The sequence below is a fragment of the Petromyzon marinus genome, unplaced genomic scaffold (assembly GCF_048934315.1).
Source record: "Petromyzon marinus isolate PM22_M1 ecotype Great Lakes invasive population unplaced genomic scaffold, UKy_Petmar_22M1.pri1.0 PM_G_Scaffold_19, whole genome shotgun sequence".
In the NCBI taxonomy this organism is placed as follows: domain Eukaryota; kingdom Metazoa; phylum Chordata; class Hyperoartia; order Petromyzontiformes; family Petromyzontidae; genus Petromyzon; species Petromyzon marinus.
Window position 1 is genome coordinate 2251418 of NW_027422750.1, and position 72089 is coordinate 2323506.

Here is a 72089-nt window from a genome sequence, read left to right on the forward strand (position 1 = left end):
GCATAGCTCCGGTGGCTTCCTGATATCAGAAGGAAGAGCTTTCCAGACGGCCGCAGGAGCGCTCCTGAAAGCGCGCGATGCGGTGACCGCCTTTGTTTTTAGGCATCTGCGCAACTCTCGAACGTCCAGTGAAAAAGAGCTTCGCGGCTCATCGGATTCCTCCGGCACGAACGCACATCCTGGCTCCGTTTGACGGTCAGCGCAAAGCCGCCGCCGCCGCTCGCGACGCCGCCCCAGAAGTTTCGGGCGGCGGTTTGCGGTCCCCGACGAGATCGGCATTTTGCGTGAAACAAGCCCGACCCTCCCGACGCCCTTTCGCGAGTCCCGTCGAGGGGTGTGCCCGGACAAGCCCCCAGGCAGTGGCACCGCGGCCGAGCTGGGGGGGGGCGGCGGGGGGGAGCGTCTTGCCGCCCTCGTCGCAGGGAGTACGAGGTTCGCCCCGGGTCCACGTTGCCGAGGGGCGGCGTTCGTCCACCGTTGGCCGCGGCGCGATCGGTCACGTGGTCGGCGTAGCGACACGGAGAGAGAGGGGGGGAGGCCCACACGTGCACGTGTGAGCCGCAACCCTCCCTCGTGGAATATTATTTCGTGATGCCACGTTGCACGGTGGTCAGTGGCCCACCTGGGTCGATGGCCCGTCTTCGTGGCACGTAGCAAGAGAGCGACGGGAAAATGGCCGTTATCTGAAACCTCACTTAGCGCACGTTTGGTTTTGCGGTGTCAAATGTTTCGGCGCGTTTTGAAATCGATTTCAAATTGGGGATCGCCGCCGGTGAGCTGGCGACGGGGGTAACGAGGCGCCCCCCCCCCCCCCCCCCCCGCGTGCAGGGGAGCAGCACAGGGAGGTGTCGTGCGTATGGGAGAGCCATCGCCTCGTGGCCTCGGAGCAGCGCTGCCATCACCTACGGCGGCCCGAGCCACTCAGTCAGGGCTGCAACACAGAGTGTGAGCTCCGGTAACTCCATTGCACTCACACCCCCATCACACTCACACCCCCGTCACACTCACACCCCCGTCACACTCACCCCATCACACTCACACCCCCATCACACTCACACCCCCATCACACTCACACCCCCATCACACTCACACCCCCATCACACTCACACTCCCATCACACTCACACCCCCATCACACTCACACCCCCATCACACTGACACCCCCATCACACTCACACCCCCGTCACACTGACGCCCCCATCACACTCACACCCCCATCACACTCACACCCCCATCACACTCACACCCCCATCACACTCACACCCCCATCACACTCACACCCCATCACACTCACACCCCCATCACACTCACACCTCCATCACACTCACACTGACACCCCCATCACACTCACACTCCCATCACACTCACACCCCATCGCATTGACACCCACTTCACACTCACACTCCCATCACACTCACACCCCCATCACACTCACACCTCCATCACACTCACACCCCCATCACACTCACACCCCCATCACACTCACACCCCCATCACACTCACACCCCCATCACACTCACACCCCCATCACACTCACACCCCCATCACACTCACACTACCATCACACTCACACCCCCATCACACTCACACCCCCATCACACTCAAACTGCAACACAAGCAATCATCATTATCATCGGGTGTGAAAACCAAGAATATTAATCCCTGCATCCACGAAAGCTTTAAATCGAAAAATAAAATGCGTTAAGATGTTCAAACACCAAAAATAGAAACCGAATACAATCTGCATTAACCACACGCACAGACACAGAGAGAGTGTTTGTGTTGAACATGTAAACAAAACACGCTCCGATCACATTCGCATTGTCTTTGAAACTGATTGGCCCACACCCTACACTTAGAGTCGTACCCCCAGAGCACATCAAGAGGACAAAAGTACAAAGACAAAGGGTCGCTATCGGAGCATTTACAGCTGGTAGTGAGCAACTACAACATGGGACCAATAGGTACCACGTGCTCTTTGCTTCCGTCGGTAAAGTCCCCGCGGGAATAAAATAAATTAAATCCGCGACGTCTTCTTTGGTTCTTTCGGTAAAGTCACCACGTAGAATGAGAATAAAATAATAAACTAACACAATAAAATACTCACGACGTTTCGGCCACAGCACAAGTGGCCTTCTTCGAAACGTCGTGAGAATTTTATCGTGTTATTTTATTATTTTATTCTCATTCTACGTGGTGACTTTACCGAAAGAACCAAAGGAGATGAATCCTTGCAGTCACGAAAGCTTTAAATCTAAATTTTAATCCGCGACGTTTATGGGCGCAACACGAAGCTGTACGTCACCAGGTGGAGACAACCACAGCAAGGAGACAGTTGCTGAGGTGGGCAGAAGGGCTGCCATGACAAGAGGCCATGTAGGTAAGAGAGGGGGGGAGGAGGAGCAAGGGGGGAGAGATAGAGAGAGGGGGGGGGGGTGTAGGGTAAAGTGACGTAGTTAGAAATAAAATAAAATAAGTAACACAAATTTAAAAGAAATCAAAATTGTTTTTCTTTTATTTCTCCCCACGCGAGTTTGCCGAAAGAACGAAAGAGTGTGAAGTGGGCAGGAGAGGGAAATATTCACGCTCTGCGCGCGTGTCTTATTTGATCTGCGCCAGGGGGTTTATCTCCTGTCGCTGTGGTGGTAGATTCACTCCAGGCACACACTGGTGAGTGGCCGCACCTCGCAAGGCATTGTGGGTTGGGGTTTACACGGCATTCCCGCTTAGAGAGGCGTCCCTGCAACGCACGCTGATGTGAAGAAGCCATCTGTGCCGGCAGCCACCAGCAAAACGTCCGTCCCGTGTGGTCAAACGTCGCGTGCGGATCGCTCTCCCGCAAGAAGCACCCGGCGGTGCTGTCAAAGCCGTAATATGGCAACGCTTGCAGTTCGCCACGTGACGGCCGTTTTCATCGGCCGCGTCGGGTGGAGGAGGGTGTGCGGCACGACATTTTACTTACGCGGTGACCCAACTGGCCCCACCACCAAAGAAATCCATCGTGAACCATCCGTGCCGCTGGACCTCTTGCCCCCAAATTTCGATTTAAAGCTTTCGTGACTGCAAGGATTGATCTTCTTTGGTTCTTTCGGTAAGGTCACGTAGAGTGAGACTAAAATAATAAAATAACACAACGTTTCGTCGTGAGAATTTTATTGTTATTTTATTATTTTATTCTCATTCTACGTGACCTTACCGAAAGAACCAAAGAAGATGAACTCGTGCCCCCACTTAGGGCCTTCCTCTTCTCCTCTGGCCACGGCTCGCTTGCCGCCCTTCTCTCTGCGGAGGGCGGCTCCGAGATGATGTAAACTCCTGCGCCTGGTATGCAGGTCGGGTGTTAGATCCCGACCCTGACGCGGTCGTGTGAAATTCTTCCTCCAGCTCCTCCGGTTTTATCCCTCCACATGAAGAAACATGCGTTGAGACTTTGGGAGATTAATTTGGTGCTCCCGAATGTGCAAACGATGGGCCGCTTTGTCGAGCTGTCATTCGTGGCCAGTGTCACTTGTAACAAAAAATATAAGTGAATACATCAGTGGGCTTTGCCTGGTGAGATGGGGATGGTTTAGTTTCATTTGCATGCGATTGGGTCATTTGTTTTGCTGTTTGTTACTCTAACGTTTTTATCCGCCCCTGCTGGACATCTGTGAAAATTCACTCCGCAGCTCATCGGATTCCTCCAGTATAAATCATTATTCTGATTTCAACTATTTCAACGATCAACTTTTTATTTTATTTTACCAGGTAAGGCTCACTGAGCCGCATCGTAAGCTGCCTGGCAATCACAAATGACGATAGCCCAAGCGGAAGTGGCTCATTATTATCACCGCGTGGAAAATGTTCCGCGGTAGGCCGAGTGCTCTCCGAACGTGCGACGTCGATTACAAAATGCGGAGGGTGAAAAACCCGGAGGAACCCGGGGGGGAAATCGACGTCGAGAGAGACGCACGCCAACTCCCAAATACGCACGCAGTAGCAGGCGTCGGGGTCAGGATGGAACCCCACGACCTCCTGCGTAGCGGCCGAGGGCACGCAGGCGGTCCGCTCCTTCACGGCGGGGTAGGGGGGATGGGGTCAGGCGAAGTCGCCTTTGCCGGCACGTGACCCCCCCCGGGCAGAGGCCGCCGCGCCGACATCGGCGTGAGAACACATTCCTGCCGGAGGGAGCCGGTAGGGAACGTTGGGTTGAGTTTATAAGGGCACCACGGGGTGACCAGCCCCTCCCCAACCAGGCCCACCCCTCCCACCCTCACCCATCCCCTCCCTCCCTCCCCACCCAGCCCCTCCCCACCCCCTCCACCCAGCCCGTCCCCACCCTCCCCACCCTCCCCACCCCACCCTCCCCACCCTCCCCTCTCCACCCCTCCCATTTGTGGATGTACGACAGACGGACGGACACAACAACAATCTCCTGTGTGCCGCTGCTGCTGCCGGTGTAGTAACCACCAGGAGGTTCCTACCAGCGACAAACCCATTCCTGCGCCTCGGCCCCTGAATTCGTTCCCCACCCCCGGCTCTCGCGTGTGGCGCACGAGGACCTGCGGCGGAGGAGGGAAGCGCTGGCGGGCCGTGCAGCGACAACTCCCGAGCGGGGGCAGCCCCTGGCCGAGGCGGGGCCGCGAGGTGCCGGAGCGGCCGGTGGAGCGGCAGCGGCGTAACGAGCGCAGCAGTGACCAGCCGGGTGTGCCGGGACAGCTGGCACTGTGGTGCCCCACCCCACCCCCCACTCCACCCCCCACTCTACCCCCCACTCTACCCCACACTCCACCCTCCACTCTACCCCACACTCTACCCCACACTCTACCCCCCACTCTACCCCCTACCCCACCCCCCACTCCACCCCACACTCCACCCCCCACTCCACCCCCCACCCCCAACTCCACCCCCACTCCACCCCCTACCCCACCCCCCACTCTACCCCCCACTCTACCCCCCACTCCACCCCCCACTCTACCCCACACTCCACCCCCCACTCTACCCCCCACTCTACCCCCCACTCCACCCCCTACCCCACCCCCTACTCTACCCCCCATTCTACCCCCCACTCTACCCCCCACTCCACCCCCCACTCTACCCCCCACTCCACCCCCCACTCTACCCCCCACTCTACCCCACACTCCACCCCCCACTCTACCCCCCACTCTACCCCCCACTCCACCCCCTACCCCACCCCCTACTCTACCCCCCATTCTACCCCCCACTCTACCCCCCACTCCACCCCCCACTCTACCCCCCACTCCACCCACCACTCCACCCCCCACTCCACCCCCTACCCCACCCCCCACTCCACCCCCCACTCCACCCCCCACCCCACCCCCCACCTGACCCCCCACCCCACCCCCCACTCTACCCCCCACTCCACCCCCCACTCCACCCCCCACTCTACCCCCCACCCCACCCCCCACTTTACCCCCCACTCCACCCCCCACTCCACCCCCTACCCCACCCCCCACTCCACCCCCCACTCCACCCCCCACCCCCCACTCCACCCCCCACTCCACCCCCCACCCCACCCCCCACAACCCCACCCCAACCCCCCACCCCACCCTCCCACTCCACCCCCCACTCCACCCCCCCACTCCACCCCCCACCCCACCCCCCACTCCACCCACACAGTCTTAGAGGTCTACGCTCGAAGTGATAACGAGGAGACGCTCGTGGCCCGAAAGGAATTCCGTTCGGCGTGGATTATTGGTACAACCCTGGTGGTGGCCCGTGTCACTTATCGCTTGCGCGCCGTTCACGAAAGCTCTTTGTCCATTGTTTAACTATTCATTATTTGACAGCGCATTGAACTCGGTTGAACTAAAAAGACAGAAATACCCCGTCTAGCCTTTAGCCGACCGTTGGAGCAAGCGGCGTTAGCCAGCGGCACCTCGTGTTGTGAAGGCTGGCATCGGGCACGAGGTGGTAGGTAGCCAGCAAACCACGCACGTCCGCCTTTGTCTCCCCAGTGTTGATGTTTTGCACAACGCGCCAGGTACCCATTTGAACCCGAGTCAACCTGGGGGGGAGGCCCAGGGATGACCGGTTCAGACAATCGTCACGGTCGTTTGCCAGCGAGCGGGGATCTAGTTTAGAAAGTCACGGTTGTTTTTGCCCAGCCGTCGTGGGATTGTTGATTGTGTTTTAGGATTCTCACGCAGTGCGCCGCTGAAGATTTACTCTCTTCAGCTCGAAACGCAATCTAAGCGAAGAGGATGCGCGTTGAGCCAACACTTTGAGCCGTGCGGTTGTAACTTCCGACGAATAAAAAAAACTAATTTAATCGTGGACAACGCCTCTTTTTTAGTTTGTTTAACGGATGCCTTGTTAGATTGCGAGGAGTCTGCAGATTCAGGATGGTTCGGCATTAACCGTGCCCCTATGGCATATTTTGGCATCGTTTATTGCTCGACTTCTTTCCAGCACAGAGGCAGGGAAGCCGACAACCCAAGGGGCGCCCGCGAGGGAGAATATCGTGGGGCGAGTCGTTTGTGCGACACGCGCCTCATTGTCAAGTGAAGCTTCAGTTCAATATTCACTGTGTAATAGATGTAAAACACGTGATGGAGCATTAGCACGTGATACCATCAACAATATCAACTGCTCTCTCTATATATATTCTAATGCAAGGATGAGAACTTAAAAGATGTGAATCGCAAGTCCGACGTGTATTCATTTAAAACGTTTTAATTGGAATGGAACGATGAAACGTAGAACGATTGTTAAGTGAAATGAAGTTATAATAACAAAACAATTCCATTAAGAAAGTAATAGGACTCGTCAAAGCGCAAAAAAATCGCAACCTTTGCAATTTTGCTAATCGCATTGTTTCAAATTGCGATTGTTTGATTTTAAATCGATTTAATCGTTCAGGCCTAGTGCCTACCCGGGGACACTATACCACCCCCCCCCCCCCCACGTGTGACCACCCCACGTGCGTGTATACAATAGAGTCGTGCCTGTCTCTTGCTATAGGGAATTATTAAAAAGATGGTAAACAAAACTGTGCTCGTGTATGTATGCATGCTGAACTTCCCAGTGCAAGAGTTCCTGCTGCTGCTGCTGTTGTAACCTAAGGGCAGTGGTTCTTGAACCTTTACTGTAGCCTTGCACCCACCCCCTTTGGCTCTGAAATCGTTAGACATGTGACGATGTTAATAACAACGTAGGGGGAGGGGGCTTGACCAAACAAAGTTCTTACTTACGTTGCCCCGTGGCTTCGTTTGAGTTTGACGATTTCACTTTAAAAAATCATCCGGCCATGTCTCGCACCCCCCAGGGGGTGCATGACCCACAGGTCAAGAACCACTGGTGTAGTGTGTAGCGTAGTGGATAGTGTAGAGGAGCATGGTAGTGTAGTGTACAGTAGGCTAGTGTACGTATTATTGGGTCTTTCAGGTCACGTTGATAGGTTCAAATAAAATAAAATAACTCATCTACGTGACTTTATGACGTCTTGCTTGTGATACGTCTTGCTTGAGATACGTCATGCTTGTGATACGTCTTGCTTGTGATACAACGTCTTGTGATACGTCTTGTGATACGTCTTGCTTGTGATACGACGTCTTGTGATACATCTTGCTTGTGATACGTCTTGTGATACGACGTCTTGTGATACGTCTTGCTTGTGATACGACGTCTTGTGATACGTCGTCTTGTGATACGGCGTCTTGCTTGAGGTACGATGCGCTTGCTCGAACTTGTCTGGGTCGGGATGAGTCACTGATTCCTCCCCTTCCTCACCACCATCCTCGTAGGCTATCAACTCCTCTCAGCAAGGCAAAGTGATGTTAAATTTTATTTTTTATATTTATTTATTTTAATTTATGTATGCATTTTAGTAATAAGTAGTGTCTAAATTATCTTATACAACCCCATTAATGTATAATATGCCATATAAAATATCATTTCTTTTACTCTGGAACGGATTAGTTCCATTCCCTTTATTTCTTATGGGAAAAATGCGTTTGGTATTCGTCATTTTGGGTATAAGTCCTCCTACCTTCTGAAACAAATTAACGACGTGTACCGAGGTGCCACTGTACTTCATATATTGAAACAATAGATATTAAAACATAAAGATATAAACAGGTAATATTAAAAGAAACATGGTTAATGGATGCATTCATACATTTTTACTGTACCTTCAACAGCCTATCGTTAACAGGGGAATGGACGGTAAGCTAATACATTGGGCTCTATGGAGGCACTACACTACCCTAATATACACTACACTACAATATACAGTACACTATACACTACAATATACACTACTCTATACACTTCAATATACACTACACTATACACTACACTATGCACTACACTATACATGACACTATACACTACACTACTCTATACACTACAATATACACTACAATATACACTACACTATACACCTCACCCAATCAGCCAAACAGCCACCTAAACAACAACAACCGCCATTCGCCACTAAGTGGCGGTGATGTCACCACGACGCTTGTGCCAGGCCATGTGCACCTTGAGGCCACGTGAAGTGTCGAACGCCCGCTGACAGGAGGTCACGGGGCAGACCCAGGTGCCACGGGTCGACTGACTAAGATGACTGGCTGATGCACCACCTGTGCCCCCTACTGTGCCAACCTGCTGTGCTTTAGCCACCCGGGGCTCCGCTCGCTGTTGTGAGCGTCGCTCCTCCGCCCTCCATTGTTGTTGGAGGGTGACTGCCTCCAACTGCCCAGTAGCGTCCTTCACGAGCCTCCTCCACAAAGACTTGACACCGCTGGTACCAGTCATCGGCAAGTCCACTCAGCTCGACGTCCTCCTGTACCACATCACTCCATCTCTTCTCTAGCCTGTCCCGCGCCCGTTTAGCCTCCTTGATCCGGCCGAACAAAAGGTGTATCGGCATGTGGTGGCTGTGCATGCGGTCTAAATGACCAAGCCAACGCAGCCTTGCCTGCCGGAGAAGCTCACCGATGGGACCTTGCCCAGATCTTTCAAAGATTTGTGAGCTCCTTACACAATCCAGCCTGGTTAAATCCAGGATGGATCGTAGGCAGGATAGCCTAAATGTTTCTAACCGGCGAAGATGTTCCATTAGGGGGGTCCACGTTTCGCAAGCGTAGAGAAGGAAGGGAATGACCGTGGCCGAGAAGACCTGAAGCTTCGTGCGGAGCGACAGACCAGGTAGCTTCCACACAGCATTACGCAACCGATGTAAATATATTGCCGCTCAACTTATTTGGAGTGAGACCTCTGCTGTTAAACCTGAGCCGGTCGTAAGCACACTGCCCAGGTATGGGAAACACAACTGCCCCATCACCGATTGGGAGTTGTGGGGTTGGAGTGTCCGATGGTACAAAATACCCAGGCAGGTGCTTGGTTTTGGTGGGGCTGATAGTAAGGCCCCATCTCTTAGTGGCACGCTCCAGTCCCAGCAGCAGCGTCTCCAACTCCTCCTTTGAATGAGCAGCTATTACCAAATCATTGGCATACATAACGTGGTTGAGCAATAGGTAGCCATCCCTTGATCGCACCCGGACATCGATCAGCCTCCGATTATATCTGTACCAAATGGAGATTCCCCCGGTACAGCTATTGAAGGCTTCACGAACTACGTGGTCAAAATAGATGTTAAATAATGTAAGAGCCAGAGGACATCCCTGTCGCACCCCAAAGTGTACAGGGAATGGCTCTGACTCCCGGCCACGTAGTTTTACCCGGGCCCACTCACCATCATGAAGGTCCTTAATGATCGTGAGCAGAGGGTCAGGGACTCCAAAAGCACGAAGAACACCCCAGAGCCCAGGCCTACTGATGGTATCATAGGCCTTGACCAGGTCAATAAAGCAGAGATGTAGGTCTTATTGGAATTCCCTACACCTTTGCTGTAGCAGACGGACAGAAAATATGGCATCTGTGCAGGACCGCCCTTTCCTGAAACCGCATTGGGGCTCGGCAAGCCTCTCCTCAACGTGCCTGGCAAGGCGATGTTGAATAATCCTTGCCAGGACCTTTCCCAGCACACTGAGGAGTGAGATGCCCCTGTAGTTGTTACAGTCTGTGCGGTCCCCCTTCTTAAAGAGGGGGACCACCAGGGCATCCTTCCAATCTTGCGGAACCTGTCCAGAGGTCCAGACTGTTGTTATGATGTCATATAGGGCAGTCTGTGCACAAATGCCACCCTCCCTCAGCATTTCGCTTGGGAGATCATCTCTACCCAGTGCCTTTCCTGGTCTCAGACTCCGGATCGCCCTCAGTACTTCCTCAACAGATGGCACCTCAGCCAGCCACTCACACGGGGTAACGTCTTCCAATATTTGAGGCACTGCAGCTTCAGCAGGGTCATCCCCACTTTGTGCCACGATGTTTTCCTGGCTGAGGGATTTCCCCTCCCCCAGGACCTCACAGAAATGCTCAGCACATCTACAAACCTTTTCCTGGGGGTCAGAGATTGGACCACCGTTTTTTCCCCTAATGATGGTAATAGGTGTGGCGCTGCAGGTTATTTTTGCAACCCGCGACCACCACCCATCCTTGCAGCGCCTCACGGCTCTCCGAACCTCAGAGCGAAGGCTGCGGTAAGCCTCCTCATTCTCTGACGTGGGATTCTGTAGCCGATGACAGTGGGCCTGTCGCTTTTTCTCAACCATCCTGAACACCTCTGTCAGCCAGGGTCTCTGGGGAGGTCTGCACCGCGTACCCAAAGCAACCATTGCAGCAGCATGAGTCACAGTCCTAAACCTCGCCCATTTACCCTCGACATGATGAAATTCTCGCTTGCAACTTTCATCAGATAACTGAGACCAGGCCACTTTAGATTGGAATGGGGTCCTGGATGTACATCCACTACCGGAGTGAAAGAATGACAGGCGCATCTTACAGATGACTAGTCTATGGTCATAGGGCAGATCAGCTCCACGGTAGGTCCTGGTGTCAAGGACATGGGCTCGCATCCGCTGGTCCGTCACTATGTAGTCCAGCAGATGTTCTTGCTTGGACTCGGCATGCATCCGTGATGTTGTGTGGATGCGCCAATGCCGGAACAGCGTGTTGGTAATTACAAGCCCATGGGCTGCACAAAAATCTAGCAGCCTCCTACCATTGTTATTGAGCTGATCTGGCCCATGCCCTCCAATCACTCCAGACCAGGTGCCAGCATCATGACCAACTCGGGCATTGAAGTCACCCAACAAGATGACTGTATCCCGAGGGGCCACTTTAGCCAGCACCTGTGACAGGAGGTCATAGAAGGCATCTGACTCATCGGCTTTGCCTGCATCCCTCCATGGATGTTCGTCTTCGGTGGGGGCATAAGTAACCACCCATCCCTCATGGACTGTCTACCCCTCATGGTGGCAGGAGCCAGAACCGGTCCACCGGACCTCCTGAATGCCACAGAGACCCAGGCGGTACCGGTCCAGCTCCCGACAGAGGAGTGGCAGCCTCTCCTCTGCAGTGAGCATTCGAACCTTCCACGTGGCCACACGAAGTGGCTTTTCGTTGTTTCTGGAGGAGCCCCGAGGGTAGAGATTCAATCTCCTGGCTCCGCCAATTGGGGTTTGGCCAGGAGACGTCATAGACGCCTGTCCCTCCGGGGCCTCCGGCACAAGCTTATTAGTTACATATTTAAGTCGTGGTTTCGTGGTAATGTTTTGAAGGTGGAGGGGTTACTAGCCCCTCGCACCCGTCCAGAGCCCCCGTTTAGCCACTGTGGTGGTCACAGACGCCATGAGGGGAGGGGCCAATCGGAATTGGCCCTCTCCCCACAGCACTGTCGACGACAGAGTTGCCCGTCCGGCACCGCGAGGAGGTAGGGGGCTGTTTTGCCGGACACCTACTCACTCACCCACTCACTCACCCACCCACTCACCCACCCACTGACCCACCCACTCACCTAATCAGCCAATCACCCACCCACTCACCCACCCACTGACCCACCCACTCACCCAATCAGCCACCCACTCACTCACCCACCCACTCACCCAATCAGCCCATCAGCCACCTACTCACTCACTCACCCACTCACTCACCCACCCACCCACTCACTCACCCACCCACTCACACAATCAGCCCATCAGCCACCTACTTACTCACCCACCAACTCACCCATTCAGCCACCCACTCACCCACCCACTCACCCACCCACTCACACAAGCAGCCACCCACTCACCCACCCAATGACCCACCCACTCACCCAATCAGTTACCCGCTCACTCACCCACCCACTCACCCACCCAATCAGCCAAACAGCCACCCACTCACCCACCCACCCACTCACACAAGCAGCCACCCACTCACCCACCCACTGACCCACCCACTCACCCAATCAGCCACCCGCTCACTCACCCACCCACTCACCCAATCAGCCAAACAGCCACACACTCACTCACCCACTCGCTTTGCCCCTCCCCCCTAGCGCTGCCCCTCCCCCCAGCGCTGCCCCTCCCCCCTAGCGCTGCCCCTCCCCCCTAGCGCTGCCCCTCCCCCCAGCGCTGCCCCTCCCCCTCAGTGTGCCGCTGCCTCCGTCTCGTGCTGGTGCAGCTGTTCGCTCCACGTCGCGCCGTTCACTCTCACAAGCCTGCAGGCGAGTGGCAATGTTATTACAATGTTACTACTAACTACCACTATGTTACCACTAACTACCACCACCACGACTACCACATCTATTACTATCACTACTAACATCACTATTATCACCACAACCACCACCACGACTACCACCACTTCCACTAACTACCACCACTACTACCACTGCTACTACCACGACTACCACTATTATTACTATCACTACTATTACTATCACTACTACCACAACTACTACCACCACTAACTACCACCACCACGACTGCCACCACTACTACCACTGCTACTACCACGACTACCACTACTATCACTACTATTACTATCACCACTACTATCACTACCACCACTACTACCACGACTACTACCACTACTATTATTATCACTACTATTACTATCACTACTATCACCACTACTATCACCACTACTACCACCACCACCACGACTACCACCACTACTACCACCACTACTACCACGACTACTACCACTACTATTACTATCACTACTATTACTATCACTACAATCACCACTACTATCACCACCACCACTACTACCACCACTACTACCACTGCTACTACCACGACTACCACTACTATTACTACTATTACTATCACTACTACCACCACTACTATCACCACTACCACCACCATGACTACCACCACCACTACTACCATTGCTACTACCACTGCACTTGACGCTGTAAGTGTGGTCTTGATATATTAATGACTCAAAGTTGTCCCCGTTCACGGAAATCGATAGTTTAGTCCTAGTCGTAATATTAAACAGCTGAGTGCCGCTGGTGATTCTGAGCCTAGAGGGTTGCGTGAGGACAGACACCAAGCTCCAGACAACACGCTACTGGCTCTTATTGCAGACGCGGCGAGATAAAATGTTCACACCCCCCACCCCCCAAGTAGACAAAAAACCCCTCCACAAATTGCGTGACAATGAAATGGCCTCCCTAGGCCTCGTAAGCACGGGGCCTGCTCTTATAAAACACTAACGGAATCCAACAAGATATTTGTCTGATTTTCAATGCCGCTCTGCAGGCTGTTATATCGGTTCACGAGTCCCAGGAAGTTAGGTGATATCCGCAAAAGAGTGAAAACTTTGAGAGGTGGCGCGTGCCATGTCAAGTATTGCAACTCGGGAGAAGAAGGCCAAGTGGCTTAATGGGCCAGGAGCGAGGCGTACGCCACCTGAACTCTCGCGTGGGGCACGCTGCTCACAGCTGTCGAGGTGGAGCGCGCCGCGTGGGGCACGCCACGTGGTAGGGGTTCAGCCTTGCAGACCAATATACAAAAAGTCTTATTTTTATACGTTTTGACATTGTGTACAATATGGGAGCCGTACTCTTTGGTTCTATTCGGTAAAGTCACGTAGGCAAAAAATAACAAAAATCACGACGTTTCGGCCACAACACAAGTGGCCTTCTTCAGGTGTTGTGGCCAAAACGTCGTGATTTATGTTATTTTATTTTTGTTACCTACGTGACTTTACCGAATAGAACCAAAGAGTATGGATCCTTGCAGTCACGAAAGCTTCAAATCTAGAATATGGGAGCTACCCACGTGCCAAATTTTAGTTTTTTATAGCATGTTGGGAAGCATGCTAAACATCTCGAACAGACACACATCCACACATTTCCCTTTTATTATATATATACAGACAACTAGCTGCTACTGCCCGGCTTCGTCCGGGACTTGGATTCACCACGCCCGGCCGCCTTTGTCTCCCCAGTGCTAGCGATGTTCACACACCGCACAGCAGTTACTCGTTTGAGGCTGAGTCGACCTAGGGGAGGCCCAGGACCGGTTCAGATAATCGTCACCGGTGGTGGCCATGGGCGGGAATCGAACCCGGGTCGCTGGCTGCTCGAACCACAACACACATGTGACGTCACAGCTCACTTGCCGTGCAAAATCTAAATGCATTATTGCACCCCCACCCCCCAAAGAAACAAAAGTGTATTTGTATAATGTTAGCACGGTGTACAGTCTGGAAAGTACCCACATGGCAAATTTAAAGTTTGTTGCATGTCGGAAAGTACGCTAAACATTTTGAACAGACAACACACACAATCACAACTTTGCCTTTTATATATCGATGTAGTGTGTGGTCTTTTTTTATGTGTAGTGCGTGGTCTTGAAATTATAAGAATGTGTAGTGTGTGGCAAGGCCGTAATTTTAATATATATTGGGGTGGGGGGACACATCCCTGTGTAGGCATAGATACCTACACACCCTACATACAGGTGGGTAGTATGTAGTGACTGTTTTTTTCGGTAAATTCACGTATAAATAATAAAAAAGTAATAAAAAAATAAAATTATATAATAGCATACGACGTTTCGATCGCAACACAAGCAATCATCATCAGGTAGAGGAAACATAACAGCAGACAGACCTTAAGTAGGGAGAATTAACACAGATATACCAAGGGATACAGAGAGACGGAACATCACACTAAATCAAACAGGGTTTAGCAAAATTTGTAAACTATATAAAGCAACACAGACGGTCGGTTAATTAAAAATCACGAAAGCGCCTAATCAAGTTAGTATCCAGTAGTGACTCTGTAGTAGTGTCTGGCTCTACAGTAGTGTAGAGGAGTATTGTGAGTAACCAATAAGGGGGCGAACAGAAGGAGGTGATGGGGCGGTTGTGGAGAGAGTGGAGAGTTTCCAATACCTGGGCAGTGTGCTCATGACCGGCTCCCGTTTGACAGCAGATGTCTCCGAATCAGTCGAGCGGCAATATCTTTTCATCGTTTGCGTAACGCTGCTGTGTGGAAGCTACCTGGTCTGTCGCTCCGCACGAAGCTTCAGGTCTTTTCGGCCACGGTCATTCCCTCCCTTTTTTATGCTTGCGAAACGTTAACTCCCTTAATGGAGCATCTTCACCGGTTGGAAAAATTTATGCTGGTTTAACCAAGCTGAATTCTGTAAGGAGCTTACAAACCCTTGAATGATTTGGACAAAGTCCCATCGGTGAGCTCCTCCGGCAGGCAAGGCTGCGTTGGCTGGGTCATGTAGCCCACATGTCCAGTCACCGCATGCCTAAACAGCTTTTGTTCAGCCGGATTGAGGGAGCTCAACGGGCGCGGCACGGGCTAGAGAAGAGATGGAGTGACGTGGTACAGAAGGATGTGGAGCTGAGTGGACATGCCGATGACTGGTACCAGCGGTGTCATAATCGGCCTCTGTGGAGGAGGCTCGTGAAGGACGCTACTTGGCAGTTGGAGGCAGTCGCCCTCCAACAACAACGGAGGGCGGAGGAGCGACGCTCACAACAACGAGCGGAGCGCCGGGTGGCTAAAGCACAGCAGGTTGGCACAGTAGGGGGCACAGGTGGTGCATCAGCCAGTCATCTCAGTCATCTCAGTCAGTCGACCCGTGGCACCTGGGTCTGCCCCGTGACCTCCTGCCCGCGGGCGTTCGCCACTTCACGTGGCCTCAACGTGCACATGGCCTGGCACAAGCGTCGTGGTGACGCCACCGCCACTTAGTGGCGAATGGCGGTGGTTGTAGAAACGTCCCTTTTGAGTATTTGTCTGCTGCTGTAATTGTAAATGTCCACGTGATGGTGATGATGACGACGATGCTGATGAGCCACATTGTCGAGCTATCGTTTACGATGGCCAGGTCGCTTCTGAAAAAGCGCTATCCGGTAACTCAGCGGGGCGCCTTGCCTGGCAAAAAGAAAAATTGTTTGGTTTGTGTTTGGTCTCGATCTGACACGTTAGAGGAGGAGGAGGACCGACACCCCATCGGGAGCGCCCAACGAACCCGGAGACTTTGACGGCGCCCGCCTCTCCGACCGCGGCTCGGTGTCGTCGGCGGCTCTCAGGCGCAGGGCCCGACGCCCGACACGATGGCCTCGGCGCTCCTCCCGCTGCCGCTGCTCCTGCTGCTGCTGCCACCGTGCGTGAGATGCCTCGCCGGGCAACGCGGCCCGCCAGGGTCGCCCCTGCGCTTCACCAGGCCGTCCTACCATGCCACCGTCTACGAGAACTCCGCGCCCGCCACGTACGTGGAGAGCCACGACAAGATGGGGATCCACGTCGGCCGCTCGGCCCCCGGGGCCCGGTACGCCGTCGTGTCCGGGGACGAGGAGGCCGCGTTCGAGGCGGAGGGGCTCGTCGTGGGCGACTTTTGGTTCCTGCGCGTCCGCACAAGGGGCGTGCCATTGGACCGCGAGGAGCGCCACGGCTACACGCTAGGGGTCAAAGCGTTCTCCGAGAACGGCCGCGGGGCGGCGTCCGCCGAGGTCTTCGTCCACGTGCTGGACCGCAACGACCTGAGTCCGCTGTTCTCGGCGTCGTCGTACTCCGCCGGCGTCGCCGACGACGCGCCGGCGGGCGCCGCGCTCCTACGCGTCGCCGCCACGGACGCCGACGAGGGCCCCAACGGGCGCTTCAGTTACACCCTGGAGCAGCGCTCGGACGCCTTCGCCGTGCACCCGGCGAGCGGCGAGGTGACGCTCGCCAGGAGGCTGACGGAGCCCGGCGACGCGGGGCCGCACGAGTTCAAGGTGACGGCCGTCGACGGCGGCGGGCTGAGCGGCTCGGCGCGCGTCGTAGTGAACGTGAGCCGGGCGAACGCCCACGCCCCGCGCGTCGCCGTCGCCGCGACCCGCGCGCCCGCGTGCGGGCCGGCCCCCCTCCGCCTCCGCGTGCCCGAGGACGTCCCGGTGGGGGCCGTCCTCGGCTGGCTCGACGCTGGTGGCCCCGCCGGGGAGGCGCGCTACTCCCTGCGGGGCGAGGACGAGGACGGCGTCACGTTCGCGGTGCACGAGACGAGCGGGGCCCTGCGTCTGGCGCGGCCGCTCGACTTCGAGAGGCGACGCCGCTACGACCTGACGGTGGCCGCGCGCGACGGCGACCCCGGGGGGCCGCCGCCGGCGGTCTGCCGGGCGACGGTGGAGGTGGCGGACGTGGACGAGAACCGCCACGCCCCGCGGTTCACGGAGTTCGCGGCGGCCGCCGCCGTGCGGGAGGACGCCCCCGCGGGGGCCGTCGTCGTCACCGTCGCGGCCGCGGACGAAGACCGGGGGATCGACGGGGAGGTGCGGTACTCCCTCGTGGACGGGTCCGACCTGGGGGTCTTCAGCGTTCATCCGGAGACCGGTAGATCACACCCACTACTGCTATCACTACAACCACCACTTCTACAGCTACCACCGCTACCTCCCTCCTCCCTCCCCCCCTCATCCTGCACAGTCACACATAGTCACTGTAAGATGTTTTTCTTGTTCGTGTTTTTGTTTGTTTGTTGTGGTTGCACCCGATTCAAGCGCCGAATGGCTCACAGGGCTATAACCAAAATAAATAAACTAAAAAAACTAAAAACCCTCGCGGCTAATGACGCCGTGTCCCGCGCCGGCAGGGGCGATCGTCACGGCGCGGCCGCTGGATCGCGAGACGGCGAGCAGCTACTGGCTCGCGGTGCGCGCTACGGATCGCGGACTCGTCCCTCGCTTCGCCACGCTGCACGTCTACGTGGAGGTGCAGGTACGGGAACCCGTGCGCACTTGCGCGCACGCACGCACGTGTGAGTGCGTGCGTTTGCACCGCTGCGTTTTAAAACGACACGATGCGAATGCCGTGCGTCTCTCCCGCCCCCGTCCCGCCGCCCCCCCCCAGGACGTGAACGACAACCCCCCACGGGCGTCGCGTCCGTGGTACCGGGCCGAGGTGGCGGAGAACTCCCCAGGGGGCGTCGCGGCAGCACAAGTTGACGCCTGGGACCCGGACAACGCCGACGCCGCCGCCAACACCGCCGCCGACACCGCCGGGGAGGCGCGGGGCAGGGGCCTCACGTTCAACATCGTCTGCGGAGACCCGCAGGGATTCTTCAACATAAACACCAGCACAGGTGGGGGCGGTGGTGCTGGGGGTGGAGAGCAAATCCACAACATTTACAACGATAGTGTAGTGTGCAGTGTTGTGTGTAGCGTATAGCAGTTTGCAGCGTAGTGTATAGTGTAGTGTATAGTGTATAGCGTAGTGTATAGTGTAGTGTATAGTATAGTGTATAGTAGTGTAGTGTATAGTAATGTATAGTGTAGTGTACAGTGTTGTGTGTAGCGTATAGCAGTGTGTAGCGTAGTGTATAGTGTAGTGTATAGTGTAGTGTATAGTAGTGTATAGTGTAGTGTGTAGCAGTGTAGTATATAGTGTAGTGTATAGTGTAGTGTTGTGTGTAGTGTAGTGTGTTGTGTTGTGTGTAGCGTAGTGTGTTGTGTTGTGTGTAGCGTAGTGTATAGTAGTGTATAGCGTGTAGTGTATAGTGCAGTGTATAGTATATAGCGTAGTGTATAGCGTAGTGTATAGTGTATTGTAGTGTATTGTAGTTTAGTGTTGTAAGGACGAGCAGACTTCTTTAGGAGGCACACTCTGTTTATTGTATTATTTCCTTATACAACGCTTAACACACACAGAGGGATATTCGGTCCCCTCACCCGATACCCTAGGGAGGTACAGCCTCTGGACCTGGCGGGACTCACACGTCTACCGCTAACCTCCTTGATACCTAAGGAGGTACAACCTCCGGACTTGGCGGGACTCACACGTCTACCGCTATCCTAGTCCTCCGGCTAGGACCTAGGGGAGGCTATCTGACCCACCGCTGGCCCGGTGGGTCCTGACCACTGGGTTTGCCGAGCCTTAGCCCTTAGAAGGGCTGGAAGGCTGGTCCAGGGTCCTAGCTAGGCTTCAGCCCAGTCTTCTGTCTTTGTGCAGGGAGAGAACTCCCCAAGGTCCGTTGGGTCACCCGTCTTATACTCCTTCGTGGCCAGGTAGAACCAATCATACATTCCCACGTGGAACCGTCTGATTGGTTCGTACCAAACCCTGGCCACGATTTGTTTCACCTCGACTGACCCCAACCGTTGTACCCAGGGGTAATGCTGTACTGCCCTGGTGGCAATGCAGGTTACGCAACAGCGCGTAGTTATAAGTGTATAGTGTAGTGTATAGTAGTGTAGAGTGTATTGTATAGTGTATAATAGTGCTTAGCGTAGTGTATAGTGTAGTGTATATTGTAGTGTATAGTAGTGTATTGTAGTGTATAGTGTAATGTATAGTAGTGTATAGTGTAGTGTATAGTAGTGTATAGTGTAGTGTATAGCAGTGTGTAGCGTAGTGTATAGCGTGTATTGTAGTGTATTGTAGTGTATAGAGAGCAAATCCAACAACATTTACTATCGACGCATTTCCATTTGGCACGATGTGACCCAACATAGCCTGACATCACGTGGTGATGTCGTCTTTAAGTTGTCAACTGACGAGCTACCCCCCCCACCCCGTCTCCACGTTGACGCCCCCCACCCCACCGTGTGCGTGTGCCGGCCGGCGTGGGAGGGTTGTGGTTCACCTCTGGTGAACGACTCGTCACAGGCGTCATCCACACCACCAGCAGGCCGCTGGACAGAGAGAGGCAGGCGGAGCACGAGCTGGAGGTAAGAGTCACCGTGAGGGTGGTGGTTGTGGTGGGGGTGGTAGTTGTGGTGGTGGTGGTGTTGGTGGTAGTGGTGGTGGTAGTGGTGGTTGTAGTAGTAGTGGTGGTGGTAGTGATAATGGTAGTGGTAGTAGTGGTGGTAGTTGTAGTAGTGGTGGTGTTAGTGGTAGTCGTGGTGGTGTTGGTAGCGGTGTTCGTGATGGTGGTGGTAGTGGTAGTAGTGGTGGTGGAAGTTGTGGTGGTAGTGGTGGAAATAGTGGCGGTGGTGGTAGTGATGCTGGTAGTAGTGGTGGTGGTAGTAGTGGTAGTGGTGGAGTGATGGTGGTGGTGGTAGTAGTGGTGATGGTGGTAGTAGTGCTGGTGCTATTGGTGGTGGTGATGATAATGGTAGTAGTAATGGTGGTGGTAGTCGTGTTGGTGGTGGCATTGGTAGTGGTGGTAGTGATGGTGGTGGTAGTGGTAGTAGTGGTGGTGGAAGTTGTGCTGGTAGTGGTGGAAGTTGTGGTGGTGGTAGTAGTAGTGGTGATGGTAGTGGTGGGTGGTGGTAGTGGTAGTAGTGGTGGTAGTAGTAGTGATGATGATGGTAGTGGTGGTGGTGGTAGTGGTAGTAGTGGTGGTAGGGATGGTGGTGGTGGTGGAGTGATGGTGGTGGTAGTGGTAGTAGTGGCTGTGGTGGTGGTAGTTGTGGTGGTGGTAGTTGTGGTGGTAGTGATAATGGTGGTGGTAGTAGTGGTAGTGGTGGTGGTGGTAGTAGTGGTGGTAGTGGTGGTACAGTAGGGGACACAGTTGGTGCATCAGCCAGTCATCTCAGTCGACCCGTGGCACCTGGGTCTGCCCCGTGACCTCCGGCCAGCGGGCGTTCGATACTTCACGTGGCTTCAACGTGCACCTAGCCTGGCACAAGCGTCATGGTGACATCACTGCCACTTAGTGGCCGAATGGCGGTTGTTGTTGTGCGTGCGTGTCTGTATGTGCGTGTCTGTGCGTGCGTGTCTGTGCGTGTCTGTGTGTGTCTGTGCTTGCGTGTCTGTGCGTGTCTGTGTGTGTCTGTGCGTGTGTGTCTGTGCATGTGTGTCTGTGCATGTCTGTGCGTGTCTGTGCGTGTCAGTGTGTGTCTGTGCGTGTCTGTGTGTGTCTGTGTCTGTGTGTGTCTGTGTGTGTCTGTGTGTGTCTGTGTGTGTGTGTCTGTGCGTGCGTGTCTGTGTGTGTCTGTGCGTGTCTGTGTGTGTCTGTGTGTGTCTGTGCGTGTCTGTGTGTGTTTGTGCGTGTGTGTCTGTGCGTGCGTGTCTGTGCGTGTCTGTGCGTGTCTGTGTGTGCTTCCCGCCGGCCGGCGCCAGGTGTCCATCGTGGACGGCGGCGTCCCCCCGCGTGAAGCGAGGGTGGCGGTGACGCTGAGCGTCTCCGACGAGAACGACAACGCCCCGCGCTTCCCCAGGAACCTCACGCGAGTCAAAGTCGTCGCGGCGGCGGCGGCGCCGACCCCGGGCCCGGCGGTGCCCGTCGCCCGTGTCTACGCCGCCGACGCCGACCGGGGCATCAACGCGGATCTGCGTTACGTCATCAGCGGGGGGCACGACGTTGGAGACTTTGCCATCGACCGCGCGCGAGGAATCGTCTACAGCCAGAGCAGGCGGCAGCCTGCGGGGACATCCAACTCAATCACGGTGCTGGGCACACTCCACATGCTACCTCCTCCTCTCCTGCTCTCCCTACTCCCCCTCTCCCTCCTCCTCTCCCTCCTCCTCTCCCTCCTCACGCAGACACGCATGACGAGGTAACCCCGACTCGACGCAAGGACCCCCCCCCCCCCGCCTCGCCTCTTATCGCCGCGACGATTCGACCGCTGAAACGGAACTCGCCGATGTCGGCGTCGCCGGCCCCGCAGGTCCACGCCACGGACGGGGGGCGACCGCCCAAGTCGTCGACGGCCACGCTCCACGTGGAGTGGATCGCCGCTCCACGGCCACCCGAGACGCCCGCGGCCTTCGCCCTGAGGCAGCACGCGGTCACCGTGGCGGAGACGGCCGCCGTGGGCATGGTGGTGATCGTGCTGCCCACGGAGAGCACGTGGGGGAGCCTCCTGTGGTTCAGCATCACAGGTCACGTGGTGCCACCACACACACCACACACACACACCACACACACACCACACACACCACACACTCACCACACACACACCACACACACACAACACACACACCACACACACACCACACACACGACACACACCACATACACACCACACACTCACCACACACTCCACACACACACATACACCACACACACCACACACACCACACACACACCACACACACCACACACACACCACACACACCACACACCACACACACCACACACACACCACACACTCACCACACACTCCACACACACACATACACCACACACACCACACACACCACACACACACCACACACTCACCACACACTCCACACACACACATACACCACACACACCACACACACCACACACACACCACACACACCACACACACACCACACACACCACACACCACACACACCACACACCACACACACCACACACACACCACACACACCACACACACCACACACACACCACACACACACCACACACACCACATACACACCACACACACCACACACACACATACACCACACACACCACACACACCACACACACACCACATACACCACACACACCACACACACACCACACACACACCACACACACCACACACACACCACACACACACACACACATACACCACACACACCACACACACCACACACACACCACACACACACACCACACACACCACACACACACACCACACACACACCACACACTCACCACACACACACACATATACACCACACACACCACACACACCACACACACCACACACACCACACACACACCACACACACCACACACACACTACACACACACACCACACGCCCCACACACACACACACCACACACACACACACCACACACACGCACCACACACACCACACACACACCACACACACCGCACACACCACACACACCACACACACACCACACACACCACACACACCATACACACACACCACACACCACACACACACCACACACACACACCACACACCCCACACACATACACCACACACACCACACACACCACACACCACACACACCACACAGACCACACACACCACACACACCACACACACACCACACACCACACACACACCACACACAACACACACCACACACACACCACACATACACCACACACACACACCACACGCACCACACACACACCACACACACACACCACACACACGCACCACACACACACCCACACACACACCACACACACCACACACACACACACACCACACACACCACACACATACACGACGCACACCACACACACACACACCACACACACTACACACACACCACACACACACACCACACACACACACCACACACACCACACACACCACACACCACACACACCACACACCCCACACACCACACACACCACACACACACCACACACACCACACACACACCACACACACACCACACACACCACACACACAGTCACACACACAGTAACACACACACATCACACACACCACACACACCACACCACACACACCATACGCACCACACACACACACCACACACACCACACACACACACACCACACACACAGAACACACACCACACACCACACACCACACACATCACACACACCACACACACCACACACACACACCACACACACACACCACACACATCATACACACACCACACACACCACACACAAACACCACACACACCACACACACACCACACACACACCACACACACACCACACACACACCACACACACAATACACACCACACCCCAACCCACGTGTTGTGTTCATGGTGACATCATGTGGATGGTTTAACGGTGACATCTTGATGGTGGTGTGCTAACGGTGACGTGATGATGATGATGATGACGATGGTGACGGTGTTGGCAGGCGGTAACTGGGAGGGCAGCTTCCACGTGACGGAGCACAGCGGCTTTGTGGAGGTGGCCAAGCCGCTGGATGCCGAGCGGTGCTCCCTCTACCGGCTCACCGTGACGCTCACCGACGGGACCAACGCTGCAACCACCCTGGTGGGCAGGCACGCGTGTCTGTGTGTGTGTCTGTGTGTGCGTCTGTGTCTGTGTGTGTCGGTGTGTGTGTCTGTGTGTGTGTCTGTGTGTGTCTGTGTGTGTGTCTGTGTGTGTGTGTCTGTGTGTGTCTGTGTGTGTGTCTGTGTGTGTCTGAGTGTGTCTGTGTGTGTGTCTGTGTGGGGAGCGATAGTGTAGCGGTTAGCGCGCTGCGCTATGAACCTGGCGACCCGGGTTCGATTCCCGCTCACGGCCAACACCAGTGACGATTATCTGAACCGGTCCCGGGCCTCCCCTAGGTCGACTCAGCCTCAAATGAGTACCTGGTGCGGTGTGTAAACATTGCCACTAGGGAGACAAAGGCGGTCGGGCGTGGTGCTGGCCACCCACCCCCTCGTGTACCGTTCCGGCCTTCATAGGTGCTCGCTAACAGCACTTGCCCCTACAGTCTGTTAAGGCTATATGGGGGATCTTTGTCTTTGTGTGTGTGTCTGTGTGTGTGTCTGTGTGTGTGTCTGTGTGTGTCTGTGTGTCTGTGTGTGTGTCTGTGTGTCTGTGTGTGTGTCTGTGTGTCTGTGTGTGTGTTTGTGTGTCTGTGTGTGTGTCTGTGTCTGTGTGTGTGTCTGTGTGTGTGTCTGTGTGTGTCTGTGTGTGTGTGAATGTGTGTGTGTGTCTGTGTGTGTCTGTGTGTGTGTCTGTGTGTGTGTCTGTCCGGCAAAACAACCCCCTACCTCCTCGCGGTGCCGGACGGGCAACTCTGTCGTGGACAGTGCTGTGGGGGGAGATCCAATTTTGATTGGCTCCTCCCCTCATGGCATATGTGTCCACCACAGGGGCTAAACGGGGGCTCTGGACGGGTGCGAGGGGCTGGTAACCCCTCCACCTTCAATGAATTACCACGAAACCACGAATTAAACTGAAATATGTAACTAATAAGCTTGTGCTGGAGGCCCCGGGGGGCCAGGCGTCTATGACGTCTCCTGGCCAAACCCCAATTGGCGGAGCCAGGAGATTGAATACCTACCCTCGGGGCTACTCCAGAAACAACGAAAAGCCACTACGGGTGGCCACGTGGAATGTTCGAACGCTCACTGCAGAAGAGAGGCTGCCACTCCTCTGTCGGGAGCTGGACCGGTATCGCCTGGATCTATGCGGCATTCAGGAGGTCCGGTGGACCGGCTCTGGCTCCTGCCACCATGAGGGGTGGACAGTTCTCTACTCGGGGCAGCAGACTGCCAAACAACAGGGTGTGGGTCTTCTTTTGAACAAAAGAATGAAGGGGGCGTGGGAGCGTGGCGGTGAGGTGTGGGAAGCTGTAAGCCCCAGGCTACTTTGGGCTCGCCTTCCCATCAACCGGAGGCGAGAAATGGTGGTCGTGGTTACTTATGCCCCCACCGAAGATGAACATCCGTGGAGGGATGCAGGCAAAGCCGATGAGTCAGATGCCTTCTATGACCTCCTGTCACAGGTGCTGGCTAAAGTGGCCTCTCGGGATAGAGTCATCATGTTGGGTGACTTCAATGCCCGAGTTGGTCATGATACTGGCACCTGGTCTGGAGTGATTGGAGGGCATGGGCCAGATCAGCTCAATAACAACGGTAGGAGGCTGCTAGATTTTTGTGCAGCCCATGTGCTTGTAATTACCAACACGCTGTTCCGGCATCGGCGCATCCACACAACATCATGGATGCATGCCGGGTCCAAGCAAGAACATCTGCTGGACTACATAGTGACGGACCAGCGAATGCGAGCACATGTCCTTGACACCAGGACCTACCGTGGAGCTGATCTGCCCTCTGACCATCGACTAGTCATCTGTAAGATGCGCCTGCCATTCTTCCACTCCGGTGGTGGGTGTACACCCAGGACCCCATTCCAACCTAAAGTGGCCTGGTCTCAGTTATCTGATGAAAGTTGCAAGCGAGAATTTCATCATCGCTTGCGGCTGGGATTGGCATCGTCCCCGACTCCTCCTGATGTCGAGGGTAAATGGGCGAGGTTTAGAACTGTGACTCATGCAGCTGCAATGGCTGCTTTGGGTACACGGTCCAGACCTCCCCAGAGACCCTGGCTGACAGAGGAGGTGTTCAGGATGGTTGAGAAAAAGCGACAGGCCCACTGTCATCGGCTACAGAATCCCACGTCAGAGAATGAGGAGGCTTACCGCAGCCTTCGCTCGGAGGTTCGGAGAGCCGTGAGGCGCTGCAAGGATGGGTGGTGGTCGCGGGTTGCTGAGGAGATGGAGTCTGCCTCAGTGGCCCGTGATCACAAATCTCTATTTAACTCCATCAAAAAAGTAACCTGCAGCGCCACACCTATTACCATCATTAGGGGAAAAAACGGTGATCCAATCTCCGACCCCCAGGAACAGGTTCGCAGATTTGCTGAGCATTTCTGTGAGGTCCTGGGGGAGGGAAAATCCCTCAGCCAGGAAAACATCGTGGCACAAAGTGAGGATGACCCTGCTGAGGCTGCGGTGCCTCAAATATTGGAAGAAGTCACCCCCTGTGAGTGGCTGGCTGAGGTGCCATCTGCTGAGGAAGTATTGCAGGTGATCCGGAGTCTGAGACCAGGAAAGGCAGCGGGCAGAGATGATCTCCCAAGCGAAATGCTGAGGGAGGGTGGCGTTTGTGCACAGACTGCCCTATATGACATCATAACAACAGTCTGGACCACTGGACGGGTTCCGCAGGATTGGAAGGATGCCCTGGTGGTCCCCCTTTTTTAAGAAGGGGGACCGCACAGACTGTAACAACTACAGGGGCATCTCACTCCTCAGTGTGCCGGGAAAGGTCCTGGCAAGGATTATTCAGCATCGCCTTGCCAGGCACGCTGAGGAGAGGCTTGCGGAGCCCCAATGCGGTTTCAGGATAGGGCGGTCCTGCACAGATGCCATATTTTCTGTCCGTCTGCTACAGCAGAGGTGTAGGGAATTCCAACAAGACCTACATCTCTGCTTTATTGACCTGGTCAAGGCCTATGATACCATCAGTAGGCCTGGGCTCTGGGTCGTTCTTCGTGCTTTTGGAGTACCTGACCATCTGCTCACGATCATTAAGGACCTTCATGATGGTGAGCGGGCCCGGGTAAAACTACGTGGCCGGGAGTCAGAGCCATTCCCTGTACACCTTGGGGTGCGACAGGGATGTCCTCTGGCTCCCACATTATTTAACATCTATTTTGACCACGTAGTCCGTGAAGCCTTCAATAGCTGTACCAGGGGAATCTCCATATGGTACAGATATAATGGGAGGCTAATCGATGCCCGGGTGCGGTCAAGGGATGGCTCCCTATTGCTCAACCACGTTATGTATGCTGATGATTTGGTAATAGCTGCTCAGTCAGAGGAGGAGTTGGAGACGCTGCTGCTGAGACTGGAGCGTGCCACTAAGAGGTGGGGCCTTACCATCAGCCCCACCAAAACTAAGCACCTGCCTGGGTATTTTGTACCATCGGACACTCCACCCCCACAACTCCCAATCGGTGATGGGGCAGTTGTGGAGAGAGTGGAAATTTTCACATACCTGGGCAGTGTGCTTATGACTGGCTCCAGTTTAACAGCAGAGGTCTCACTCCGAATCAGTCGAGCGGCAATATCTTTTCATCGGTTGTGTAACGCTGTGTGGAAGCTACCTGGTCTGTCGCTCCGCACTAAGCTTCAGGTCTTCTCGGCCACGGTCATTCCCTCCCTTCTCTACGCTTGCGAAACGTGGACCCCCCTAATGGAACATCTTCGCCGGTTAGAAACATTTAGGCTGGCCTGCCTACGATCCATCCTGGGTTTAACCAGACTGGATTGTGTGAGGAGCTCACAAATCCTTGAAAGATCTGGGCAGGGTCCCATCGGTGAGCTCCTCCGGCAGGCAAGGCTGCGATGGCTGGGTCATGTAGCCCGCATGCCCAGCCACCGCATGCCGAAACAGCTTTTGTTTGGCCGGATTGAGGGGGCTAAGCGGGAGCGGCACGGGCTAGAGAAGAGATGGAGTGATGTGGTACAGGAGGACGTGGAGCTGAGTGGACTTGCCGATGACTGGTACCAGCGGTGTCAAGATCGGCCTCTGTGGAGGAGGCTCGTGAAGGATGCTACTGGGCAGTTGGAGGCAGTCGCCCTCCAACAACAACGGAGGGCGGAGGAGCGACGCTCACAACAACGAGCGGAGCGCCGGGTGGCTAAAGCACAGCAGGTTGGCACAGTAGGGGGCACAGGTGGTGCATCAGCCAGTCATCTCAGTCAGTCGACCCGTGGCACCTGGGTCTGCCCCGTGACCTCCTGCCAGCGGGCGTTCGACACTTCACGTGGCCTCAGGGTGCACATAGCCTGGCACAAGCGTCGTGGTGACGTCACCGCCACTTAGTGGCGAATGGCGGTTGTTGTTGTGTGTCTGTGTGTGTCTGTGTGTGTGTCTGTGTGTGCACCGTCCACGACAGCGTTGCCCGTCCGGCACCACGAGGAGGTAGTGGGTTGTTTTACCACCCGCATCACCACATTACTCACCCCCACTACCCTCACCACCCACCCCCCCGCCAGGTGGAGGTGACGGTACTGGACGTGAACGACCACCGGCCCCGCTTCTCCCGTGACCTCTACGAGGCGACCGTGGCCGAGGAGACTCCTCCTGCCGCCGCCGGGATCCTGCGGCTGGAGGCGACGAACGCCGATGCCGGCGCCGTCGCCGCCCGGCTCTCCTTCTCCCTCGTCGGCTTAGGCGGCGGCGACGCCGCGGAGAGCCTGCGTCTGTTCCGCGTGGACCCCGTCACCGGCGAGGTCACCGCCGCCGAGAGGCTGGACCGAGAGGCCAAGCGGAGCCACCTGCTCACCGTCATGGTGAGAGGGCGCCACGCCAGGTGCACGTGTGTGTACGTGTGTACGTGTTTACATGTGTACGTGTGTGTGTACTTGTGTGAGAGTGAGGTGTGTACGTGTGTGTGTACGTGTGTGAGAGTGAGGTGTTAACATCGCCACTAGGGAGACTAAGGCGGTCGGGCGTGGTGCTGGCCACCCACCCCCTCGTGTACCGTTCCGGCCTTCATAGGTGCTCGCTAACAGCACTTGCCCCTACAGTCTGTTAAGGCTATACAGGGGATCTTTATCTTTGTGTGAGTGAGTGTGTGTGAGTGAGTGTGTGTGTACGTGTGTGTGTGCGTGTGTGTACGTGTGTGTGTGCGTGTGTGTACGTGTGTGTACGTGTGTGTGTGTACGTGTGTGTGTGTATGTGTGTGTACGTGTGTGTGTGTGTACGTGTGTGTGTGTACGTGTGTGTGTGTACGTGTGTGTACGTGTGTGTGTGCGTGTGTACATGTGTTGTGTTGTACGTGTGTGTGTACGTGTGTGTGTGTGCGTGTGTGTGTGTACATATGTGTGTGTACGTGTGTGTGTACGTGTGTGTGTACGTGTGTGTGTGTACGTGTGTGTGTACATGTGTGTGTGTACGTGTGTGTGCCGACCGTGCAAATCGAAGGTGCTGATGACGACGATGATGACGACGATGACAATGATGCCGTGACCGCTGTCTTGCGTGGTGACCATAGTGTCCTGTATAGTAGTGTTTAGCGTACTGTGTAGTAGTATATAGTGTACCGTATAGTAATGTGTAGTGTAGTGTATAGTGTAGTGTATAGTGTATAGTAGTGTATAGTGTAGTCTATAGTGTAGTGTATAGTGTAGTGTATAGTAGTGTGTAGTGTAGTGTATAGTGTAGTGTATAGTAATGTGTAGTGTAGTCTATAGTGTAGTGTATAGTAGTGTATAGTGTAGTGTATAGTGTCCTGTATCGTAGTGTTTAGCGTACTGTATAGTAGTGTATAGTATAGTGTATAGTAGTGTATAGGCTAGTGTATAATGTAGTGTATAGTGTAGTGTATAGTAGTGTAGTGTATAGTGTACTGTATAGTGTACTGTATAGTGTAGTGTATAGTAGTCTATAGTGTAGTGTATAGTAGTGTATAGTGTAGTGTATAGTAGTGTATAGTGTAGTGTATAGTGTATTGTATAGTAGTGTATAGTGTAGTGTATAGTAGTCTATAGTATAGTGTATTGTATAGTTGTGTAGTGTATAGTGTAGTGTATAGTAGTGTATAATGTACCGTATAGTAGTGTATAGTGTAGTGTACAGTGTAGTGTATAGTAGTGTATAGTAGTGTAATGTATAGTAGTGTATAGTGTACTGTATAGTAGTGTACAGTGTAGTGTATAGTAGTGTATAGTAGTGTAGTGTACAGTATTGTATAGTGTACTGTATAGTAGTGTAGTGTATAGTAGTGTGTAGTGTAGTGTATAGTAGTATAGTGTACAGTAGTGTATAGTGTACTGTATAGTAGTGTACAGTGTAGTGTATAGTAGTGTATAGTGCAGTGTATAGTGTAGTGTATATTAGTGTAGTGTATAGTAGTGTATAGTGTAGTGTATAGTGTTGTGTATAGTGTAGTGTATAGTTTAGTGTAGTGTATAGTAGTGTAGTGTATAGTAGTGTATAGTGTATAGTAGTGTATAGTAGTCTATAGTGTAGTGTGTAGTGTATAGTAGTGTATAGTGTGGTGTATAGTGGTATAGTGTAGTGTATAGTGTAGTGTATAGTAGTGTATAGTAGTCTATAGTGTAGTGTATAGTGTAGTGTATAGTAGTGTACAGTGTAGTGTATAGTGTAGTGTATAGTAGTGTACAGTGTAGTGTATAGTGTAGTGTATAGTAGTGTGTAGTGTATAGTAGTGTACAGTGTAGTGTATAGTAGTGTAGTGTATAGTAGTGTGTAGTGTAGTGTACAGTATAGTAGTGTACAGTGTAGTGTATAGTATTGTGTCGTGTAGTTTGTCACGTAAACAAACCGCGTAACCGATGGCCACGTTTTGTTTCGGTGACGACAAACCTTGGTGATTGGCCGTGTCAGGTGCCGGTGTCGCAGTTTGACGGCACCGCAGCGCCGGTCACGTCGCACGCGACCAGCACGACGTGACTCACCGCGGACGGTCTCCTCCTGTCAGGGGGCGTTCGTGGCGAGCGATCTCTCCGCTCGGACCTCTCTCTCACTCTCTCTCTCACTCTCTATCTCACTCTCTCTCACTTTCTCACTCTCTCTCACTCACTCTCTCTCTGTCTCACTTTCACACTCTCTCACTCTCTCTCTGTCTCACTTTCACTCTCTATCTCTATCTCACTCTCTCTCACTCACTCTCTCTCTGTCTCACTTTCACACTCTATCTCTCTCTCACTCTCTTCTCACTCTCTGTCTCACTTTCACTCTCTCTCACTCTCTCTCTGTCTCACTTTCACTCTCTCTCACTCTCTCTCTGTCTCACTTTCACTCTCTCTCTCTATCTCTCTCTCACTCTCTCTCTCTCACTCTCTCTCCCTCACCCTCTCACTCTCTCACTGTCTCTCTCACTCTCTCACTCTCTCGCACAAACAGGTGCAGGACGGCGGGATCCCCGTGAGGCGAGCGTACGCCACGCTGGCGGTGAGCGTCGACGATGCCAACGACCACGCGCCCCGCTTCACCGGCGGCCCCTACGAGGCCCGCGTGGCCGAGTCGGCGGCCGTGGGCTCCGCCGTGGTGCGCGTCACGGCGCTGGACCGCGACGAAGGCCCCAACGCCGACGTCAGATACAGCATCAGCCACGGTGACCGCCTCACCACCACTCCCACCGCTCCCACCACCACTTCCACCACTCCCACCGCTCCCACCACTCCCACTACCACTCCCACCACTCTCACCACTCCCACCACTCCCACTACTCCCACCACCACTCCCACCACTCCCACCACTCCCACCGCTCCCACCACTCCCACCACCGCCACCACTCCCACTCCCACCACTCCCACCACTCCCACCGCTCCCACCGCCACCGCTCCCACCACCACTCCCACCACTCCCACCACTCCCACCACTCCCACTCCCACCACTCCCACCACTCCCACCGCTCCCACCACTCCCACCACTCCCACCACTCCCACCGCTCCCACCACTCCCACCACTCCCACTCCCACCACTCCCACCACTCCCACCGCTCCCACCACTCCCACCACTCCCACCACTCCCACCTCCACTCCCACCACTCCTACCACAACCACTCCCACCGCTCCCACCACTCCCACCACTCCCACCGCCACTCCCCCCCACGCGGAGGGAGTTTCTGCACTGGAGCACATTTCCCGTGTCGCGTTTTTTTCGTGGCGACGCTCCGTCGCGTGTCTCTCCCCCGTCCAGCTCGGATCGCCGGCGGCCGACGGGCGCCGGGGCTTCCCACCCGCGGCGTTCGCCCTCGGCGGTTCCCTTCGCTTTTGACGACGCGAACTCGCGAATTCCCCCGGCAGGAAACGTGGGGAATTCCTTCGCCGTCCACGGCGCGCTGGGCGTCGTCTCTGTGGCGAGGAAGCTGGACGGCTCCGCGGTAGAGGCCTACGAGCTGACGGTGAGGGCGGCCGACCGGGGGCGCCCGTGCCGCTCCACGAGTATCACCGTCCACGTCGTCGTCGTCGTCGCCGCCGCTACCGCAAACACCGCCTCGGACGGCGCTCCACCCACATTCGCCTCCAGAGGCGGAGTGGTCGATTTACACCCGTAGAATAACACAGAGACCCGTAGACTAACACAGAGACCCGTAGACTAACACAGAGACCCGTAGACTAACACAGAGACCCGTAGACTAACACAGAGACCCATAGATTCACACAGAAACCCATAGATTCACACAGAGACCCGTAGACTAACACAGAGACCCATAGATTCCCACAGAGATCCATAGATTCACACAGAGACCCGTAGGCTAACACAGAGCCCATAGATTCCCACAGAGACCCGTAGACTAACACAGAGACCCGTAGACTAACACAGAGACCCGTAGACTCACACAGAGACCCGTAGACTAACACAGAGACCCGTAGACTAACACAGAGACCCGTAGACTCACACAGAGACCCGTAGATTCACACAGAGACCCGTAGACTAACACAGAGACCCGTAGACTCACACAGAGACCTGTAGACTCACACAAAAACCAATAGACTAACACAGAGACCCGTAGACTAACACAGAGACCCGTAGACTCACACAGAGACCCGTAGACTCACACAAAAACCAATAGACTAACACAGAGACCCGTAGACTCACACAGAGACCCATAGATTCACACAGAGACCCGTAGACTAACACAGAGACCCGTAGATTCACACAGAGATCCATAGATTCACACAGAGACCCGTAGACTAACACAGAGCCCATAGATTCCCACAGAGACCCGTAGACTAACACAGAGACCCGTAGACTAACACAGAGACCCGTAGACTAACACAGAGACCCGTAGACTAACACAGAGACCTATAGATTCACACAGAAACCCATAGATTCACACAGAGACCTGAAGACTAACACAGAGACCCAGAGATTAACACAGAGATCCATAGATTCACACAGAGACCCGTAGACTAACACAGAGACCCAGAGATTAACACAGAGACCCATAGATTCACACAGAGACCCGTAGACTAACACAGAGACCCGTAGACTCACACAGAGACCCATAGATTCACACAGAGACCCGTAGACTAACACAGAGACCCATAGATTCACACAGAGATCCATAGATTCACACAGAGACCCGTAGACTAACACAGAGCCCATAGATTCCCACAGAGACCCGTAGACTAACACAGAGACCCGTAGACTAACACACCGTAGACTAACACAGAGACCCGTAGACTAACACAGAGACCCATAGATTCACACAGAAACCCATAGATTCACACAGAGACCCGTAGACTAACACAGAGACCCATAGATTCACACAGATCCATAGATTCACACAGAGACCCGTAGACTAACACAGAGACCCATAGATTCACACAGATCCATAGATTGACACAGAGACCCATAGACTAACACAGAGACCCATAGATTCACACAGAAATCCATAGATTCACACAGAGACCCGTAGACTAACACAGAGCCCATAGATTCCCACAGAGACCCGTAGACTAACACAGAGACCCATAGATTCACACAGAGACCCGTAGACTAACACAGAGACCCATAGATTCACACGGAGACCCATAGATTCACACAGAGACGCATATATTCACACAGAGACCCGTAGACTTAACACAAAGACCCATAGATTCACACAGAGACCTGCTGGACTATCCTACTCACTTCACCAGCCGTCCACCACCCAGCCTGCCTCTCTCTTTACCCCCCCTCGGAGCGGTGCTGGGCCTCCCCTATGTACGCTCTGCCTCAAACGAGCGTACCTGCTGCTGCAGCTCCTGCTGCTGCTGCGTAGTGAACATCACCGCGGGGGAGACAAAGGCGGTCGGTCAGGGGTGGTGCCACAGTGTTAGGTGTGCGAGTAGGAGCACTCGTTCCGACAGTCTGTTGGGGCTACACGGGGCGTGGGGAGTCATTGTCTATTGCGGTGACATTGTCAGTGAATGTTCTCGATTAAACAAAATTGCTAAACGTTGTTTTGGATTTTTGCGCATACAATGTTTTTGTTTTTTCCCTGCAACTCATTTCATCGTGAGAATGGGGAAATGCAGAGGGGGTGGGGAGAGGGGTGGGGTGTGCAGTAACATCCAGCCACGTGACAATTTAACGACGGTCGAGTTTCTCGGAGAGTCCCCGACGTGAAGTGAACCTCGTGGCCGGACCCCCCGGGGGTCCCCAATAAACGGAAGCCAAAATCGCCGCCCAATTATTTACTTTTGGGCGACTCCGTCTCCCCACCCCCCCCTCCCCCCCCACTAGCGCACGCAATAAACGCAGCGAGCCACCGGGAATCAATCCTCCGGTGCTCCGCCGAGCACCCCGTCGTCGTCTAAGTCGTCGTCTAAGTCGTCGTCTAAGTCGTCGTCTAAGTCGTCGTCTAAGTCGTCGTCTAAGTCGCGGCCAGAACGGCCGTAGTCACAAAACTTTGATGAGCGCGCGTCGAGCGGAGCTCGTCGAGAGGAAGAGGTCGCCTCGTCGGTTGGCCCTTCAGCGGACATGAAACGACGTCGCAACGCAGTTCACGCGAGAGCCGGGGGGCGGGGGGGGGCTTATGGGACCCCGGGGTCACCGCCATGAGGGTCAAATGTGTGAAGGTCTCAAGCAGATGCAGAGGGCAGGGGGTGCACGCTGGAGCGTAGCGGACTGGAGAAGCACCAGGGCCCCAGGTGCACAGTGAGGCGAGAGAGAGAACCGCGCTGGGAGTTGTCACAGCAGCAGCAGCAACAACAGCAACAACAACAGCAGCAGCAACAACAACAGTAACAACAGCAACAACAGCAACAACAACAGTAACAACAACAGCAACAGCAACAACAACAGCAGCAGCAACAACAACAGTAACAACAGCAACAACAGCAACAACAACAGTAACAACAACAGTAACAGCAACAACAACAGCAGCAACAACAACAGTAACAACAGCAACAACAGCAACAACAACAGTAACAACAACAGCAACAACAGTAACAACAGCAGCATCAACAGTAACAACAACAGCAGCAGCAACAACAGTAACAACAACAGCAGCAGCAGCAACAACAGTAACAACACCAACAACAACAGTAGCAACAAAGGCAACAACAGTAACAACAACAGCAACAGCAGCAACAACAGTCTCAATAACAACAGCAACATCAACAACAGTAACACCAGCAACAACGGCAACAGCAGCAATAATAGGGGTTTTTCCCCTTTTTTCTGGCAACAAAACTGAAACCTTTTGACAAGGATTCATGTTTACTGCATTAACCACAATGCTTGTGGTCAAAATACAAACAAAACACATACTTCATCATCATTATTAAAACACACACTATGATAATATATATGTGGCATTGTCCTTTAAACTGATTGGTCCACACCAAGGGACGGCTTTCTTTTGAGCCTGATTGGTCCACACCAAGGGACGGCTTTCTTTTGAGCCTCAACCCGATGGGTGCTCGACCAGAGGACGCCAAAAGGCGTCACACAGCTCAATCAGTTTCAAGGACAATGCCACATATATTATCATAGTATGTTTTTTTGTGCATTTTGACCGCAAGTTTTGTGGTTAATGCAGTGACATGAATCCTTGTAAAAAAAGGTTTCAGTTTTGTTGCCAGAAAAAAGGGGAAAACCCTACTATTATTACATGTTTGTACTGGCAAAGGAGGTTTAATGAACAACAGCAGCAGTTAAGAGGCCGTACATAAATGATGTCACGCACCTGGGGGGGGGGGGGGTCAGACATTTGTGACGATGTGTGACGAGGGGGGGGGGGTTGAGAAATGTGACGTCACTTCAAAATGCTCAACTTTAAATAAATATAGAATTGTTATAACAACACTCCTACAACATTGGAGTGCAGCGCCACATGAACAACGCACTGCAATGACAACAATAGTTTAAAGCGATTTGAAGCATGTTTTATTTTCAAAATAGAAATATGGTTTTGGGGGGTGGGGGGGGGCAGAGCTTTGTGACGTCATATTTGACTTTTCATGACGCCGTGTGACGAGGGGCGGGGGAGGAGTCAGGATGAAAACATTTCGATTTTCCTGAAACAGAGTCCGGGAAATATCCCGTGATGTCATACGGAATTAAAACCAATCTTGCGTTAAAGTTTACACCAAACACTCGTGGTATATAACAACATAACAAAATGCAAAACTAAGTTGGCTCTACAGACTCTAACAAAAATCATTAAAGCTAAGTTATTCAGATGATTTTTAACCATGTGCTAAACAAGAACGTGCTATTAAAATGGAATGAAGGGCTTTCACTGTTAAACCGTGCCTCAGATTTCATCTGTGGCCGGTTCAGGGCAGCCAGGTAAAAGCCATGGCAGGTGAGGTTGCCTTTGGTGGTGGTGCTTCAAGCCAGTCTAGCAGCCACGTTTTAGGCCGTGGCTGCTACAGGCAGACAGCAGTCACCTCACAGCATGGCTGTGGCAATCTCTACTGTAGCTGGCGTGGCAGAGAGTCAGGTTAGCTTACAGCAGACCATACCTATTGAGGCATGGCGGGTCTTGTATATGTTGAGTAATGGCAAGTCGAGTCGCGCTTGGGCTGTGTCAATGGTTAGTGGCCCTTGGCAGTTGAATGGGTCGGTGCTTGTCCCCGACAAGTCCATGGGTTCAGTGGCAGACTGTGGGAGTGCTTGGTATTTGGAATGTGTCGCTCGAAGACCGTGGCAAGTGGAATGGCTTAGTAGCTGACTGGGACATTCCACGGCACGTGGAGAGAGTCAGTGGCTGGCGGCTGTGGCGGTCCGTGGTGGTCCGTGGCAGTTTCACGGAGATCCGGGGTGGAGTGGCGTCAGCTTGGCACGTTTAGAGAGGCCAAGACGCAAGGTCGGACCTGATGTGAAATATTTTGACGGCACGACAGGCGGGTCCAAGGGTGTTGTTGGGGTCAGGCTACGAGAGTAACAAATGCGAACTCACATTTTACTTTTTTAAGTAGTCGTTATTTTGGTGACTGCGGCGGCATGGAGAGGCCTTCGTCCGTGAGTGGACCACAAACTATCGGGGGGATTTTTAAACATTATTTTAAAGTTACTCCGAGCATTACACATATTTAGTTGCCATGCGACCATTGACTTCCTCCGAAGTAATTCGAAGAATGTCTTCATTTGGAGTCACAATTCGACTTAAAAAAACATTCTCTTTTTGCATCCCTTTTTGTGTTTTTCTGCCTCCTTCAAAGAGTTTTGTTTCTGCTCAATCGGCATTTCTGACGTGCTCTATCCACTGCTAGATGAAGGCCACCCCAAAGCTGTCGCCATCCCTCACGGTCACACAAAAATGAATTTAGCACACGCTTCCATATCCTCGCTCCGTCCCCGCAGTTGACGTCCACGTGTTGCCACTCCGTCGCGAGCCTCGCTTACGAGGCGATAACACTCAGCACTGCGAGGTCCACACCATCTCGCGGTCTCACAACCTACATCACTTGGAAAGCTCTGGTGGTCATCACTTATCAAGGTACTTAGCAGGCTTAAAAAAAACCCCTGATTAGCTTCCTAGACCCAGTGGAGATCAGGCACATTCATGGATGGTTTCATCGTGGGGGAAAACGTGAAAGTAAATGCCGAGTTAGAAACACGTGTGCTTTGTGCCGGTCGTGGTGCAATGCTTTATCCTTACCTGGAGGAACCCACTTGGGTTGACGCGATGTCGTGGCACGAGCAGTGACACTGCCTTTGTTGAGGACAGGCAGCGGGGGGGGGGGGGGGGGGCTGGAGCTGTGTTTCGGTGATTGTCGAGGTGCAGGATCTGGCCCAACATTCGCCCTGGCTCCACATGCCGCGCCCTTTGCACTGCTGGCCCTGACCACGGCTACTGCGGTCCCTCTCCTGGTGGCGGGAGTGGCGGTGGCCGTGGCGGTCCTGGGTGCCTTGAACCTCTTGACGTGTGAAGGTCGGCACGGCGTACATGGGGGTGGATGGCCAGCACCATGCCTGGAATTGCACCAGGTACTCATTTGAGGCTGAGTCGACCTCGGAGAGGCCCAGGACTGGTTCAGAAAGCCGCAAATCTGTAGAATCTCATACCGGGTGCATCGTCAGTGTTTACGGTGGCACTGCCGGGAAGACACCACAATTTCCGTCTGATCACCAGCGGGGGCAAGGACCTTCTTGAGGTCCCTCTCAAAGAGACACTCATCCGGGGATGGTCTGCGCAGAGTGGGGCAAAGTGCGATTGAAGAGTGTGCTCCTAATCTCAGCTCGTTACCTGTATAAAAGACACCTGGGAGCCAGAAATCTTTCTGATTGAGATGGGGTCAAATACTTATTTCCCTCAATAAAATGCAAATCAATTTATAACATTTTTGACATGCGTTTTTCTGGATTTTTTTGTTATTCTGTCTCTCACTTTTCAAATAAACCTACCATTAAAATTATAGACTGATCATTTCTTCGTCAGTGGGCAAACATACAAAATCAGCAGGGGATCAAATACTTTTTTCCCTCACTGTAGAAAGTTTCACGGCAGTGCCTACCCATCTGCAAACAAAGGCGATTTTCAATCAGTGACATTGACGCTGCATTGAAACTCGTCATGATCGATTAACATGACACCGGTCCAAATCAATTAACGTAAAGTTACGCCAATTAAATGCCGGAACACGGAGCCCGACCAACACTGTCCCAACTGATCCGACGTACCAATGTCATCGATTGACGCGGTACTATGCCGATCAGTCAACGTGACGCAGCGTTTGGCCACCATCGGTCAATTAACATCGATGCGCCAAACCAATCGCATCTCTGATTAGCACGGTTGGCTACGTACGGCGCGAAAGACGTTCAACGTACACGCGTAATCAATTAAGGACGATCAATTAACATTACACCGTGACAATAATTTGGGCGAGCCCGTGTATAAATCGATTAAACGTTGCCAACGATTTACATTGTTCATTAACAGTGTCAAATAAGCAATTAACGTTTTAAATCAAATCAATCAACAGTAGCAATTAATTAAGTTGCAGTGGAAATGAAATAACAGTGGCAATCAATTAACAGTGCCAATCAATTAACACAAGCGTGGTCACCACATCTATGCCTCTAAGTGTAGTGATTGTAGCATCACCACTGTGCACACACGCACATGTGTGACGTCAATATGCGGGGGAGCGTCATTACCACGCGGGTCCACACACACACATGACGTCATCCCGGCTGGAGGCGGGAATGACGTCAGGGCCGGGTCTGGACTCGGGAGGTCATGAGGGTGGTGTGAGGTCGTGGCACTCTCTGTGACCCCGGCTGGACACGTGACTGGACCCCAGTGGGGGCCGGGGGCCTAGGGGGCACCTCGGGGGGCACGTGGACAGCAGGGGGGGGCTTCGAGAGGGTCCTCGAAAGGAGGCGTGGCCAGGCCGGGGCCCGCCGAGGTCCATATATGCAGCCTCCTCACGAGGTTCGAGGCTGCCCATATCAAGAATGAAGATGCATCGTGAAGACGCCAAGAAGAGTCAAGCCTCCAGTCAGCGGACCTGCCAGTAGCCCACCTGGCTGGGTCACGCTAGAGTATCTGAGAAGTGTGTGTTAGCTAGAGTAGGTCGGTGGTCACCACCCTACAGACCTGCCAGTAGCCCACCTGGCTGGGTCACGCTAGAGTATCTGAGAAGTGTGTGTTAGCTAGAGTAGGTCGGTGGTCACCACCCTACAGACCTGCCAGTAGCCCACCTGGCTGGGTCACGCTAGAGTATCTGAGAAGTGTGTGTTAGCTAGAGTAAGTCGGTGGTCACCACCCTATGCGTAATGTAAGAGTTAACTGTTGCCCTCAAAGGCGTAGGACACATCCAAGCAGACGTTGCGAGAGCTGAAATAGCCACTATTCTTAAGAATGCTAAGAAACCCATTAGTAACATCAGCAAAAATGAACGCTCTGAATTCGGGAATTTAAAAAGCAGAAGTGATATAGTCATCCTCTCAGCCGATAAAGGCAACGCTACTGTTATTATGGATAAAGATTCATACAACAACAAAATCCAGAATCTGCTCAACGATGGAAGTTACTCAAAAATAAAAAATGACCCTACTAATAGCCTAGCGATGAAAACCAACAAGATCATCACAAGTTCGACCTCCCTAATCGACCCAACTAAACGTTTCATCCCTAAAACCTTCTGCTGCAAGACCCCCTAGATGCTATGGTCTTCCCAAGATTCATAAAGAAGGCACCCCACTACGACCCTTCGTATCCACGACCAACTCCCCTACCTATAGACTAGCCCGCTTTCTGTCAGATACCTTGCTGCCTTTCACTGGCAAGACCGCCTCAGCAGTACTTAACTCAGCCCAATTGGTCTCTATGGTCAAAGACGTTGTACTGTCCCCTGACGATATCCTTGTCAGCTTCGATGTGGTCTCTTTGTTCACCAAGGTCCCAGTACCTGATACCATTGAAATAATTGAAAATTTGGTCCAACATGGACTAGACCCCGACACACCTGCACTGGTTAGGCACTGCCTCAACAATACCTACTTTACTTGGAATGGCTCCTTCTACAAACAAAATGAGGGTACCCCCATGGGATCCCCCTTGTCACCAGTGATAGCCAATATTTTCATGGAGAAATTTGAATCAGACGCCATCCAGACTTCCACCCTCAGACCTTCCCTGTGGAAGAGATATGTGGATGACACTTTCGTCATTTGGCCACATGGCCTCCCAGCTCTGAACCTTTTCCTACACCACATCAATTCCAGACATCCCGCCATCAAATTCACCATGAAAGTGGAGAAAGATGGCAAGCTACCATTCTTAGATGTTCTGTTTTAGAGGAGACCTGATGGCTCATTGGGGCATTCTGTCTACAGGAAACCCACCCACACAGATTCCTACTTGAAACCTGATTCCCACCACCACCCAGCCCAAAATAATTCTCGAATCAAAACTTTATACCATAGGGCTCATTGCATTTCGGACCAACACCACCTGACCAGTAAATTAAAACATGTACACCTGGCCCTCAAAAGGAATGGTTACTCTGACCGTACCATCCGCCAAGCTGTCTCTCCCTCCATACAGAAACAACCACTTGATACTCCGGTCAAAACCATCACACTTCCATATATAGCAGGCGTTACTAAAAAGATTTCCAAAATTTGAAACAAACACAAGATCCAGGTCCGGTTCAATACAGTACACAAAATTCGTGATCTGATCCCATCGGTGAAGGATGTCATTCCTGATTTACAGTACCCCGGGGTTTACAAATTGAGTTGTACGTGCGGTGATTGCTATATCGGTGAGACAAAGCGACAAGTCTCTGACCGAATTCGCGAGCACAAATCAGATTTGAAACACGGCAAAACGAATTCTTCTGCCGTGGCTGATCACTGTTACAACGCTGTGAGGGATCACGATATAATTTTCTCCGATACCAAGGTTCTTTGCAAACCCACGGGCTTTCTTTTATCAGAGATTTGTTCATGAAGCAATTCAGATCTACAAACACAGACACAATTTCAACCGAGAGGATGGTTTCAAATTAAGCAACCATTGGAAAGATGTTCTAAATCGAACTAAACATTAAACTAATTTCAATGGTACAGTATATTTTTCAAGTAGTGGTACCCCAAACTTTCGCAGCTCTTATAAATTCCCTTTTCACACCATCAATAGGTAAACTCCCCCTCCCCCCCTTCCCCCTCGCGCTAAACGGCACGTACACCACCTCTTTCCTAAAATCCGCCGATCGAATGCTAATTTTTATGCTAATTTCTTCGTCAGAACACCTTGTTTGCTCGCACACAGTTTAAAGGTCCGCTGTCTGAGCGTGGTTGTGTTTCGCTAAATTCTCCTGTTTGATGAGTACTAGGTGCCTCGGTGAATGTATATGCTCTGACTTTAACATAGCTATTTCTGTGACCAGTTATAAGCTAATCACTCAGCTATTTCAATGCTAAATTCTATGCTAATTCCTTTTTCTTCTTTGGTTCTTTCGGTAAAGTCACGTAGAATGATAATAAAATAATAAATTGATAAAATAAAATAACACAATAATATTCTCACGACGTTTCGGCCACAACACAAGCAGCCTTCATCAGGTGAAGGGGGCGAGACTGTCTGGTAGGACAGCGCTGGAGTGAAAGAGCCACGTTCAGATACGGCCTTTAAGCTGTGTGAGAGGAACAAAGCGCCTTGACAAAGGAATTAGCATAGAATTTAGCATTGAAATGGCTGAATGATTAGCTTGTGACTGGTCACAGAAATAGCTATGTTAAAAGTTAAAGCATACACACCCGCAGAGGCACCCATTGTTAAAGGGATTAGCATAGAATTTAGCATTGAAATAGCTAAGTTAAGGCATACACATCTTGACAATGGAATTAGCATAGAATTTAGCATTGAGATAGCTGAGTGGTTAGCTTGTACCTGCTGCAGAAATAGCTACGTTAAAGTCAGAGCATACACATTCACCGAGGCCCTTAGTACAAATCAAACAGGAGAATTTAGCATTGAAATAACTAGGCAAATCCAGCATTGAAACAACTGAATGATTAGCTAGTGACTGGTCACAGAAATGACTACACATCTGAGCTATTCACAGTACTATATAGTGAACCAATAAAAACTAAAATATAAATTACCTTCATGTTATCAATAAACTCTATATTCTCCAATCAGCTAAGCTACCAACAATAAGTCGTTATATATCACAATGCTATATGGCGAAAAAATGGGTGGATTCTTACCCTCAAATTTCAGCCCCACGGATAGCTACGGGTCCCGTTCAGACGGACGAGTTCGTCCATGGTCGGAACAGAGGAGGGGGAGAGAGACAGCTGCGAGGCCCTAGTATGCTCCATATTGTAAAACTATACCATTAACCGTGGTGTGAGAGGTATTAAGAGGCAATGCTGGCGAAAGAGCTGCGGTCTGAAGGTCATCGTAAAAATACAATTAATTAAGAACAGAAATGATTTAAAACATCTTTCCAGTGAAGTCACGTTGAAGAGAAACAACAAAATAACAAAATATATATAAAACAATAAAAAATTCTCACGACGTTTCGACCATAAATCAAACGGTCATCATCAGGTGTGTCGGTTTGCATAAATTTATTCTCTTCAACGTGACTTTACCGAAAAAACTAAGAATATGAATTACTGCAGTCACGAAAGCTTTAAATCAAAATCTTTCCAGTGGTTACTAAGCCTGAATCCATCTTTAGCTTGTGACCAGTCACAAGCTAATCATTCAGCCATTTCAATGCTAAATTCTATGCTAAGTCCTTTGTCAAGGCGCTTTGTTCCTCTCACACAGCTTAAAGGCCGTATCTGAACGTGGCTCTTTTACTCCAGCGCTGTCCTACCAGACAGTCTCGCCCCCTTCACCTGATGAAGGCCGCTTGTGTTGTGGCCGAAACGTCGTGAGAATATTATTGTGTTATTTTATTTTATCAATTTATTATTTTATTATCATTCTACGTGACTTTACCGAAAGAACCAAAGAAGATGAATCATTGCAGTCACGAAAGCTTTAAATCGAAATTTAAAAAGCTAATTCCTTTGTCAAGGGGTACCTCTGCGGATGTGTATACTTTAACTTAGCTATTTCAATGAGCCATTTCAATGCTAAATTCTATGCTAATTCCTTTGTCAAGGCGCTTGGTGTTTTTCTTCTCACACAGCTTAAAGGTCGTGGCTTCTTCCACTCCAGCGCTGTCCTCCAGACAGTCTCGTCCCTTCACCTGATGAAGGCCGCTTGTGTTGTGGCCGAAACGTCGTGATTTTTTGTTATTTTATTTTCACCTACGTGACTTTACCCAATATAACCAAAGAGTATGGATCCTAGCAGTCACGAAAGCTTTAAATCTAGAAAGGAGCGTGTCTCATCCCCGGAAGTGACGTCATGCCACCTGCTGCCACGTGACGTCACGAGGTAACAGGAAGCTATCGCTTCCTGCACTGAAATCCGAGGTGAGAAATTCTCATTGCTGTTGTGGTTGTTGTGGTGGTTGTGGTGGTGGTTGTTGTTGTTTACCAAGGTAGAGCCTCGCTCTCTCTCGTAGGGATGTCAGTTGAGTAGCAGCGAGCATGGGAATCGATGTCCAGGTTGGAACTTTACAACGCGGGGCCTAGCCACGCGGGGCCTTGCCTCCTGCCTTCGCCTGATTGCGTTTATTTAAATTATCTTGCTTAAGTTTAATTTGTCTTCACCCGGCTCGCCACTTTGTAACTTTGTTTTATTGTAAATATTCACGCAGTTTTTATTTTTTTCACCAGGCCAAGCCCACTTGAGCTGCTATACCGCTCTTGTTATCAGAAGCGACCTGCCCACAACAACAATAACAACAAGGTGGGACTTGATAATTGGTTTTTTACCCTTTTATCTGGCAACAAAACTGACACCTTTTTTATAAGGAGTCATGTTTACATTGACCACAATACCTGCGGTCGGAAAGCAAACACAAAACAACAACTCTGATAATGTATTGGAACTGTCCTTGAAATTGATTGGTCCACACCCGAGACAGCTTTCTTTAGAGCCTCGTCTCACGTTGGTGTTGGACCAGAAGACAATGCACCACAGTGCCACATACATTATCAGAGTTGTTGTTTTGTGTTTGCGTTCCGACCGCAGGTATTGTGGTCAATGTAAACATGACTCCTTGTAAAAAAGGTGTCAGTTTTGTTGCCAGATAAAAGGGTAAAAAAACAATCATTTTGTTACTGGCAAATGAGGTTTCCAATGGTGTAAGGTGGGGCTTGTCAACAGCGTGGTGGTGTTCACTCTAGACGCGTTGGCAGTGTTCACTCTAGACACGTGGCGGTGTTCACTCTAGACGCGTAGTGGTGTTCACTCTAGATGTGTGGTGGTGTTCACTCTAGACACGTGGCGGTGTTCACTCTAGACACGTGGCGGTGTTCACTCTAGACGCTTGGTGGTGTTCACTCTAGACGCGTGGCGGTGTTAATTCTCTACATGTAGAGGGGAGACCGGGGGATCGGGAAGGAAATCCACACAACCACGGGGAGAGAGAGAGAAACGCAGCCTCGGCTGTGTTGATTGATCCTCAATTAACTACTTGGTGGAGTGAGGAAGCATTAATACTGAGCAGGTGAAGGTGGCCAGGCGTGGGTCTGGACACACCACCACCTGTGAACCATGCCAGTGTGTGACAGTGGTGGAGCCAGTGGGGGGTGGGGTGGCACGTGCCCCCCCAACGATCCGATTGAAATCCCTCATTTTGATAGGATCATTGGGGTTTATTAGTAACGAGCTTCACTACCCAGCTTCGCCCGGGACTTGGATTCTTGTCTTTGGTTAACTTCGCATTCCCTTCTATTTCACTGAAAAACCCTGGAAAAAAATGATGCTTGCAAGAAAGAAAAAAGCCAAAACAAATAAATTTTAGATTTAAAGCTTTCGTGACTGCTAGGATCCATACTCTTTGGTTCTATTGGGTAAAGTCACGTAGGTGAAAATAAAATAACAAAAAATCACGACGTTTCGGCCACAACACAAGCGGCCTTCATCAGGTGAAGGGACGAGACTGTCTGGAGGACAGCGCTGGAGTGGGAGAAGCCACGCTTAGATCACGACCTTTAAGCTGTGTGAGAAGAAAAACACAAAGCGCCTTGACAAAGGAATTAGCATATAATTTAGCATTGAAATGGCTCATTGAAATAGCTAAGTTAAAGTATACACATCCGCAGAGGTACCCCTTGACAAAGGACTTAGCATAGAATCTAGCATTGAAATAGCTGAGTGATTAGCTTGTAACTGGTCACAGAAATAGCTATGTTAAAGTCAGAGCATATACATTCACCGAGGCACCTAGTACTCATCAAACAGGAGAATTTAGCGAAACACAACCACGCTCAGACAGCGGACCTTTAGACTGTGTGCGAGCAAACAAGGTGTTCTGACAAAGAAATTAGCATAAAAATTAGCATTTGATTGGCGGATTTTAGGAAAGAGGTGGTGTACGTGCCGTTTGGCGCGGGGGGGGAGAAGGGGGGGAGGGGGAGTTTACCTATTGATGGTGTGAAAAGGGAATTTATAAGAGCTGCGAAAGTTTGGGGTACCACTACTTGAAAAATATACTGTACCATTGAAATGAGTTTAATGTTTAGTTCGATTTAGAACACCTTTCCAATGGTTGCTTAATTTGAAACCATCCTCTCGGTTGAAATTGTGTCTGTGTTTGTAGATCTGAATTGCTTCATGAACAAATCTCTGATAAAAGCCCGTGGGTTTGCAAAGAACCTTGGTATCGGAGAAAATTATATCGTGATCCCCCACAGCGTTGTAAAAGTGATCATCCACGGCAGAAGAATTCGTTTTGCCGTGTTTCAAATCTGATTTGTGCTCGCGAATTCGGTCAGAGACATGTCGCTTTGTCTCACCGATATAGCAATCACCGCAGGTACATCTCAATTTGTAAACCCCGGGGTACTGTACATCAGGAATGACATCCTTCACGGATGGGATCAGATCATGAATTTTGTGTACTGTATTGAACCGGACCTGGATCTTGTGTTTGTTTAGAATTTTGGAAATCTTTTTAGTAACGCCTGCTATATATGGAAGTGTGATGGTTTTGACCGGAGTATCAAGTGTTGTTTCTGTATGGAGGGAGAGACAGCTTGGCGGATGGTACGGTCAGAGTAACCATTCCTTTTGAGGGCCAGGTGTACATGTTTTAATTCACTGGTCAGGTGGTGTTGGTCCGAAATGTAATGAGCCCTATGGTATAAAGTTTTGATGAGAGAATTATTTTGGGCTTGGTGGTGGTGGGAATCAGGTTTCAAGTAGGAATCTGTGTGGGTGGGTTTCCTGTAGACAGAATGCCCCAATGGGCCATCAGGTCTACACTCAAACAGAACATCTAAGAATGGTAGCTTGCCATCTTTCTCCACTTCCATTTTGAATTTGATGGCGGGATGTCTGGAATTGATGTGGTGTAGGAAAAGGTTCAGAGCTGGGAGGCCATGTGGCCAAATGACGAAAGTGTCATCCACATATCTCTTCCACAGGGAAGGTCTGAGGGTGGAAGTCTGGATGGCGTCTGATTCAAATTTCTCCATGGAAATAGTGGCTATCACTGGTGATAAGGGGGATCCCATGGGGGTACCCTCATTTTGTTTGTAGAAGGAGCCATTCCAAGTAAAGTAGGTATTGTTGAGGCAGTGCCTAACCAGTGCAGGTGTGTCGGGGTCTAGTCCATGTAGGACCAAATTTTCAATTAGTTTAATGGTATCAGGTACTGGGACCTTGGTGAACAAAGAGACCACATCGAAGCTGACAAGGATATCGTCAGGGGACAGTACAACGTCTTTGACCATAGAGACCAATTGGGCTGAGTTAAGTACTGCTGAGGCGGTCTTGCCAGTGAAAGGCAGCAAGGTATCTGACAGAAAGCGGGCTAGTCTATAGGTAGGGGAGTTGATCGTGGATTCGATGGGTCGAAGTGGGGTGCCTTCTTTATGAATCTTGGAAAGACCATAGAATCTACGGGGTCTTGCAGCAGAAGGTTTTAGGGAGGGACGTTTAGTTGGGTCGCTTAGGGAGGTCGAACTTGTGATGATCTTGTTGGTTTTTATCGCTAGGCTATTAGTGGGGTAATTTTTTATTTTTGAATAACTTCCATCGTTGAGCAGATTCTGGATTTTGTTGTTGTATGAATCTTTATCCATAATAACAGTAGCGTTGCCTTTATCGGCTGAGAGGATGACTATATCACTTCTGTTTTTTTAAATTTGCGAGTTCAGAGCGTTCATTTTTGCTGATGTTACTAATGGGTTTCTTAGCATTCTTAAGAATAGTGGCTATTTCAGCTCTCGCAACATCTGCTTGGATGTGTCCTACGCCTTTGAGGGCTACATCGACCTGAGAGATGATATCATCTATTGGTATGTGTTTTGGGGTGACAGCAAAATTTAGTCCCCTAGCCAGTACTGTTTTCAGATTGTCCGAAATCGGGGTGCTACTCTGATTAATGACGATTTTGTTAACATCTTGTTTTGTTATATGTGGAACTGGGTTCTTCTTTGATAGGTGGTTGAATTTAGAAATCAGGTTAGCTTTACATTACATTTATTTTATTTATACCTACGTTAAATTTTTATTTATTTTATTTATACCTACATAACATTTATTTTATTTTATACCTACGTTAAATTAAATATTTTAATAAATCAATTACTTTGCCTTTGATATATATATGTAGATTAGTAATAAATAGTTAATTGAACTACTTTCACGTTGACGGATTGGAAATAGGAATAGCACTGGCTCACCACGGGGCTTATCGCGTGGTATCTGGGCAGTTTTTTTGAAACGTTATCCCCACAGTTTGTGAGTACAATTCCTCGCAAGTTGCGTCCACAGAGACAGACAGACAATGACGCTTCTAGGTAAGAGTAAGAAATAAATCTACGTGTCGAGGAGAGACGAGAGAGCCAAGAGGTCACCTCGGGAGACGGGGCGGCGCGTCAACCTTAGTCACGTGACTGAGGGAGTGTGGGCGTGCCGTGCGTACGTGTGTGTACTGTGTGTGTGTGTACCGTGTGTGTGTACTGTGTGTGTGTACTGTGTGTGTGTGTGTACCGTGTGTGTGTGTGTGTGTACTGTGTGTGTGTACTGTGCATGTGTGTACCGTGTGTGTGTGTACCGTGCGTGTGTGTGTGTACCGTGCATGTGTACTGTGTGTGTGTGTGTGCGTGTGTATTGTGCATGTGTATTGTGCGTGTGTGTGCACCGTGTGTATGTACTGTGCGTGTGTGTGTACTGTGCGTGCGTGTTGTGCGTGTGTGTGCACCGTGTGTGTGTACCGTGCGTGTGTGTACTGTGTGTGTGTAACATGTGTCTGTACTGTGCGTGTGTGTGTGTACTGTGTGTGTGTTTACTGTGTGTGTGTACTGTGTGTGTGTACTGTGTGTGTGTGTACTGTGTGTGTGTGTACCGTGTGTGTGTACACTGTGTGTGTGTGTACACTGTGTGTGTGTAACGTGTGTGGCGGTAGTCTAGCGGTTAGTGCGCTGCTCTACGAACCTGACGACCCGAGTTTGATTCCCGCTCACTGCCAACACCCAGTGACGATTATTTGAACCGGTTCTGGGCCTCCCCTAGGTCGACTCAGCCTCAAGTGAGTACCTGGTGCGGTGCGTAAACATCGCTACTGGGGAGACAAAGGCGGTCGGGCGCGGTGCTGGCCACCCACCCCCTCGTGTACCGTTCCGGCCTTCATAGGTGGTGCTGACACTTGCTAACAGCACTTGCCCCAACAGTGTGTTAAGGCTACACGAGGGATCTTTGTCTTTGTATCACCACCCAGGAGTCACGGAGCTTTTGAGGCTCCGAGCCACGTGGGGATCCACAACAGCGTGAGGCGGTGCCACTCACAGGTGAGACTCGGGGATATGTGATTTCTAATCGATAGCCATCCGTCGGTTAACCCATCGCAACTGCTGAGTCTGTCACGCGACTTCCTCCTTCCAGCGAGCCTTTGACGCTTCACGTGGCCTCAAAGTATACCTGGCCTGGCACGGGCGCCACGGCGATGTCACTGCCACTTACTGGCGAACGGCGGTCGTTGATGTCGGTGTTGACGGCGGCCATTGTCGTGGTACAGGTGCGCGTGGTGCATCGCTACCCCCGGCAAGACGCTGCGGGAGGGGCCAGGAGGAAGAGCGCAATCGGAGTACCACGATGGAGAGAGAGGGGAGAGGCGGGGATGGGGCAGGACAGAGAGGACCAGGGGGTGGGGGGGATCGACCAGGGGGAGATAGATGGGGTGAGATGAGAGAGCTCGTGAGGCAGAGGGCACAGAGGGAGATGGCCAGAATTGAGAGGGGCAGAGGAGAGGGTGGAGAGAGGCCATGGAGAGTGGGGGAGAATGTGGAGCGGGGGCGGGCGGGAAGAGAGCGTGAGATGCGGGTGAGGGAGGGGGCAGGAGGAGGTGGACGGTTGGAAGAAGGGGTCATGGGGCTAGAGGAGGAGCAGTGGGCTCGGAGAGAGCTTGCTCGATGGAGGGGAGGGAGAGACGTGCGCGGGGAACGGGAGGATGGGGTCAGGGCTTTGGGAGCGAGGGAGAACGTGGACCGGGGGGGACAAGAGAGGGAGATGCGGGCGAGGGAGGGCGAGAGGGGTGGACGGGGGGGAGAGAGGCGGGGGGAGAGGGACCCGGTCAGGCAGAGGGGAGTGGGAGAAGTGGTTCAGGTGGCAGAGCGGCATGTGTGGGACATGGAGGGGGCCAGATTGAGGGCAATTAGAGAGGTAGATAATAGAGTGGAGAGGATGTTAGTAAACAGGTCTCGATTGGAGAGAGAGGCGGCCAGATTGAGGGCAGAGGCAGAGGTGCGTAGGCCAATGGACAGGGGAAGAGCGGAGGTGGACATTGTCAGAGGGGCCGGTGGCCCGGGTGGAGAGCAGCAGATAAGAGAGAGAGCGGGAGAGATGCTAAGGTGGGAGAGAGAGGGAGCACGAAGGAGAGATAACAGAGGGGTAGATCGGGGAGCAGAGAGGGAAAGAGCGGAGGCAGACATTGTCAGAAGGGCCGGTGGTCAGGGTAGAGAGCAGCAGATAAGAGAGAGAGCGGGAGAGATGCTAAGGTGGGAGAGAGAGGGGCTTGGAAGGAGGGGAGGGAGAGAGGTAGATAGAAGAAATGAGAGAGAGGTGGCACACAGGGGCATGGAGGGGGCTGGAAGGATCAGAGGTGGCAGAGAGGTAGAAGTGTCGATCGAGAGGGTTAGGCAATACTTGGACAGAGCGTGGAGAGTCGTGGAGGCCGAGAGGGGTCGAGACCGGGGGGCGGGGGGGGAGGTGGTCGCGAGAGACAGAGGAGTCGTGGAGAGAGATAGACGGCAAAGGGAGAGGGGGGAGGGGGGGATGAGAGAAGGGGGAGAGGGAGGAGGGAGGGGACAGTTAATGCACATGATGCGGCATATCGCGAGAGAGAACCACTTGGTGGGAGTGGTAGATAGGGTGCTGGGTATTGTTAACAGGGGGCGAAGGTGGGTGGACAGAGAGGGAGGGAGAGAGAGCGACAAGAGCCCGGCTTGTCGTCGTTGCATCAATGACCGCTGATAGATGATGTTTGCAGGGAGGGGGGACGAGGAGGGGGGTGAGGAGAAAGCAGCGGCGCAGAGATTCAGGCTACACTGCACTACCAACACGGCAGAGACCCCAGTTCGATTCCCGCTCCTGGCCAACAACAACGGTGACGATTATCTCAACCGGTCCTGGGCCACCCTCTTCTAAGCGCCGACTCGGTTTCAAATGACTGGCGGTGTGTTTATGAACATGATTTGGAATTTAAATGCAGCGGGTGTGTGTGGCGTGGGACTCACACGGAGAAGAATGGAAATATTAAGATATGTTTTTCAAACGAACGGTTGTTTGGGTTGCGTTGTGTTCATTAAAGTTACTTGCAATTCAAATACAGGTGTGTTGTTGGTGGTTGTGATGCCAGACGATAACATTGTGAGGAGCAATGCCTGAATCCTTACCCTTGGGGTTCCTCTAGAAATGGCAAAAAGTCACTGAGAGTGGCCACGTGGAGGAGAGGCTGCTACTCTGTACAGAGCTGGACCGGTACCGCCTGGATCTCTGTGGCATTCAGGAGATCCAGTGGACCGGCTCTGACTCCAATTATCATGAGGGGTGCAGAGTCCTCCACTCGGGGCAGGAGAATGCCGAACAACAAGGAGTGGCTCTTATTCTGAAAAAAAGAATGAAGGCGGCGTGGGAAGGTGGCGGCGAGGTGTGGGAAGCTGTAAGCCCCAGGCTACTTTGGGCTCGCCTCCCCATCAACAGGAGGCAGAGAATGGTGGTGGTGGCTGCTTACGCCCCCACCGAAGACGAACATCAGTGAAGGGATGCAGGCAAGCCCGTGGATTCAGATTCCTTCTATAAACTCCTGTCACAGGTGTTAGCTAAACGTGGCCCCTCGGGATAGAGTCATCCTGTTGGGTGACTTTAATGCCCAACTTGGTGATGATGCTGGCACCTGGTCTGGAGCGATTGGAAGGCATGGGCCAGATCAACTCAATAACAACGGTAGGAGGCTGTTAGACTTCTGTGCAGCCTGTGGGCTTGTCATTGCCAACACGCTGTTCTGGCATCTGTGCATCCAGACAACATCATGGATTCATGCCGGGTTCAAGCAAGAACATCCGCTGGACTATATAGCAGTGGACCAGCGAATGCAGGCCCATGTCCTTGACACCAGAACCTACAGTGTTGCTGACCTCACTGACCATTAGCTTTTAGCAGGAGCGAGGGACAAAGCAGGAGCGAGGGACAATTAAGCTCCCAAGCATTCACTACGTTATAAACAACATTTTTGCACTCATGAGTCGCTTGCCTAATTGCCTCAGCAACTCGGTGTTTCGTATCGAATCTCATCTCAAATAATCGAAGGGCGCCCCCTAGTGGCAGCTGCCCCTGTGTGGCACAAGGTGGCCCTCCACCGGCCTGCACGTGGACATGAGTCTGTCGGTAGGGGGCGATCATTGACGCGTCATCTCCCTTGTGGAGTTTCTGGATAATGTCTGGAATTAACCACAATTTTGACCGTGACACCAACATGCAATGACCTGTGCGTTGTGAGTGACACAATACTCTGTTTTACATCCGCCGTGAAGCAGAACAGCGCATAATGTGGTGAATGTTACTGGGGTAGCCAGGTGTGCCTGTCGGATTTGAACTTTGAATCTCTGCAACAAATAGAGAATGCGCTACCATATTCCTGGTTCTTTCGGTAAAGTCACGTAGATAGAAATCAAAAAATAAACAAATAAAAGTTAAAAAAAAAATAAAAAATGTAATACAAATAACAAATAAAAATAATACATTTTAAAAAATTAATTGATAAGATGCCATGGGTCGACTGACTCAGATGACTGGGCAATGCACCGCCTTTGACCTCCACTACACACACACAGTGTGTACGTACACACACACAGTGTGTATTTACGTACACACTGTGTGTGTGTACGTACATACACAGTGTGTACACACACACACAGTGTGTACACTGTGTGTGTACGTACATACACAGTGTGTACACACTGTGTATGTACGTACACACACACAATGTGTACACACACACACACTGTACACACAATAATGTCCACGTTGTTGCTGAGTTCACGCACCCAAGGGAGGGGGCAATGCAAAATCAATCTAAATCAACTTAAACTCCATCTCCGCTCTGTGACGTCACCACTCAGCATGACCTCAACGGCATGAAGTGCCAGCGGGAGGTGTACCTTGCTAGTGACGTCATGTCACCAAGGTATTCACACTCCCCCAACCCTGTCCACGGCGCTCTTGAGCGTGACGTCACCTCCGCTTGGGTCACTGCCGATATCAATCCAGTGCCATTCCTTATTTGGGCAAAGCTACGCCCAGTGACTGGCGGTTCATTAACATAATATATTTGTTGAAGCAGTCGAGTGTTTATTGCGACGGGTTCAGCAGCCACGCCCCATCCTTCGACATATGGCCCGGACTCATTAACATAATTTATTCAGTTACAGAGCCGCTCATTGTGGGAGGGGCGTGTCTCTTACCCCGGAAGTGACGTCATGTTACCTGCTTACCCGCGTGACGTTGCGAGGTTACAGGAGGCTGCCGATCCGCGTTTTCATTGAAATCCGAGGTGAGAAATTCTCATGGTGGTGGTGGTTGTGGTGGTTGTTGTTTACCAAGGTAGAGCCTCGCTCTCTCTCTCGTAGGGATGTCAGTTGAGTAGCAGCGAGCATGGGAATCGATGTCCAGGTTGGAACTTTACAACGCGGGGCCTAGCCACGCGGGGCCTTGCCTCCTGCCCTCGCCTGATTGCGTTCACTTTAATTATCTCGCTTAAGTTTAATTTGTCTTCACCCGGCTCGCCACTTTGTAACTTTGTTTTATTGTCAATATTCACGCAGTTTTTAATTTTCTTTTGTTAGCAGGCCAAGCCCGCTTGAGCTGCTATACCGCTCTTGTTATCAGAAGCGACCTGCCCACAACAACACAAGGTGGGGCTTTGTCAACGTGTGTGAATGTTTTGACTTAAAACTTTGGTGACTGCAGGAATTAATATTCTTGGTTCTTTCGGTAAAGTCACGTAGATAGAAAATTTAATAAAAATAACATAATGAAAAAAAAAATTGTAAATAAAGCAAAAAAACTCACGTTTTGAACACAAGCAGTCTTTATTTAATGTAATTGTATTATCAGTTATTGTTATTTTCTATCTACGTAACTTTACCGAAAGAAACAAGAATACGTGTGTCAATGTCTATCGGTCAAAGACGCTCAGCGGAGAAACGCGCAAACTCCAAATATACAGCAGGCGTCAGGGTCGGGATCGAACCCACGACTTCCTGTATACCAGGTGAGGTAGTTAACATCTCACCACGGAGAGAGACACGCAAACTCCAGTTAGCCTCGGCTATGTTTGTTGATCCTCGATTAATTACTTGGTGGAGTGAGGAAGCATTCATGCCAAGCAGATGAAGGTGGCCAGGTGTGATTCTAGACATGCCACCGCCTGTTTACCCAGTGACAGTGTACAGTTTGTGTTTGCAGTAACGTCTATTAACTCTGTTGAACACGGAGGTTATAGCGTAACAATAGTTTACTTTTGTTTTCCTCTGGAACTCTTTAAATGAATGGAAACAGGAAGTTAACACAGCACACACATTCAGCTGAATTCGGAACTGTTCATCCCAGCATTCAAGGACATCTGAGCCTGGATTCACACCTCTAAGTTGCGATTGAACATTAATTTATGCATTTCTGCCTAACACAAATAGTATTGTTTTCAACACCCTTTGCTATGTCAGCCGAATTTAGCTTTCATAAATATTTATTTTGTAGTCAGCCGAAATTGTGTGCTTAGAGTTTTGGGTTAACATTCATCTTGAAGATACGAGGGCTTCCAGGCATATTTATAACCATTTGCCCTCTCATTCTGTGCCATCACAGCCCTGTGATGAATTTGGGAAACGTTTTTACTACATCATGAATATATGAATAAGTATAGACGTGTAAGTCACAGGTGACTATATATGCATTCCTCTGTGCCTCGATACTGTCGTGTAGATGGTGTGGATATTATTTTCTGTCTGTAGCTGACGCTTCCTCTGACGCTTCCTCTGACGCTTCCTCCGCAGAATTGGTCCGATGGAGCAAATGCACTCAGCGCAGCTCGGTATGACAAGTCAACAATGTGACCAGCGTGCATACAGCACGGATCGGACTGGATATTTGACACGGCACCAGAGAACACACACGGGTGAGAAACCCTTCAAGTGCACAGTGTGTGGTAAGGCATTTGCATGGCCATCAGTTCTTCAGATACACCAGCGAACTCACACGGGAGAGAAACCCTGCAAGTGCAGTGTGTGTAACAAGGCATTTGCACAGTCATCTGCTCTTAAAATACACCAGAGAACACACACGGGAGAGAAACCCTTCAAGTGCATTGTGTGTGGGAAGGCGTTGGCACATTCATCTGCTCTTAAAAAACACCAGAGAACTCACACGGGAGAGAAACCCTTCAAGTGCAGTGTTTGTGGGAAGGCGTTTGCACAGTCATCTGTTCTTGTAGAACACCAGAAAACACACACGGGAGAGAAACCCTTCAAGTGCACTCTGTGCGGGAAGCCGTTTGCACTTTCATCACATCTTCAAGTACACCAGAGAACACACACGGGAGAGAAACCCTTCAAGTGCAGTGTGTGTGGGAAGGCGTTTGCACAGTCATCTGTTCTTAAAAAACACCAGAGAACACACACGGGAGAGAAACCCTTCAGGTGCACTCTGTGCGGGAAGGCGTTTGCAAATTCATCTAATCTTCAAGTACACCAGAGAACACACACTGGAGAGAAACCCTTCAAGTGCAGTGTGTGTGGGAAGGCGTTTGCAAAGTCATCTGCTCTTGTAGAACACCAGAGAACACACACGGGAGAGAAACCCTTCAAGTGCAGTGTGTGTGGGAAGGCATTTGCACATTCATCTGTTGTTAAAAAACACCAGAGAACACACACGGGAGAGAAACCCTTCAAGTGCATTCCGTGCGGGATAGCGTTTGCACAGCAACAGCATCTTCAAGTACACCAGAGAACACGGAAGCATCAGAAGATCAACAAGGAGTGGAGTCTGAAATCAGCTTGTGAAAGTCAAAGTGCCACAATACGCCCATCCCTCATGAAACACGAACCAGAAGAAAATCCCAGCTTGGACACTTTTAAAGGTATCGAGGTGAAATATGACAAGGTGATGGTGAAATGTGAAGAAGTGATGGTGAAGAGCGAAGAAGTGAAGGTGAAATGTGAAGATGAAGATTCAACTCCAAAATGCGACCTTCACATTGACGGAGGTAATGTGAAGCAGGAGGAGAATTCTGACTGTGAGGCAGAGCGAGGCAACTCCCAGCAGTTTGTGGAAGTGGAGGTGTGGGTGGACTTCCTAGACAATACAAAGTCAAGTGGAGACCCGGTAGGTGTGTAAGCCAGAGACGATGTCGCTCCAATAGATGCACCTTTGTCACAGGCCTTTAATGACAAGAATGTGAAGTTGAACATTCAGCTCCTAGGTTCAACCTGCAGAGTAAGAGCGGCCAGTCTTTGTGGACCTGTGGGTTGGGTCAATCTCTCACCAGGAGCAAGAGCCAATAAGCTCCCAAGCATTCACGATGTTCTCATGATAATTGCTTTTACGCGGTGCTTGCAATTTTGTTAATATGCCTGTCAATAATTACGAATGAATACTTGTCTGTGCGTATTTTAAATGTTATTCTTTTATAAGGTGATGTTGATATCGAAAATTGACACATAACTGGCATGCCATAAATAGGAAATTAACTCTGCTTATTCGAATCAATGTATTCATATATGTTGATAAACTGTTTCAAGCAGATTGTCTCTAACGGCGACTACAGGGACCACGTGATTGTTTAAAAATGTCTTTGATTATAACTATAATTGCCTACAATTCGTCATGTGTAGCTTATTTAGACTATAATTTATTCACTACCCAAAATGTATTTACTTGAAAACATAGAGCTGATATTTGTAAGCATTGTCTTTTTTATTTATACGTTTGAAAAAATATCTTTGCACAAATTGAACTTGTTCAGATACAAGGTGAATTCACAAGGCTTTGTAAAAAAATCCAATATTTCAGAATGTTTGCCTTAACGGAGAATATTTTTTAAAATGTTGGTAAAAATAAAGATTCAGAAGTATATATTGTGCCGTGTCTACAATTTTATTGTAAAGTGGAATTGGTAAAAAAAAATGATGGTTCAATGAGCCACTCTGTCTAAGGAAAGATACCCATACGGATGCTTACCTGAAACCGGATTCCCACCACCATCCATCCCAGAAGAATTCCCTCATCAAGACTCTGCACCAGAGCCCAATGCATATCCGACCAGGAACACATAGCCAGTGAACTCAAGCACGTACACCAAGCTTTTACAATCCGCAAAGCTATCACTCCAACCATGAAGAAGGACCCTCTTGAGGAGCATTTCAAAACCATCACTTTGTCCTACATTGCGGGGATCAAAAAAAAGATCTCCAAAATCTTGAATAAACACAAAATCCAGGTCCGATTCAACACTTTACATAAAATCCGTGATCTGGTCCCGTCTGTAAAAGATGTGATTCCGGACATAAAGTACCCTGGCGTCTACAAACTAAGTTGCCTCTGTGGTAGTAGTTACATTGGAGAAACCAAACGACATGTCTCGGACCTCATTCGTGAACAGAATGCAGACCTAAAACACGGTAGGACCAACACCTCGGCCGTGGCAGATCACTGTTATAATTCAGTAGGCTCACATGACATGGACTTCTCCAAGACGGAGGTTCTTTGCAATCCATCTGGCTACCATGAGATATTCGTTCATGAGGCTATCCACATATACACAGAGACAATTTCAACCGATAGGAAGGAATTCTGGCTTAGCAATCATTGGAAGGATTTGATAAACCATTTCGGGTCTTAAATGATTGTTCACACTTATGCTGGCTTTCAGACCGCATCCATTATTTTCGTCTACCCCCTCCTCTATCCCGAACATAGATGGGCTCGTCCATCTGAATGACTGTCAAATCGCTCTCTGTGGTGCTAACGTTAACAAAAACGCCACTTTTTTCAAATTTTCTTGCTGTGGTTTTCACACCTGATGATGATTGCTTGTGTTGCAGTCGAAACGTCGTGAGAATTTTTATTGTTTTATATTTGTATTATTTGTTTCCCTTCTACGTGGTGACTTTGCCAAAAGAACCAAGAATATGAATCCCTGCAGTTAAGAAAGCTTTAAATCAAAGTTATTATTAGTTCATTAACACCTTTCACTTTCGCACGCCGCTAATTTTTTTACGACAAGAGGTTTCATTACCATAGGTGACACGTGCAGTGGGTCCAAGACGAGGCGAGACGGTTCGCTGGAGGCAACACGTTTATTCAACAAGGGAACCACAGCACAGAGGGGTGACGACCCCTCACAACCGATAACCTCAGTAGGCAGTCCCTCCACACTATGGTGCCCTTACTCTGGTTCTAGCGCTAACCCTACACTGGTTATGTCTGAACCCGACCCTAGCCAGGGTCACTGGGCTCTTTGCTTCAGGGTCTTCAGGGTCTTCAGGGTAGCGCTCAGAGACTTCTTCAGATCTTCAGGTGGACGAGGACCGCCAAACCCGTTCAGGGGTCCGGCTTTTATCCCCATTCCAGGGTCTCTCCGCCCCTGGCCAAGCCTTCTGGAACTCTCTAGGGGGCCCTGGAACATCCCCCAGCCCCCCCCCTCTTGGGGTCTGGGGGCCCTGTTCGTCACACCTGGTCTGTACACCACCCCCTGTTGACGCATGTCCGCTATTACAGGTCAGCTCCCGTGGTAATACGCATACAGCCCAACAATGGCGCTACATCATCCCCCCCCCCCCTTGTAACATCCAGGCGTCTGCTACGTTCACAGGAAGCCCTAGACGCATGCACGAATATGCTCAAGGTGCCATGTCGTACGTTCGGGCGTATGGATGTCCCCGACTTATTTATTACCTTTACATGTAATCCAACTTGGCCTGAGATAAAACAAAAATAATAACTTTCATTCGGCCAGACACCCAGCCGTCGATACGACTTCACAGCCAGGGTGTTCAGACAAAAGCAAGTCAAATTCATCGAGAGCATTCACTGAGAGTCGTGTTTTTTGGAGAAACGATGCTGGATGTACTCAACTGAGTGGCAGAAACGAGGACTTCCACATCATAGGGGTTTCCCCTTTTTTTGTGGCAACAAATCTGAAACCTTTTGGCGTCCTCTGGTCGAGCACCAATTGGGTCGAGGCTCTCAAGAAAGCCGTCCCTTGGTGTGGAACAAGTTGTTTCAAGGACAATGCCACATATATATTATCATAGTGCGTGTTTTTTGTTTGCATTTTGACTGCAGGTATTGTGGTTAATGCTGTAATATGAATCCTTGTAAAAAGGTTTCAGTTTTGTTGCCGGAAAAAAGGGTAAAAACCTCTATTATTATATTTTGGTACTGCCAAAGGAGGTCTAATGATGTAGATGACTTCCCCACGCTCATATTTTAATCTGGCTGAAAGAAAAAAATCATCCAATCCAAATCGATGTTATATCTGTCGAGTTTCCAAATCCAGAGGAAGACCCAAAATCTGTTTGCAGTAGTGACTGCAAATATGATTCATGGGCCATGCGGAAACCTTAATGTCAATGCAGCAGCATGTATGAAGGACATAGAGAGCAGCAAGAAATATCCGAGACAATTTATTAAAGACACAAACTGGAGATGATGGATATCCTCGCTATAGAAGGCGAGCTCCAGCAAACGGTGGATACACAGCAAGACTGAAGATTAGAGGCAACACGGAAATCGAAATAAACAACAGGTGGGTTGTTCCGTATTCTCCGCTTCTTTCTAAAATGTTTCAGGCGTAGATGTGTTGACCACGCTCCACCTCCTCCAGTTAGTGTGTGTATCATGGTGTGTGTATGTCAGTGTGTGTGTCAGTGTGTATAGGTGCTCGCTAACAGCACTTGCCCCTACAGTCTGTTAAGGCTATACGGGGGATCTTTGTTTTTTGCTTTGTCAGTGTGTGTGTCAGTGTGTGTCTGAGTGTGTGTGTGTCAGTGTGTGTGTGTCAGTGTGTGTCTGAGTGACTGAGTGTCTGAGTGAGTGACTGAGTGACTGTCTGAGTGAGTGACTGAGTGTCTGAGTACGTGTCTGAGTGACTGAGTGTCTGAGTGAGTGACTGAGTGAGTGACTGAGTGTCTGAGTGAGTGTCTGAGTGACTGAGTGAGTGACTGTCTGAGTGTCTGAGTAAGTGTCTGAGTGAGTGACTGAGTGTCTGAGTGAGTGACTGAGTGACTAAGTGAGTGACTGAGTGTCTGAGTGAGTGACTGAGTGAGTGACTGAGTGACTAAGTGAGTGACTGAGTGTCTGAGTGAGTGACTGAGTGTCTGAATGAGTGACTGAGTGACTAAGTGAGTGACTGAGTGTCTGAGTGAGTGTCTGAGTGAGTGACTGAGTGAGTGACTGTCTGAGTGAGTGTCTGAGTGAGTGACTGAGTGTCTGAGTGAGTGACTGAGTGAGTGAGTGACTGTCTGAGTGAGTGACTGAGTGACTGAGTGAGTGACTGAGTGTCTGAGTGAGTGTCTGAGTGAGTGACTGAGTGAGTGACTGTCTGAGTGAGTGTCTAAGTAAGTGTCTGAGTGAGTGACTGAGTGAGTGACTGAGTGAGTGTCTGAGTGAGTGACTGAGTGAGTGACTGTCTGAGTGAGTGTCTGAGTGAGTGACTGAGTGTCTGAGTGAGTGACTGAGTGACTGAGTGAGTGACTGAGTGTCTGAGTGAGTGTCTGAGTGAGTGACTGAGTGAGTGACTGTCTGAGTGAGTGTCTAAGTAAGTGTCTGAGTGAGTGACTGAGTGAGTGACTGAGTGAGTGTCTGAGTGAGTGACTGAGTGAGTGAGTGACTGAGTGACTGAGCGAGTGACTGAGTGAGTGTCTGAGTGAGTGAGTGACTGAGTGAGCGAGTGAGTGACTGAGTGAGTGACTGAGTGACTGAGTGAGTGACTGAGTGTCTGAGTGAGTGTCTGAGTGAGTGACTGAGTGAGTGACTGTCTGAGTGAGTGTCTAAGTAAGTGTCTGAGTGAGTGACTGAGTGAGTGACTGAGTGAGTGTCTGAGTGAGTGACTGAGTGAGTGACTGTCTGAGTGAGTGTCTGAGTGAGTGACTGAGTGTCTGAGTGAGTGACTGAGTGACTGAGTGAGTGACTGAGTGTCTGAGTGAGTGTCTGAGTGAGTGACTGAGTGAGTGACTGTCTGAGTGAGTGTCTAAGTAAGTGTCTGAGTGAGTGACTGAGTGAGTGACTGAGTGAGTGTCTGAGTGAGTGACTGAGTGAGTGAGTGACTGAGCGAGTGACTGAGTGAGTGTCTGAGTGAGTGAGTGACTGAGTGAGCGAGTGAGTGACTGAGTGAGTGTCTGAGTGAGTGAGTGTCTGAGTGAGTGACTGAGTGAGTGACTGAGTGTGTGACTGAGTGAGTGACTGAGTGAGCCACTCCCAACGCCCTCACCCGCTGCCCTGGAATTTCCTCACCCTCCTCCTCACCACCCTACACCTCACCACCCAGCCCCTCCTCCCCACCCTACACCTCACCACCCAGCCCCTCCTCACCACCCTACACCTCATCTGCTCCTCCTCACCCTGCATCTCCCCTCCAGCTGGGGTATCTCAGCCATGATGTCGTCTATCTGCTTGAGAATCCGGCACTCCTCCACCCTCTTGAGACTCGCCACCCTCTCCTCCTCCTCCTCCGCCTCGTCGCCCGACTTGCAGTCGCCATCATCGGCTGCACTGCGTGATCTCCGTAGTCCCCTCCTCCTTCTCCTCCTCGTCCTCTTCTTCTTCTTCCTCCTCCTCCTCGTCTTCCTCTCCTCCTCGTTCTCCTCCTCCTCGTTGTCCGCCACCTCCCCATCGTCTCGTGCTCTGTCGACGCTCGGCTGCAGGCGGCTGGCACAAAACTTCAGCAGCAGCCTGCGGACGCCCCCCGTAGACTCCACCACCTCCTCCTCCTCCTCGTTCCCCCACTCCTTCACCTCGTCCCCCTCCACCACCTCCTTCTCGTCCCTCCGCTCCATCACCTCGTCACCCTCCACCACCTCCTCCTCGTCCCTCCGCACCTTCACCTCATCACCCTCCACCACCTCCTCCTCCTCGTCCCTCCGCTCCTTCACCTCGTTACCCTCCACCACCTCCTCCTCGCCCCTCCGCTCCTTCGCCTCGTCACCCTCCACCACCTCCTCCGGCGATGAAGACGACAACGACGATGCGTCCGAGAACGACCAACAGCTGGGCGACGATGACGACGCTCTCTGCTGCCGGTATTGTTGCTGAATTTGTCTCCGTCGCTGCCGCTGCTTCTCCAGGGCGCGACCCCGGCGCCTCCCGGTGGGCGGTGGTGGCGGCTCAGCCAACGGCCGCGGCATCAGCGAGAAGAAGTGGAACATCGCCCCACGCGGGGCCGAGCGCCGCTTGCCCGCGACCGCCGCCGCCGGCAGCGGCGGCGGAGGAGGAGGCGGAGGAGGCGGAGGAGCGCGGCAGGTAGAGGAGCCCGGGCAGGGATCGGGATTCGGTCCCGCCGGGCAATCCGCCGCCGCAGCCTCCCGCCGCTTGCTTAGCGGTGACCACCCGGTCAAAACCTCCTCCTCCTCCTCTTCCTCCTCCGCCTTCATCGCCGGAACCCGTGGCCTCCGCGGACCCGGCGAGACTCCGGCAGCGGCCTCCGGGACCCGCGGGGCCTTCGAAGCCGGGTCGACCCCCGGGGCACCCCTGGCCTGGCCAGCCGGTGAGGGGCGGTGATGGCTGTGTTGTGTTCGCTGTGTTGTGTTGTGTTCGCTGTGTTGTGTTCACTGTGTTGTGTTGGCTGTGTTGTGTTGGCTGTGTTGTGTTGGCTGTGCTGTGTTCGCTGTGTTGTGTTGGCTGTGCTGTGCTGGCTGTGTTGTGTTCACTGTGCTGTGTTCGCTGTGCTGTGTTCACTGTGTTCGCTGTGTTTGCTGTGTTGTGTTTGCTGTGTTGTGTTTGCTGTGCTGTTCGCTGTGCTGTGTTCGCTGTGTTGTGTTCGCTGTGTTGTGTTCGCTGTGTTGGCTGTGTTGTGTTGTGTTCGCTGTGTTGGCTGTGTTGTGTTGTGTTCGCTGTGTTCGCTGTGCTGTGTTGGCTGTGTTGTGTTGGCTGTGCTGTGTTCGCTGTGTTGTGTTGGCTGTGTTCGCTGTGTTGTGCTGTTTTGGCTGTGTTGTGTTCGCTGTGTTCGCTGTGCTGTGTTGGCTGTGTTGTGTTCGCTGTGTTGGCTGTGTTGTGCTGTGTTGGCTGTGTTGGCTGTGTTGTGTTCGCTGTGTTCACTGTGTTTGCTGTGTTGGCTGTGTTGTGTTCGCTGTGCTGTGTTCGCTGTGTTCGCTGTGTTGTGTTCGCTGTGTTCGTTGTGTTTGCTGTGTTGGCTGTGTTGTGTTCGCTGTGCTGTGTTCGCTGTTTTCGCTGTGTTGTGTTTGCTGTGTTGGCTGTGTTGTGTTGGCTGTGCTGTGTTCGCTGTGTTGTGTTCGCTGTGTTGTGTTGGCTGTGCTGTGTTCACTGTGTTATGTTCGCTGTGTTGTGTTGGCTGTGTTGTGTTCGCTGTGCTGTGTTGGCTGTGTTGTGTTCGCTGTGTTGTGTTGGCTGTGTTGTGTTCGCTGTGTTGTATTGGCTGTGCTGTGTTCGCTGCGTTAGCTGTGTTGTGTTCGCTGTGTTGGCTGTGCTGTGTTGGCTGTGTTGTGTTCGCTGTTGGCTGTGTTGTGTTCGCTGTGTTGGCTGTGTTGTGTTCGCTGTGTTGTATTGGCTGTGCTGTGTTCGCTGTGTTGGCTGTGCTGTGTTCGCTGTGTTGGCTGTGCTGTGTTCAGCTGATAAAGGCCGCACTACTGTAGTGATATCACGAGCCGATTATGATAATAAAATTAGAAATTTACTAGAGGAAAGTACCTACATTAAAATTAAACGAGATCCAACTAATACTTTAGAACATAAGACCACTGCAATAATTGCAAATTCACTAATCCCTAAAAATGAGCAATACCTAATTAAGCCAAGGGCCTCAAAACCACCTAGACTCTATGGGCTACCAAAGATTCATAAAATCGGCATCCCATTACGACCCATAGTCAGTACAATTGGCTCTGCCACATATCAATTAGCAAAATATATAACCAAACAAATACTGCCCTACATCGGTAAGACATCTTCATTCATAAAAATTCAGAACATCTTGTGAATGTGATTAAAGATATTAAACTTACTCCTGATGATATTCTGGTAAGTTTTGATGTGATTTCTCTATTCACTAAGGTTCCAGTGGACGAATCGCTTAAATTACTTGATACACTAGTAAAGAATACCGGTTTACCAAAAGATATTCCGAAACTTGCTGGCCATTGTTTAAATAACACTTACTTCTTATGGAGAGGAGATTTCTTTAAACAAAAGGAAGGAGCAGAAATGGGTTCTCCTTTATCCCCTGCTATAGCAAATTTGTACATGGAAAACTTTGAAATAAGAGCACTTGCCTCGAGCACATTAAAACCATATTTTTGGTTTAGGTATGTGGATGACACTTTGGTTGTCTGGCCACATGGTAGAGATACACTTAATGATTTTCTAAATCATCTCAATGCACAAAACCCGGCCATCCAGTTCACCATGGAAATGGAGGTGAATAACACACTCCCATTCCTAGATATTTTGCTTGGACATGGCCTAAACGGTAAAATAACACACAGTGTTTACAGAAAGCAAACGCACACTGATGCCTATCTGAATGCAGAATCACATCATCATCCAGCTCAGAAATCCTCTCTTATCAAGACGCTCATACATCGGGCTAAAACAGTGTCAGATGGTGAGAGTCTAGTGAGAGAGATTAAACACGTTAAAGACGCACTACGACAGAATGGCTACAATAATGCTCAAATTAACAGAGCACTGAATGCCAAATCACGATCGCAAAGCAATACTGCTGAAAGCGACCAGATTGTTAAAACAATAAAAAATCCATATATCTCAGGAGTAACTGACAAATTAGCCCGTGTTTTGCAAAAGCAAAACATTACAGTAAGATTTGGTACAGTACACAAAAATCAAAAACTAGTATCTTGCACTAAAGACGCATTACCTAAACTATCAACAGAAGGTGTATATCGGATTAATTGTTCATGTGGCAGCTGCTACATTGGGCAGACGGGACGTAACATCAGCGTAAGACTAAAAAAACATCAGAGAAATATTAAATTATCTCAAACACAACTGTCGGCAGTGGCAGAACATGCTTGTCAACAAGGACACTCAATTGCTTTTGACAATGTTGCAGTGGTGTGTAAAACTAATTATTACTGGCAAAGACTAATTAGAGAATCCATTGAAATTGAGAGGAACAAGAATAACTTTAATCGCTCTGACAGCTACCGGCTTAGTGCGGCCTGGAAGAGTATTATTAAATAATACACATTACATTTTGATTTAAAGAATTACTAATCTACAACTCATTACTAATCATAACCAATGACTGATTACTAATCGATTATATAATTACAATACCCCCCTTTCCGCCTCTAATCACTGCACCTGATATGAGTTAAGTGATGACGTCACCCTGCTGCTCTATATAAAACCGGGAGCAAGCGAGGGCTTTACCATTCTGGCGAATTGCCCGATGACGCTGGATGTATTTACCAGCGAAACGTCGTACTCAAACTGTAAATGTGGATTAACTCTTCAACACACCGGTGGGCTGAAGTAGTGATTTATTTGTCTTTTGTCAACGTGACACTTTTTTTTTGCTGATTGGCCATGTCGGGTGGTGGAGGGTTACGACACATTTATAAATAAACGCGATCTAACCCAAAAACCTTTATTATGAATAATATTGGTCGCGAAAGCCTACGTGTTAATCTGAGTCTCGTTATCGTTTTTCTTTTCTTACTTATAAAAGGCATTTTTTTTCTGTGTGTATGTCCGTCTGTCTCTGTGTGGACGCACACTTGCTCGCGAACCATGGAGTTTACTTTTAAAAAAAGTAGCCGGGTACCACGCCGTAAGCCCCGTGGTGAGCCAGCGCCATTCCGTTTTCCCATCCGTAAACTTCAAATGTTGTTAAATTAATAATTTAGTGCTATTTCGCATTATTTAAGTATTTCCTTGCGCCGCTAAAGCTGCCCGGGGGATGCCCCTAGCAACGCTCGCGCGTCATCGGTGGAGGGTGGGGGGGGGATTTCTCATTCGCGTTCAAAATGGTTTTACTTAACTTGATTCCTCTGTTTGTCGTGGTCAAATCTTGTGATAAAAATTTCGTCCACTTCCCGTCGTCCAATAAATTCCACATTTCGCACATGGTACTCAGATCCGGTGACAATGCATGCCTGTATCAAAATCGGCATCAATTAATCAATTAATTGGCTCCCTTAAAGCGATTAACATTTTGTATGGACGCCTTATTATTCATATATATTTGTGTGCAGGTCAAAAACGCCGCGGTCCCTAAACTGTGGAATCGCCTCGCCTGCTCCGTGTGAACGAGTTACGGGCACCCTCACTCCACACAAACAAAAGTTGTACATTGAAGATTGATTTATAAAATAACCAATTAATTCAAGTAAGCGTTGATGTGTGAGCAGGCGCCGCATCATTGACGTACTTCTCGACGGTGAGTTGAACGAAGTTGTGACAAAAAAGTTATTAAACTTCATTCCTCTGTTTGATGTCGTGGTGTACGTATGTACGTACACAGTGTGTACGTACATACATACACACTGTGTACACACAATAATGTCCACGTTGTTGTTGCTGAGTTCACGCACCCAAGGGAGGGGGCAATGGAAAATGAATCTAAATCAACTTAAACTCCATCCCCGCTCTGTGACGTCACCACTCAGCATGACCTCATCGGCATGAAGTGCCAGCGGGAGGTGTGCCTCGCTAGTGACGTCATGTCACCAAGGTATTCACACTCCCCCAACCCCGTCCACAGCGCTCTTGAGCGTGACGTCACCTCCGCTTGGGTCACTGCCGAAATCAATCCAGTGCCAATCCTTATTTGGGCAAAGGTACGCCCAGTAACTGGCGGGTCATTAACATAATGTGTTCGTTAAAGCTGTCGGGTTCAGCAGCCACGCCCCATCCCTCGACGTATGCCCAGTTAACATTAACATAATTTATTCAGTTACAGAGCCGCTCCTTATGGGAGGGGCGTGTCTCTTCCCCGGAAGTGACGTCATGTTACCTGCTTACACGCATGACGTTGCGAGGTAACAGGAGGCTGCCGATCCGCGCTTGCACTGAAATCCGAGGTGAGAAATTCTCATGGTGGTGGTGGTTGTTGTTGTGGTGGTGGTTGTTGTTGTTGTTTACCACGGTAGAGCCTCTCTCTCTCTCAGGGATGTCAGTTGAGTAGCAGCGAGCATGGGGATCGATGTCCAGGTTGGAACTTTACAACGCGGGGCCTAGCCACGCGGGGCCTTGCCTTCAGCCCTCGCCTGATTGCATTCACTTTAATTATCTCGCTTAAGTTTAATTTGTCTTCACCCGGCTCGCCACTTTGTAACTTTGTTTTATTGTAAATATTCACGCAGTTTTTATTTTCGTTCTTTTGTTAGCAGGCCAAGCCCGCTTGAGCTGCTATACCGCTCTTGTTATCAGAAGCGACCTGCCCACAACAACACAAGGTGAGGCTTTGTCAACGTGTGTGAATGTTTCGACTTAAAACTTTGGTGACTGCAGGAATTAATATTCTTGGTTCTTTCGGTAAAGTCACGTAGATAGAAAATTTAATAAAAATAACAAATTATAAATTAAATAAAAAATTGAAAATAAAGCAAAAAACCCACGACATTTCGATCGCAACACAAGTGGTCTTTATCTTATTAAATTTAATCTGTTATTTTTATTTTCTATCTACGTGACTTTACTGAAAGAACCAACAATACGTGCGTCAATGTATCTATCGGTCAAAGACGCTAAGCGCGTGCTGCTGTTGACTCTGAATGTGTGGAGGGGAACACCTTCACCACGGGGAGAGAGAGAGACAGAGACACGGATAGCCTCGGCTATGTTGATTGATCCTCGATTCATTACTTGGTGGAGTGAGAAAGAATTAATGATGAGCAGATGAAGGTGGCCAGGCATGGTGCTGGTCACACCACCACCTGTTTACTCATGGCAGTGTGTGACAGTGTCAAGTTTGTGTTTGAAGTAAAGTCTATTAACTCTGTTGAACACGGAAGTTATATCAAAACAATAGTTTATTTTTGTTTTCCTCTGGAACTCTTTATAAGAATGGAAACAGGAGGTGAACACAGCACACACATTCAGCTGATGTCGGATCTGTTCATCCCAGCATTCAAGGACATCTGAGCCTGGATTCACACCTCTAAGTTGCGATTGAACATTAATTTATGCATTAGTACATCACACAAATAGTATTGTTTTCAACACCCTTTGCTACGTCAGCTGAATTTAGCTTTCATAAATATTCCTTTTCTAGTCAGACAGCCGAAATTGTGTGCTTAGAGTTTTGAGTTAACATTCATTTTGAAGATACGAGGGCTTCCAGGCATATTAATGACATTTCCCCTCTCATTGTGTGCCATAACAGCCTGTGGAGAGAAATCCTTCAGGTGCACTCTGTGCGGGAAGGCGTTTGCACGTTCATCAAATCTGATGAATTTGGGAAAGTTTTTCACTACATCATGAATATATTAATAAGTATAGACGTGTAAGTCACGTGTGCATTCCTCTGTGCCTGACGTGTAGATGGTGTGGATATTATTTTTTTCTGTCTGCAGCTGACGCTTCCTCTGCAGAATTGGTCTGATGGAGCAAAGGCACTCAGCGCAGCTCGGTACGACAAGTCAACAATGCGACCAGCATGCATACAGCACAGACCGGACTGGAAATTTGACACGGCACCAGAGAAGTCACACAGGAGAGAAACCCTTCAAATGTACTGTGTGTAACAAGGCATTTGCATGGCCATCAGTTTTTCAGAACCACCAGAGAACACACACGGGAGAGAAACCCTTCAGGTGCACGATATGCGGGATGGCGTTTGCACAGTCATGTAATCTTGTAATACACCAGAGAACACACACGGGAGAGAAACCCTTCAGGTGCACGATGTGCGGGATGGCGTTTGCACAGTCATGTAATCTTGTAACACACCAGAGAACACACGGGAGAGAAACCCTTCAAGTGCAGTGTGTGTGGGAAGGCATTTTCACATTTATCTACTCTTAAGACACACCAGAGAACACACACAGGAGAGAAACCCTTCAAGTGCAGTGTGTGTGGGAAGACATTTTCAGATTTATCTACTCTTAAAAAACACCAGAGAACACACACAGGAGAGAAACCCTTCAAGTGCAGTGTGTGCGTGAAGGCATTTGCACAGTCATCTGATCTTGTAAAACACCAGAGAACACACACGGGAGAGAAACCCTTCAGGTGCACGATGTGCGGGATGGCGTTTGCACAGTCATGTAATCTTGTAACACACCAGAGAACACACACAGGAGAGAAACCCTTCAATTGCACTGTGTGTGGGAAGACATTTTCAGATTCATCTACTCTTAAAACACACCAGAGAACACACACGGGAGAGAAACCCTTCAGGTGCAGTGTGTGTGGGAAGACATTTTCACATTTATCTACTCTTAAAAAACACCAGAGAACACACACAGGAGAGAAACCCTTCAAGTGCAGTGTGTGTGGAAAGGCATTTTCAGATTCATCTCATCTTCAAAGACAAGAACGTGAAGTTGGACACTCAGTTGCTAGGTTCATCCTGCAGAGTAAGAGCGGCCAGTCTTTGTGGACCTGTCTGGTGGGTAGATCTTTAACCAGGAGCAAGAGACAATAAGCCCCCAAGCATTCACTATGTTATAATAATAATTGCATTTACACGGTGCTTGCTTTATCGGCTCGGCAACTCGGAGTTTTGTGTCGTACCTCGTCTGAAACACTCGAAGAGCATCCCCAAGTAGCAGCTGCCCCTGTGTGGCACAGGGTGGTGGCCCTGCACCGGCCTGCATGTGGACAAGAGCCTGTCAGTAGGGGGCGATGATTGATGCGTCATCTCAGTTGTGTAGTTTGTAGGTAATCTTGATTCGAAGCTTTCGTGACTTCAGGAATCCACACTCTTGAGTTCTTTCGGTAAAGTCACCACGTGGGTAGAAACATAACAGACCATGGCGTTTAGATCACAGCACAAGCAATCGTTATCAGGTGGGACAACCACAGCAAGAAGAAGACGCTGAAGTAGTAGGCGCCTACTCCAGCAGTTTCTTATTGCTGCTGTGCTTGTCCCACCTGATGACGATTGCTTGTGTTGCCATTGAAACGCCCTCATCTATTATTTGTAGCGTAATGTTTAGAATTTGCTACATTTTGACCCAGACGCCAGCATGCAACGGCCTACTCGTTTTGAATGACGCAACAATAGTACGTTGTACATACACTGTTAAGCAGACGGTGCGTATTTGTAAAATAGCTTATTGTTAACACGATGTAACGTGATGCAGTCAATTTCGCTGCAGTAATCAATGTTAATTAGAATTAATACTTGTCTGATTGTGCGTGTACATGTAACATTTTGTCTGAGGGTCAAACATTGAATAAGTGATGTTAGGACAAAGTGTGTGTGTTTGGAAGTAACCTGTACAGAGAACTCAGGTGAGACCCGTTGTTCTTGTGATACAGGTCAAAGGGTACTTTTGTGTTTCACGAAGCGTCTGCCTCTGGAGCAACTCATCGTCTTTGAAATAGGGAGCACGCTCGGATCATTCATCAGTTACAAGGCATACCACTTGAAAGTTACACGTATAGGAGGAGGTACATTCTCTACAACACGAATTGTAGTTTTGTCTTACGTGTTGACGTAGAGTTTGTCTAACTGGGACTAGAAATGCTCCTTGCTGATTGACGGCTGGATGTTTGTACCTATCGGTTGAAGCAAACCCCACTGCTGTTGGGGTCCAACACATTGACGGCCTTCAGGCCAGGAAAGTCACAACATTTGCACACGAAGGACGCATTCACGCAAGTACCCCATGCTCCATTTTGAAGTTTTAAAATGAAGCATCTTTGAATTGTGTTGTGTTTTGAATTAGATGAGTGTATTCATTAAAAGCTTGTATCAATTTACATCTGGAAGACTTAATTGAAAAGGACATTTCGTGTGAATTTTCTCTCGTCATTAAGTAGATGGCCTTTGCCGGGGGTTCGGACACAAACAGTGTACACACACAGTGCACACACACACAGTGTACACACACAATGTATACACACTGTACACACACAGTGTACACACACACAGTGTACACACAGTGTGCACACACAGTGTACACACAGTATACACACACAGTGTACACACAGTGTATACACAATGTACACACACACAGT

General features: G+C 50.7%; 1 protein-coding gene and 2 long non-coding RNA genes across 3 annotated transcripts in view; all 3 read left to right on the plus strand.

Annotated features, from left to right (window-relative positions):
• LOC142912154 (uncharacterized) overlaps positions 1-4608 on the plus strand; it is a 9097-nt gene extending 4489 nt beyond the window's left edge. The window contains exons 2-3 of the long non-coding RNA XR_012933935.1: positions 829-955; positions 4390-4608. This is a non-coding gene — a long non-coding RNA (uncharacterized LOC142912154). The remainder of the gene's footprint in view (positions 1-828; positions 956-4389) is intronic.
• Positions 4609-12477: 7869 nt separating this feature from the next.
• On the plus strand, positions 12478-34617 carry LOC142912113 (protocadherin Fat 1-like). Its single transcript, XM_076060431.1, has 11 exons — positions 12478-12552; positions 16294-17676; positions 17936-18060; positions 18193-18424; positions 19948-20009; positions 21346-21672; positions 21894-22107; positions 24034-24173; positions 28699-28995; positions 31574-31784; positions 32479-34617. The coding sequence occupies exons 2-11, from the start codon at positions 16422-16424 to the stop codon at positions 32727-32729; spliced, it is 3114 nt and encodes a 1037-aa protein (XP_075916546.1). The 5' UTR covers positions 12478-12552; positions 16294-16421; the 3' UTR covers positions 32730-34617.
• A 10253-nt stretch (positions 34618-44870) lies between these two features.
• On the plus strand, positions 44871-50312 carry LOC142912155 (uncharacterized). The gene is made up of 3 exons (XR_012933936.1): positions 44871-44945; positions 49930-49999; positions 50227-50312. It is a non-coding gene; the product is annotated as an uncharacterized LOC142912155 (long non-coding RNA).
• The last annotated feature ends 21777 nt before the right edge of the window (positions 50313-72089 follow it).

What these genes read in the sequence shown, in the direction of transcription:
- LOC142912113 (XM_076060431.1), top strand. Translation starts at nt 16,422, where the DNA reads ATGGCCTCGGCGCTCCTCCCGCTGCCGCTGCTCCTGCTGCTGCTGCCA. An exon ending in CAGCGTTCATCCGGAGACCG is followed by an intron (nt 17,677 to 17,935) that starts GTAGATCACACC and finishes CCGCGCCGGCAG; the next exon opens with GGGCGATCGTCACGGCGCGG. An exon ending in ACGTCTACGTGGAGGTGCAG is followed by an intron (nt 18,061 to 18,192) that starts GTACGGGAACCC and finishes GCCCCCCCCCAG; the next exon opens with GACGTGAACGACAACCCCCC.